The sequence below is a fragment of the Adiantum capillus-veneris genome, chromosome 4, assembly GCF_014529385.1.
Source record: "Adiantum capillus-veneris isolate H3 chromosome 4, ASM1452938v2, whole genome shotgun sequence".
In the NCBI taxonomy this organism is placed as follows: Eukaryota; Viridiplantae; Streptophyta; class Polypodiopsida; order Polypodiales; family Pteridaceae; genus Adiantum; species Adiantum capillus-veneris.
The window spans coordinates 39,230,697-39,302,785 of record NC_140934.1 but is presented as its reverse complement, the minus strand read 5'-3'; the positions used below and the strand labels follow the sequence as shown (position 1 = coordinate 39,302,785).

General features: G+C 40.6%; 2 pseudogenes; one reads left to right on the top strand and one right to left on the bottom strand.

Moving 5' to 3' along the window:
* Nucleotides 1–23,879: 23,879 nt before the first annotated feature.
* On the top strand, nucleotides 23,880–31,920 carry LOC147459007 (uncharacterized; annotated as a pseudogene).
* A 284-nt stretch (nucleotides 31,921–32,204) lies between these two features.
* On the bottom strand, nucleotides 32,205–46,072 carry LOC147459006 (uncharacterized; annotated as a pseudogene).
* Nucleotides 46,073–72,089: the final 26,017 nt, after the last annotated feature.

Genomic DNA, 72,089 nt, shown 5'->3' with positions numbered 1-72,089 from the left:
GCATACTTTTGCTATGCTGACTTTGGCAAGGAGAATAACTATGATATTATACTTGGAAGACCGTTCATGAGACATTTTAAAATGGTCCAGGATTGGGGTTACGACCACATATACTTGAGACATATGGAAACCGCTACTCGTGTGAACCTAAAAGACCATAGCTACAAGGATGTGAACCGAACACCGGTTGAAGATTTTGATTCTGCTACTTTGGCAGGATCAGAGTTCCTAGCTTGGTTATGCAAACCCAAAGAGTTGTGGATGTGTGGAGCTTCGAACTGTGGAAGTCTGAAGCGCAAAGAATGTGTTTTAGAAAGGGCAATTGAAGACGAAACTTATATAGGTGAACCCTTTCCAGAGGATGCACTTGAACCATTAGAATGGACACACATTCTAGCAACTCTAGATGTTTATGCGATCCAAGATGATCCCACAACAAAGTTCTGTGACAAAGATGGATATGTAGTTCATGATGAGAGATGTACTCAAAAAAGAAACTAAATAGAATGATACACCAGACAAGGAAGATGAAAGAGGAGATGTTTCACGACATTCTCGATCATCCAGAATGGGGAAATGAAGCTGACAATGAGTCCACAGACAACTCAAGCGAGAACAAGGAAACCATAAAGGATGTCAGATTCTACGACTTCCCAAATCAGACTGAAAAACGCTAGAAACGCTACAAAGAAAAGAGAAAAACGAAAGGGGTTAGAAACAATCTGATGCCTAGGATAAGAGGGAAAAACCAACTCCTAATGCTAGTAAAGGCGGAAGATTGTGTCAAGGACAAGATTTCTGGAAGAATGAGAGGAAATGCGGAAACGAGCTCACGAAAAGACAAACGAAGCTCAAGAAATCGAGTTCAACCCAGTGAAATAAAAATCGAAACAGATAAAGCGGAAAATAACATGAGAAACAAAGAAAACAAAGAGTCCAAATTAGAACGCCGAAACAAGTACAGAGAGTTAAAGAAAACACTGAAAGAAGTTTGGACGACTGAAATCGAGAGTGGTGAGGACGAAAACGCCAACATCAAAGGAAACATGGATGTTCCCTCTCACTACATGAAATTTATTATAGAGGATAGGAGGGTGATATTAACCCAACCTATCAGAGAAAGAAAGGAGAACGAATCCTATGATGGACCGGAGGACACTAAAAAAGTTGATTTAGCAGCTCCAGGAGAGGAACCGAGACCAATATACATAGCTACACATTTGTCTCTGGAAGAAGAAGAGAGACTTTTGAGTGTTCTCAGAAAATACAGGGATGTGTTTGCATGGTCGTACAAGGACTTGAAAGGAGTCGATCCATCAATATGCCAACACACAATTCCTTTGAAACAAGACGCTAAGCCTAGCAGACAGAGACCGTACACGTATAATGACAAGTTTGCTAAGCGAATCAAAGAAGAAATAGACAAGCTAATGGAAGCTGAATTCATATATGAGATTGAACACATGAACTGGGTATCTCCGATTGTGGTAGTGCCTAAGAAAACCGGGAAACTCCAAGTGTGTGTCAATTTGAAGAAAGTAAATGCTACTACAATCAGGGACAATTATCCCTTGCCGATAAGTGATCATGTTCTAGAACGTGTATCGGGGAAAAGAGCATATTCCTTTCTAGATGGATTTTCAGGATATAATCAGCTTGCCATTGCGCCAGAGGATCAACACAAAACAGCTTTTGCAACAGAGTGGGGAATTTATGCATATCGAGTTATGCTGTTTGGTTTAACTAATGCTTCTGCAACCTTCCAAAGGCTGATGACACATGCATTCAAAGAGTACTTGAGGTTGTTTCTAGAAATATACATGGATGATTTGTGTGTATACTCTCTTCTGAGAGATGAGCATCTAGAACACCTAAGAAAGGTATTCGAGAAATGTAGGACATATCGCATTTGTCTCAATCCTAAGAAGTGTGTGTTTATGGTTCGACAAGGCAGAATTATGGGACATATTGTCTCACATAACCGAATATCCACAGATATGGAAAAGATAAAAGTAATAGTGGATATGCCTAGACCAACCAACGCGAAACAACTGCAGAGCTTTATGGGACATTGTGGATATTATAGACGATTCATTTACATGTACGCTATAATAGCTCAACCACTTTACAGGCTAATAGTGAATTTCGAATGGACAGAGGAATGTGAGGAATCCTTCAAGAAACTGAAAGAGGCACTCATTACTGCTCCAGACTTGAAATCACCAGATTGGGAGAAGATATTCCATGTGCATATAGATACTTCAGCATATGCAATAGGATGCATCCTGGCTCAGCCAGAAGAAGGAAACATGGATTTTCCAATCTGCTATGCTAGTCGACAGCTCAACAATGCTAAAAGAAATTACACAACAACAGAGCGAGAGGGATTAGGAATGATTTATACTGTGCAGAAATTTCGGCATTATCTTCTAGCCAATAAGTTTGTGTTTTTCACAGATCATCAAGCCTTGCTCTACCTAGTGAACAAACCATGCAATACAGGACGGATAGTGAGATGGTTCATCATCTTATTAGAATTTGATTTCACGGTAGTAGTAAAGAAAGGAAAGATCGACACATCTTAGAGCGGATCACCTTTCAAGGTTGACGAATGGAGAAGACCCTATAGGTGTAGATGACGACATGCCAGATGCGTACTTACTCAACATAGAAATGATACCAAAGTGGTCTCAGGATGCTGTTAGTCTATTAACCTATGGAGGAAATTTTGATAGAAAAGAATACAACCAAAAACAAGTCACTATTCAACAATCCAAAAATCTTGAGTTGATTGCAGGAAGGTTGTATCACTTAGGAACGGATAACATTTTAAGTTTATGCATCAATCCTGAAGAATATAACATATATCTGCGAGAAGCACATGTTCAGGAATGTGCATTGTTCAAGAAGGAACACGTATAGGAATCTGTTACAACTGGGAGTCTACTGGCCAGGAATGAAAGAGAGTGTACATGAATATGTCACAGTATGTATTACATGTTCGTCAAAAACCGCCAGCTGAGTATTCAACATTGTATAAGATAATGATCGCTCCTGAATGGAGTCAATATATTTTTGAATATCTCACAAATAGAACTTTTCCAGAGGGAACCTCAAAAGCGCGTCAGAGAGCTGTACACACAGAAGCGCCAAATTATGCTTTAATAGAAAATCAACTCTATAAGAGAGGAAATGACAACTAGCTTAGGATATGCGCATCAGAGTAAGAGTATGTGATAATCCTAGAGCAAGCTCATGGAGGAGTAGGTGGAGGCCATTTCTCAGGTGATAAGACAACAAAAATTGTCTTAGCTGCAGGAATATGGTGGCCGACATTACACATGGATGCTGAGGAATACGTAAAACGATGTGATGACTGTCAGCGGACAAAAGTACCACTGAAAAGACATGATATGCCGCTTAGACCAATGATGGGAGCAAGATCCTTTGCAAAATGGGGGATTGATTATGTTGGACCTATCTCACCTCCTGCATACAGGACTCATGCACAATACATCATTGTGGCGATGGACTATCTAACAAAGTGGTTTGAGGCAAAAGAAACTCAAAAAGAAGATGCTAGGACTACGACATAATTTTTGTATGAATATGTCTTTGTACCATATGGATTACCAATAGAAATTGTGAGTGATCGAGGCACATACTTCATAAATGAAGTGATAGAGATCTTTCTAGACAAATTCATGGTAATACATCGCAAATCAGCTCCATATCATCCACAAGCCAATGGACAAGCTGAAGCGACGAACAAAACCATATGCACGGTCCTTACAAAGATTGTATCTGCGTCGACAACTGATTGGGACTAGAAATTGCATTAGACATTATGGGCGTATAGGGTAGCATATAAAACATCCACAGGAATGACCCCATACAACATGTTTTTTGGTTTGAATGCTATTTTACCAATAGAATTTTTAATTCCAACACTGAGAATAGCTAAGGAATTAGAGTGGACAGGACATGAGCTTTCAAATAGAATAGATGACCTTGAAAAGCTAGATGAGCTTCGCTTAAAAGCCGTGGCTTCAATCTACGCTCACAAAAGGCGACAAAAAGAGTTCTTTGATAAGCATGTGCGAACTAAAGAGTTTAAGATTGGGGACTTTGTCCTAGTATACACTCTAAAACAACATGCAAAAAAACTTAAAAAGCGAGGGATGGGACCTCTTGTGATTAAAGATCTATCACCAAGTGGAGCCCTCAAGCTTGCTACATTAAACGGAGAAGAAATACCAAACTGGATTAGTCGATGCAGATTGAAGAAGTATCATTTTCCACTAACCCAAGAGATGCTTCTCAAAATGCATCAAAATAGATTGCGACTTCAGAAAAAGAAAAAGATTGTTGAGGAAGCGCAAGCGGAAGCAAAATAAAGAATGGAGAAAAGAAGACTATTGCGTCAGAGATAGCGCAATGAAGGAGCCTTACGCATAAACGCAGTCAGTGTTTCTGAAATGGGTGAACACAAAGTAGAACCCATCATCGAGGTCAAAGTGGGGACAAACCAGATTAAAGCCAGAGCACTATTGGATTCAGGAGCACAAGCTAACCTGCTTTCAATCAGTTTGTACAAGCAATTGAAACATGACACTAAGGTGCAAACTACCAAACAGGAGTTGAAGAGTTATTCAGAACACTCAATTAAAGCAGTCAGATGCACAGTACTACACGAACAGATAAATCAATATGTGTATCCACATATGTTTTATGTGGTTGAAGACAAAGCTACGCAACATCCGTTGTTTTGCTAGGACAACCATGGCAAAAGAAGTACAATGCGATGATTAATTGGAGCTCTAATTCAATTAACATCAAATATGAGGAGGAAAGTCAATCAATTCCATTTTCCAAAGCAACCGAACAGGTGCAAGATGAATAATCCAATGATAGGGGTAAACGACCTCAAGAGGTAAAGAAGGAGCAATGGCAACCAAAAGCCACTTCTACACAACCGGAATGCTCCTCAAAGAAGAAATCTCAGACATGGGTAAAGAAGACAGAAAATACAAGCACAGCTCAACCATGGATAAAGACAGACTCAAAGTTGGTATCATTCTTGGAAATATTGCTATTTCATCGCTCTACAATCGAATTAACCAACCATGACCACAACAAATACAATGCTTCACCCTCAGACACTTCATAGTCGTCCGGGAGGACTTAGACTAGGAGGGGGGGAGGTATACAGGAGCTACAAGCAATAAGGGCAAAAGGAAAAAGAAAATGCTATTACAAGGGCAGTGTCTTACATGATTTCAAATTTTCATATTTGATTGCGGATATGATAATATTTATGGCCTTATATACTTTGTTTTGCAATAATAAGAGATCAAATGATGAATTTGAGTCTCGAAGTTTGTAAATACGACTAAATATGCGTGTTTTTGGAGCCAAAAAGTGGTAATCCAAGCCGAGAAACCACAAATAAGTGTATATATATGTACACAAGGTTACTAGCTAATTATTGTGTATTTTTGGAAGTTTTTGGCTTCAATTTGCTATTTTTCTTTATTTTTTAGGATTTTCTTAATAAAAGTAAAATAAAAATAAAAAAGTAGGTGAAACAAGATCAGAAAAAAGAAAAGAATAGATGGTGATGATCCTAATGACAAGGGAAACCCATGGTAAAAATTGGGTACAATTCGAGAAAAGTTGCGGAAAGCCCGAAATGGCAAAATTTTGGCAAAGTGGACAGATTTCTCAAAAACAGGTCAAACGCAGTCCAAATTGAGAAATTTCAAATTCTAAAGTGCATTTCATGATGAGATAGGAGCACATGTCAAATTTGGTAACAAGTGAGCGGGGAAGTCCAAAGTTAAGTATTTTTTACTTCACTTACAAGCTCATTTGCACTATTACCCACTTGGAGAGAGCAAGGAGCACACAGGAGCATCCCACCCTCTACAGCCTTCTACAACTGCTACGAGAGCTCATAAGACTCCAAATATGAGAGGTAGACTCGTTTCCATAAGCTTTTGATGCGCGAAAACTAACCAAAACAAAGAAACAAGAGCAAACGGGGAAATGGGTAGAATGCTAGGTAGAGGCACAACCGCCTATTCAAACCATGCAAGAACCAATAGGTGGCTTACCCTAGTGTAGAATATGAGTTCCTAACTCTCAAAGCTCGAGAAAGACCAACTGAAAAAACCCTAGGTCAAATAGAGCCTGCAAGCGGCAAACAAGAAGAAGTTGTTGAAATGACACAAAACTTCTCAGGAAGCTTAACAACATCGAGGACAATGAAACCATGGAGTATCTCCAGGTTTGGACCACCAAAAGTGGATCAAAACAACCAATTTGACGGCAGACACACAAAGAGTCGTTTTGGCATAACGACCAAAATTGACGACCAATGGCCATGAAACTTCACAAGAAGCTTCAAATAGCCATCAATGACACATGTATACAAGCAAAACCCAAGAGAAAGTCATTTCACTTACCAATGGTGAAAAAGACGCTTTCGGGCAACCAAATGGATAAAGATGGAAAAGAAGGAACCAAAGTCGAGTTCAACCAAATTGACGGCGTCCCAATATCTCAAATAAGCTCGGGATGCAACTCTTGAGGAGAAAGATCGAGGAAAATCAACTCCAACACCAAAAGACGAATTCGAAGACTGAAATGTCTACAAAGGGGACTTTTAACTAAACTGATGATTTTTTAAGGTTGAAAACTAGTTAGCAGGGCTTAGGGCACTAGCAAAAACCATGCTTTGCACAAAAAACACTTTTTATCAAGAAGAGACATCATACGCGTATGATGTCTCACTGCATGATTTTCACATCATCTTGAACACATGAATGCATAGCCTCTTTCTATATGCTAACAACATCAAATGTACAAAGTATCATGAGATTTGGAGTTGAAAAACCACGTGGAAACTAAAAAGACGCAAAGTAGGGCATAAAATCGACTTATGGCCCTAAATATGCCAAAATAGCTCCAAACTCAATGAAACTTTGTAGGATTGTTGTTCAACACATGCACAAGCTATCTGGAACCAAAAAGTACCATTTTGGCCAAAAATACATCATACACGTATGATGTCACTTTGCACATACAGAGCCAAAATTGATCATTTCTCATCATATATCCATTATATATATCAAATACATGCCACATATGAAGTTTGGTACCATTTGGTCAAGGGGATCACTCCATTAGTCCAATTAGCGGAAAATTATCTATTTAAAGCCTAATCTTGCCAAAATTCATCATACTCAACTTCAAGTCAAGATTTGAGTACACACAGTCCTTTACTATCATATGAGGAGCACACAGAACCAATCTCATGCAAAAATGACACAAAAGACATCATACGCGTATGATGTCTCCAGAGCCAATTTTGGTCCAAACTATACCCAAATTTCATAAAATCATTGTCTAAGCCTGTATAAAGCCAAATCCAAGCTTACATTGCAAAATGGTTCAATTTTACCCAAAAAGACATCATATGCGTATGATGTCTCCCTACTTGATTTTTGCATTTCAGAGTTGCAACTACCACACAGAAGTGATCTACATGCCATTTGAGAGCAAACCTCCAAGTTTCATCCAATTTGGATCACAAAATCCAATTCCCTCTCAATATCTTGCAAAGAGCTTGACCAGGACTAAAATGACCATAACTTGACCATATGGGACCCAAATTCAAATCCAGGCATATAGAATGGATGTATGCACTATCAGCTACAAGCACAACCAATATCAAGATAGTTTGACACAAAAGACATCATACGCGTATGATGTCTCCAACATGATTTTGCACCCAAATTGCACATTTTTCCACATGCATTGCATCCTTAGGCCCTCAATAGCTTATGTTTCAATTTTGAAGTCATTTGGATAGTTAAAAGCTTAATTTCGGCTTTTAGTACTGAAAAAGACACTAACTTCTGAAATTGGAGTTACAGGATCCATGGATTCGGGGAAGTCATCAGCAAAGAGAAAGAGATTGACACTCAAAGAAGCAATAGCAGAAGTCGAGCCATTTTCTATTCCCCCAGAGACTCTCAAGCCCACAAAGACTTGGGTAGAAGAAGCAGTGTTAGAAGAACAGGGGATAAAGATATACCAAGGTACTTTCGGAGACCCACGGGGACAAACAGTGGATATCCCAATGATTCCCGAAGAAGTGGTGGACTATAGCAGAACATAGGAGATAAGAAGATACCTGGAAAGGGCAGATCTCCACAATTTTTTCACTTCCATACCATCAGGAGTAGACACTCAAAGAGTGTATGAGTTGGCAACCACCATACAGAAAGACGGAAAGGATACACTCACAGCCTTGGACGGGGAAAAGGTTGAAGTGGTTATCACTCCTCAGCTCATTGCAGATGCTCTGAAGCTGCACAACAAAGGATGCTCAGTCAGAGAAAGACGGGAAGCCATAGAAGTGTATGGGCCAAAGAAGCAAAATGCCACCTATGAAGACATGGTAGATCCGAGAGCGGCAAAGCTTTGCCGGCTCTATAACCAGTTTTTACACATATGCAGCAAAAGGCCACAGAAGTATACCACACCACCACATGCTGTTGCCACAACAATCACTTGGGCAATAAAGAGAAACATCCCGAAGGAAGTCAATTATGCTCAGCACATTCATGAGCAAGTAATTGCTTTGCAGAACGAGACGTCAAAGTACATTGGAGGAGCCGAAGTGTTGACTACGATAGCTTATGAAGCTATCGGAGCAAGGGACCAGTGTCCAAAGGCTCCCTCGCAAAACCAATGGCTAAAAGAGATAGATGAAGATGAAGAACAGCCAGAGGTCACAAAGAGAGTGTCAACAAGGGCAAGGCGGAAACTAGAAATTGTTTCCAAGCTAGAAGAAGAATAAGACGAGCCCCTCAAGAAGAAGACCAAGAAGAAACCCAACAAAGAAAACTAAGAGCCCGAAAGCCACCAAAAGGGAGAGGCTGATTGAACAGTTTAGAGCCGAGCGATCTTTAAAAGGATATTTTGAGAAAAAGTGGATATCAGACCCAACAAAAGTCGAAGCCAGCTCAACAAGACCAAATATTGATTAGTACGATCTATATATCAAGGCTTATGAAGAATCAGAAGCTATCTTGGAGCAGCAACCAGTAGAGCCATACACTGAAGCAGAAGTTCAGCACCTTAAAGCTGAATTAAAAAGAGGTGACAAGGGCAAGGGCAAGGAAGAGGAGCCAAGTCCTGAAGGAAAGGAAAATATAGTAGAGGAGACGACTACTGAAGTTGAGGTGGATGTGCTAGAAAAGCCCAAAATACAGCAAGAGGAGAAGGCAACGAATCCAGTTCAAGAGAAGAAAGAGCAATATGATGCTCTAATAGACACAGGATATACTCAAGAAGAGGCCCTCAAGGTTGTGTATGGCATTGCCTTAGCACAGGAAGAACGGAGAGGAACGGAGAGGAGGACCAAGAATAGATTTGACAGAGAGCAGAGGTTAGTACCTGAGAAGGCAGAGGATGAGGATGAAAGAGATATCCAGAAAGTGCATCAACTATTGTAGAAGATCAAAGCCCGATCAAAGACAATGAGGGACAGCAAAGAAGAAGCAGAAAATGAAAGAGATGGACTAATCCTCCAACTTGCTGATGCTTCAAGAGAGGTGGCCAGTGCACAAGAAGCCAAAGAAAGAATTGAAGATGAATTGGAAGATACAAAGGACGAGCTCATTGAGCTACAAGAAAGGATGGATCTGCACGAGAGAAAAATCCTAAGGCTTAGATCCACACCAAGAGCTAGCAGAGCAGTAGTAGAGCCAAAGGGAGCAATAGTCCTTGGTCTGGAAGATCAAGTCCGAAGGTTGCAAAGAGAATTGCGGCTAGAGCAAGTGCAGATATTGCACATTGCGGAGAGCTCATTGGTTGCAAAAGAATGACTTACATCAGAGAACCAAGCACTGAGAACAGAGAATGAGGCTCTCCGAAAGCAGCTCCAAGATCTGCAAGACAATATGATAAAAGATACAGAGGTTCAGCAAGAAGAAATAGGCGGGGCAGTCGTGGAGCTACCAGAGACTTGGGAAGCCACAACTAGTGAAGATCCAGCCCCAGCACAAGAAGAGACCACAACATCAAGACCTACTGAGGAGGAGGAAAATAGATTGCACGAGCAGATAGAGCAGGCAACAGAGGAGAGTGCAAAGGCAGCCATAGAGTGGGAAAGAAGACTCCTGTTCTCCATCGGACTTCAAGGATTGGACACTAAGGTGCTACAAGAATAGTGGATGCAACCTACATTCCCCCTTCCTCTACTAAAGTTTGAAGTGCTGAAAACAAAGAAAAGGCTAGAAGAGGAGTAGTATGTCGTGCTATATGAAGGCGACATCACAAAAGAGGAGGAATCAAAGAAGATAGTGGACTCCCAACCGAGATGGAGGAGAGGGTGGTTGACAAAGTACCCAACCTACCTAATCTATTTGGTGGAGGCACCCAAGGAAGTTAGAGAAGATGCAACATTATGTCCAGTGCCACGAGTCAGGAGTTGGCAAGAACATGGCAGAATCACAGCAAAGAAGCCAAATTGTCTTAATTAACCCAGGATGCCAGGACCGACGGTGGGAAAGAGAATAAGTAAGGCCTACATGGTGAAAACCCTAATGTGCACCATTAAGCTCTTTACTCTCTCTCCTAACATTTCGTGTCAAATGCTCAAAAAGATTTGCAGAACATTGTTGGCTTGCATTGAAGTGTTCACGCTGGATAAAGCTACCAGCTCAACATTGTTGTCAACGTCCGACACAGTGACAGAAATGATGTAAGATCTAGCCTTGCAGCCATCTCCAAACGTATTACACCTCTTTTATCAGAGAATCGTGTTTATGCTGAGCTTCCACATGCAGGCCTTTGAGGAGGCATTCTACACTGGTTTCTTTACTCATGAAAGTAAGATATTCGGCCCTACACTCACCATTGGAAACTTGAGATACGAGTCACATCTTCAGATGCTGAAATCAACGAGACTCCACTAAAAACAAAGCAAGGATGTCATGTCAGGGATGACATGAACGTGGAGGGGGGGAGTGTTGAGCGGAGGACCACATCTATACATTTTTGCTCAAACTCACGTTTTTGCAAACACTTATTGTAATAAATGTCTTTCCGACATTTCATTTTTTTTATGGAGCCGATTCATTGTAATTAGCGGGACTCAATTGAGTTTCGAGCTTGTATTCCCCAAGTAGTTTCACCTTCTTATGTTATTAGATTAGACCTATTTTCACACCTCCAAGGCTGAGGTATAAGAGCCAATTTTTGTAAACCTAAGGACAAGTTTTGAATCATTGATCAAGGTGAGTTTTTGAGCGCCGTGACTGTGTCTGAGAGAGAGTGAGAGAGAGAGAGAGAGTCTATCCTCTTGCTACACGAGCTACGGAGCCACCATTGGAGAAGAGACACCGCCATTTTGTTCGCAACGACGAGAGCTACGCACCGATACCAAGCGTGTGCGCATTCGGCTTCTACGCGAGGTGAGCTCCCACGAGCTTCTATGTGAATTTTCTCCCTATCTCTGTGTTGGAATTGAGCATGCCATATATCTATAGAACCGCAGTGAGTAGAGCTACACATTAGTACCATCCGAGTCAAGATTCGGTCACCTGTATTTTTCGGTCTGTCTTCATACGCGTTTACCGCACGGAGTGGTTACAGGTTGAGATTGTATTGTAGACTCATAGAGTATTGTCCTTACCTAGTGTAGAGACCCCCCTTTGAGTTTGAGGCTGATTCGATGACTCTAGATCCTGTTTTGAATAGCATTTGTTTGTAGTACGGATTTCAGTCACTTGTGTATTTGAGAACTCATATTTGGTTTCCTTGGTAGTGATTGTCATTAGAAGGTCGAGTAGGTGATTTGACACCCACCTATTTGTTTCCATGCGCCTACGGTCAACTTACTTGCTTGAGTGTACGTATAGTAGAGCTTTTTCTCTTTAAAAAGATAAGCCTCCTTTTCATGTTAAGGTTATTGACTTCTATACCTAGGACTTTCTAAATGGCTAGTGGCCAAGTCACATGAGCCTCTACACATATCATGAAATAATTACGACTCAAGAAATTGACTTGCTACTCTAGAATCAGGATTTACACATAGTATAGCTACACTAGCTCAAAAAAATAATAGAGTACAAATGTGGTGTCTCACTAAGTGTCTAGCCAGGTGGGTACTTATTCGATCAATCCACCAACATTCCCCCCTTCCTAGATCGTGTCATCCCTTGACACGACCATGTGCAATCATGTTATTAGAGGTGTCTTCACCTTTGTCTTCAAGGTTAGTCTTTATCTTTAAAAGTGATTTGTCATTGATGACACTCCCCCCTTCCTTGAGTGATTCATAAATGCATGTGTTGTTGTCAATGCATGTTTTGGGCTTCTATTGTTGAAGCCATTTTGCATCTTGTTTTTCCTTTTCTTCTTTGTTGCCACTTTTGGTCTTGAAGATGGATTTTCATGTTGCATACCTTTGTGGTAATTGAGCGTCTTTGCGTCATTGACATGATGATGGATGAGCCCTCAAGTTTCCATTAGGAAAAGTTTGGACTCAAATTTGGGCCTTGTAAGAAATTCCATGTCAGCGTAGAGAGAGATAATAGAAAATTCATTTTAACCCTTTTTCATACATGCTTTCTAAAATCTGGATATTTTATTCGTGCAAGATACATTTATTAAAAAACCCAAAAAGTAATTCAATCATGATAACACTTCATTGTGTGCAGCAACTACTAAATTCAATGCCAAATATCTCCATCTTTTGCATTTTTGAAAGCTAAGATATGTTTCCTCGCCTCCTTCTTTCCCCCCATTCCTTCTTGCGTTCTCTCGCGTGCAATATTCAAATTCCCATTCTTCTATCACCTCCAAGTCCTTCTGCACACAGTTTTAATCAATCATGTCTCAGTCAACACTTGTAGCTTCTCCACAAAAAACTTATACAAGGAATAGGAGATATGTGTATCACATGCATATAGAGCTCTAATGAGAGTATGAACCCCTTTGTAAGAAAAAGAAACAGCAGATGATTTCTGAAGCTTCAAAGGAGAGCTTAAGATCACATGGAAAAAAAAATATGGACCTTTGGGTGGACGGCAGAATGTATCCAAAGCATCCCATCACAAACTCTACTACACATTTTAAGGATATTATGTCCTTAGTGAGCTATGTCGAAGATGGCCACCATGGCTTGTATGGCTACACTAAGCATTTGACTACAGAAAATGACCTTCTACAACAAGATAGAGATATTTTATACAGCAAGAATGTTCGCTTACATGAGAAAGTTGTGTAATGTGCTCAACATGTTGAAGGAAGCAAGAAGACCATCAAGGAGCTTACAAAGCAACTCAGAGAAAAAAAAACAATGCTAGCTCTTTGCCAAAGAGAAAGAAAACTAAGAGAGATGGACGACTTGAAAGTTGGCTCAGGAGGAATCAAGAAAAGAGTGCAAGCCATCAAGTGAGTCCATCTATCCTTCTTAGTTTTATATTCATAAACTCTCACATCTCTTACTGCTAACATGCTTGCATAGATCTTTACTTCACAGTGACAAGGAAGTGGAGTGCAGCAAAGTAGCTGGCCTCTTGGATGCTAAGCACTATGGTAAGATTGTTGTTAAATATCTTGACAGTGTTTTAGAGGAGAACCAACTCTCTGCACTGGACGTTCAATCAAATTTGGATGAAGCTAGTATATCCAATAAGGGATATGCTGCCATTTTCAAGTATGTAGCATCATTTGTAGTGTTGTTCCACTAGAGAAGGGTTTTGATTCCTAACTCCTCTTACTTAGGTGTGTGCAAAGACAAGTCAAAAAGTTCCACATCAAGCACGTGCTACTTCCAAACCCTTTCTTTATTCAAAAAACAAGATGAGAAGTCAACGAGAAGGTGCTTCAAAAACTAAGATATCCTTTCCACATTGAAATACAAATCACCAAAAGGAGAAAAAAGGTCTATGAAAATTATAACAATATTTTTTATGATATGATCGTGTTGCAATCATACATTGTACAATTATTTGATGTTACTCCTAAAGAGTGCAACGGCATCCTGAAGCTTGTCATCAAGCTATATGAGTGCGAGCTTGTAAAGGAGACAAAGGTTGAGCAAGTCATAATCACACTTATGAATAAAGCTCTAGATGCAAGCATTGGACCAGATGATCCTCAAAACTTTAATGTGCAATCTGAGCACAACATTTTCCTTTTTGCGGCGTTCAAGGTGCGTAGAAGTTATTTTTAAGATAATTTATTGTTATGTTCCAGTTCAATGCTTTCAAATGTGCATTATAAAAAGTTCAAAAATATCCTTTCATGTGCCCACTAAGAACTTCAATATATTGAATTAGGTTTTTCATCAAACAAACATACCAGAAACAATAAGCGAGTAGAGAAATGGAAAGAAATTGGATGTGGAGGGCATGGGATCCTACAATGTAGAGTGGCACATGGTTGGAGATGTAAAAACCTTAAAATGCATGTACAAAATCTCCAAAGGAGCAACAAGCAAAAGCCCTTGCTTGTATTGCATGGGAGGGATTCACATCCTTGACAAACCGTTTTGGAGAAGAGCTCCGGATAGGCATCTACGTGACCCTAACTTTCGACCCATTTTGGATATCCCAATATCTAGAGTATACATATGCACAATGCATGCACTTTGTAGAATAATTAAAAAACTAATTCTTCTCTACATCTTCTTTGCCTAGACCACTTGACCTCTCTCTACAAAGTAAATGGCAATCTTAGCCTTAGAGACGGCCTCCCGGGTAGGTCACCTAATAAAAATGTAACATATCACGTGAGTTTAGAAGAAGAGTTTTTAAATTTCTTGAAACTTACAGAAATATATATACAGAAGGCTATTGTTTTTTCAAATTTGAAAACTACTGACAGATTTTAAAAGAAAAGGATATATTATATTCTTAGCAAAATTCACAGATAAGGGGTTTTACAAACATGTCTTGAACGCATGTGATATGGTAGTTTTACACATAGTGAACCCCCCGAGGACGGCCTTCTTTGAAATGGGTTTGCACAGAGGACATTTTAAGATAGAGAAGGATGATAACAGATCAAAAAATGACTGGGATATTCCAAAGAAGATGTCCATTGGTGGTGTGAAAGCCCGACTCTTCCTTTTAGTGCCCACAACTGGATGACAACGCAAAAGCCAAAGTGCACATGAAAGATGAGCATTACAATACAACAGGTGGAAAAATTTGTAGAATGTTGTAGTTGACCATGCAAACAATGGTGCAGCAAGGACTCGCAAAGCGAAGGTATGGAAAACGTTGGGCGCAATATTCAAGATTTCCAAATGGATTGATGGAGACTATACAAAATACCAAGAAGCTGTGGAGACCTTCCACAAGACATTCATAAGTGTGTGAACAAGTCAACATATTACTCACTACATGGTACTGTAATTGGTTTGATGACATGATAATCTTTTGAATTGTAAATACTCATCATTATAATATTTGCATGCTTTGTGTGCAGCACATTACCTGTAATCACATGCCTTGGTTTGCAAGGCAATATGGTAGCTTGGGTTTTTGGTCTACACAAGGCATAGAAAACTTCCACTACCAAGCTCATATTGGTTATTTTAGTCACACTCAACATGGACGTGGTGTGGATAAAGCAAATAGCTTAGAGGAGCTACACCAACGGACGTATTAGAAACTAATTCTTAGGTCACATTACAAGGAGCAAGTCAAACAAAGTCACATTGGCCATGCGATGAGATTAGCCAAAAAACAGTGAAGAAAGGAGATATGGGAGTTATCATCTGCAGAGGCTACAAAAACAGCGCGTGGGAAGGGTTTGGACAACACCGTTGCAAGTTATGCCATAACTCTCAACCATAGCAAGATCCAAACACCAAACTTAATGTATCTAGAAGAATTGATGTAATTTTATCTTTTTATATTGTGAATGATTGTTGCAACAAAATTAAAAATTTGGCAAGACATTGATACTCTATCATTTCAACTTTCCATAATGTGAAGGATGGTTTCAACAAAAAAAGTACATTGCAAGGCACTGTTGGGTGAAAGCATGTATAGGTGGACCGCTTTGCCACTATATAGTATATGGTTTTTGGGGTTGAGAAAATGGGTGGTTTAGGCATTTGAAACAGTGGGATTAAATTCAAAATTTATGGAAAAAAAAGGGTTAAAATTTGACGTGTACTAAGTGAAAGCGCTTAGTGGTTAATGATCACCTCAAGGTACTTTCAAGAACTTAATGCAAATATTCTCTCGAGTGTCGTCCCTCCCACTCTGTCTCGCTCGTTCCTCCCCCCTCTCTCTGTCTCGCCCGTGCCATTCAAGTTTCTGATTCCCTCTTTCCTCCCTCCTTTGCGTTTCTCTGATAGCCAAAGCACCAAGCAGCAACATCACAACAACAGCAAGCAAATTCAGGAGTACTTTTTGCTGGGCTGGTCATCAACTTCAGAAAAATCCCCTACAACAGCAAAAGGTATGTGGCATCATGTAGCTTGAAGCATTCTATCTCGAATGTTGGTTGAATTTGAATGTGGTTGGTTTTCCTAGGTAGCATTTCCAGGTAGCATTCATCCATATTTTAACATGCTTCATGTAGATGTAGAAGCGTTGTATGCTTATTTCTGAATGTCTAGCAAGAGAACCAAAGGGGGCTTGTCCTAGTGGTTAAAGTGAATGGGTGGGTGCGTAAGGACCCAGGTTCAACCCCTGGTGATATGGTCTACCCTCTGTTGAGGAGGGTATTGCAAAAAAAAAAAAAAAAAGAATGTGTGGCAAGATAATCGTGGATTGTAACTATTAATGATGCATGTGTGAGTTTAGGATTTATTTCTGGAATGTATATGCATTGTGCACATCTAATTGATCACCCTTGTGAATGCTTTACAAAAATGCATCACCCAGTTTGAAGCATCATGCAGCTTGAAGCATGAATGCAGATTTTATCAACTATGTGTACGTGCTTATATGAATGCATCATGCAGGTTCAAGCATGAATGCATTTAACTATTGATGTTGTATCTATATGGCATTTGTGATTTTTTCAGGATGAAGAACCAGGCTACAAAAGGTCCTTCAGACTCTAACAAGGATACACCTAGGAAGGGAAAGAGCTCTACACAGGAGTCACCTATCAAAACAGGTTAGATGCATCATGCATGCATTTCTAAAATTGGTTTTATGTCTTGTAACATTTTTGAATATTTTTCACATGCATGCTACAAAAAAAACTTCCGAGTCCCCCAAGGGTACACCTAAGAAGCAAAATGTTCAGTAGGTTAGATGCAGGTATTTCCCCCATGGATTCAATTAAAGTGTTGCTTTATTAGGAAAAAGTAGTGTGCGCACCACTAGTAAATATCAAGTGGATGAACCCCACTTTTTATGGATACAGCACCACTGATAGGCTGTGTTGAAGTGGTGCACCTGCAGCACCCTTTAAAGTTGGGCTGAAACCATGGTTGCATCACTACATAGTTATGCTGATATGGTGCACCATCTCTTAAAAGTGATAATGGACCACTTTAAAGTGCTGGGAAGCACTAAAAAGAGGTAAGGCTCTAGTAAAAACTGGCGATACAATGGGTGCATCACTTTCCAGTGGAAAACCCTAACTATTTTGTGGTAAAGCATCACTTTTAAGCGAAGCATCATGATGGTGCACCACTTTTCAGTGGCTCTACACACTTTTAAGGTACCGAATAACGTTCTAGTTAAGAAGCACCACTTTATAGTTGTGTTCACCACTTTATAGTGGTCAACATCACTATAAAGTGGTGAACACAACTATAAAGTGGTGCTTCTTAACCTGAACGTTATTTGGTATAAAGTGGTAAACACCAATAAAGTGGTGGTCACCACTTTTTGTGGTTCAAATCACATTTAAGTGGTGGTGCGTGATGGTCAACCACTTTCAGTGCTATAGAACCACTTTTTAGTGATGCTTTACAAAAGTGCAATAATCTTTAGTTCTACATCTTTGCTAAAAGTGGTGGTTAAGTGCTTTTAAGTGATGAAGCTTTACAAGAAGATATCACATTCTATTGGTGTAGCACCACTTTTTAGGAGTGTAGCACCAGTTTTAAGTTGTGTACAACAATTCACATCGGTGTAGCACAACTGAACAGTGGTTCAACCCACTTTTATGTGTTGGGCACCACTTTAAAGTGGTGAAGAAACACCAAAAGGTGATGTATCACTAGCAAATAGTGGTGTAGCAGGACTTTTTAGTGTTACCTAACCAGTTTTAACTGGTTGAGAACCATTTAGTGGTACACCACCACTTAAAAATTTTGTAGTACCACTGAGAATGGTGTAGAAATCATTTCAACCACTTCTTATTGTTGATAAAACAAGTTTAATTATGGCTCATTACATACTAACATGCATTCGTATATGTTTTTACAGGGAGGTGGACAGTACCACGAGTGGCCTTACCCACTCAAACAAAATTTTGCTTCACCAAGGAAGATAGCTAGATTGGAGATGTTCAAGAACCAAATGAGAAGGTTGAAGACATAGCAGCTAAGCAGGATGTAGAGCAGGATGCAGATGTAACACCAGATAAAGAAGAGGAAGACAAGGAACCAGCATTTTGCCCCGAAATTGAGGAGATTTTGCCAAACTGCCCTGGATGGGGATATCTTGTTTCTAATTTTTGCAAGATCAAAAAGCTCATCATCCTTGATATCATCCTTGATCTCGATGGACTATTCGTTTGCTTACATCTCGATGGATGTAAGCAAACGTGATCCAAAGACTGGACAACTTAAACACTCTCCACGTCCAGCTTCTGACAGAGTTAAACTAAAAAGAGTGGACGAGAAGTTGTGGATCTACTACCGTAGAGATGTTGATCAATTTGTTTGGGATTTGAGGAAAATAGCAGATGCAATGATTTGGAGCACTTGTACTACTACTAACATTGAGCTAATCCTCAGTACATGTTGGCCAGACATATGGGAACATAGGACTTATTACTTTAGGGATCTCTTCTCAAACTGGCAATGTGAGAAGTGGTCGTATTTTGAAGAGATTGCTGGAGCTCCAAGAGACCTTGCAGGTGAGCCTGTGTCTTTCAAGCCCCTTTACCATGTCTGGAACAAGTTTCCATAATATGACTCCTCTCGGACATTGCTGGTAGATGACTCTAGATATAAAAATATGCGCAATGTGTGGGACAACTGTATATGTCCACCCACTGATAGCCGTTTTTCGGCTCTCCGTAATTGCCATAGTAAGCTACCTCACCCTACCAAATTCACCCAAACGCTATGGCTATCCCTACCATTTCACTGTACATAAGCGTGTGTGAGTTAGGGGGCTTTTCCCATATCTTCTTAAAAACCCTCAGCTAGCTAGTCACTAGGCTAGTTGAGCGAAAAAAAAAAAGAGTATATTATGGCCTCTTTGTGTGTAAATATTTCATTGTATATATGGCATAAATATAGGGATTTTTTATAATTATTTTGGTATTTTATTAATATATTTCTACTTAGGTGTGTGTTTTACTAAACCTATGTACACCTTCTTTCATCCTCTTACACCATAATTATATTTTTTGTCAATATGTACATACTCTAACCTCATATTTTTCCTTTATACAAATCACTCCCACATTTTCACCCTCACCCTCGTGAAAACAAAAAATTGATTTCTACTCATTGGTTACGTTTATTATATTATTTACTTGCATACCTTTTCCTCTTTCACCCAAAATAATTCAAGGAGGGATCATATCATATGATTCCAATATCTTTCCATATCCATAACTCCTCCATATTTTTATTATTATTTTTACTCATTATTCTAACACCATGTTCTCATTGAGCTAAAGTCCATGAATAGTCCATACACTAGTCCCACCATGTATATATTTCTTTATTCACCAATAATCCTCCTCCATGCATGGGTCAAGGGCAACTTGGATGCTTTGTATTATAATATGACAAAGGAGGGGCTCACTCTTGGATGCATTGTACAAATTCAACAAAGGAGGGGGCCACTAAAAGACTTTTGCAGGCATAAAAACAGGCTTTTTGGTGAGAATTTTGGCACCTATCGCCACTCCAAATTTGGATGGTGGTCAAAATAGAAAATGTAGCCCACGCTCTGAATTATCACCTCAAATTTTTTCATGATTTTTGGAGCTACCATCAGTGAGCTATGATTTTTTGAGTGGACCCCAATCTGCCCACTTTTCTCACAAGTAGCCCTTAGTCTGCTCTCACCCTTCCACACACCTACTCACTCTTACACATCCCTCCCTCTCCTTCCCTCACTCAAACCTGCAATTTCCATGGCTTCTCCCACCCTCTTCACCATTACCCTTCTCTCTCATCCCTATAGTTCTTTTATGAACCTCTACATACATACACCCTCTCCATGTCTCTCTCTATTGCTTCTATGTTACAATTTCATTTACCTCTCCTAAAAATATCTAAAATTCAGCATCTTAACCATGATAACTTCTGCAAATTGAGGATTTTTCATCAACAAATCCTCTTTTCATCGTGGTGGTCAACCGTGGCAACGGCGTAAAGAAGCGAAGAAGAAGAAGAAGACCAGCGGTCATTTTTTCCACAATCTACACAAGGGTGAGTTCAAGCTTCTTCAAAGCTTCACCATCTCAATGATTCTCTTTTAATTCACCCCTCTTCCTTCATCAAATCAACTCATCCTACCCATTGTAAATGTATCACTAACAATTCTAGTGATTATTACCACTAACAACTAACTTCTCTTGTAAAAATGCACCCACACTATCAACATATGGAGTAGGCAACCGCACAAGTAAACCAAATTCACTCACTCCCATGGAAGTTTCTCTCCTTTCACCACATCAATAATTCTCTTACTTGAGCCCACATCCATGTGACTCAAGAGAAAAGAGAGACCCCATTCTCATTTGAAATTCATAAAAATTCATAATCCTTTATCTTTCCTAATAAAATTGATTAGGCTTAATCCTAATCAAGGCTTTTAAAACCTATAAATAGAACCCATTCCTCCTTGTAAAAGACATCACTATACCATTTCACACTAGATTGAGCGTAGCACACGCCAGTTCTATCTTGGTTGTAAAGAGAGAGTAAGCTTTCTATAAAGTTGAAGCTAAGTTGTACACCATCTCTCTCTCTCTCTCTCTCTCTCTCTCTCTCTCTCTCTCTCTCTCTCTCTCTCGTGTTTTAGTGTGTGAGAGTGTTCCATTGGTGTTAGGGTTAGTGTAAATTCCTTGCTTGTTTGTGGGTTGCTCTAACGATTCTCCTCTTTTGCGTCCTAGTTCGCTCTTAAACTAGGTGGTGCCCCTTGTGTAGTTGGGATTTGGCTGTGGGTTTGTTGTTTTGGTTTGTGTTGTGTTGTGCCCCAGCCCCATTGAGCAGCACGGGAGCCTTGAAGGGTGTCTAGAGGTTGCTCTTCTTGTTGCCCGCCCCGGACCGCCTCACCACCTTTGATCCTCTTGATGAAGACCAAGACCCTGATTACCTCACGCGCACACTATTTCCATGGCTGTGCAGATGGGCACTAACCCCCAATTCCTTGGAGTATACAAAGGCAAACCCCATCAACAATCCCAAAGATGAACTTTCGAGTCTAGTCTTTGAGCACTTTGTTATAAATGGAGGTGAATGATATTGTACATCTGCAATTTAAGAAACGTTATATATTGTACATTCCTGGTGGATATGTAGACGTTTCTAGATAATTGTTGTAATATACATAAGTTCTTGCACTTTACATGTCTCTGCACTATACATGTCTCTACACTTCTGAATGTCTCAGAACCACTTTTTAGTGGTGCTAAACCCCTAAAACATGGTTAAATTTTTATTGTGTTATTGCAACAGGTTTTTTGGAACTGCAACACCATTTAATGGTGATGTTCAGGGGGAGTGGTGAAGCATTCTTAACCACTTTTTAGTGGTGCTAAACCACTTTAGCACCACTAAAAAGTGGTAAATTTTTATTGAGTTTTTCTGGAACTGCAACACTTTTTAGTGGTGATGTTTGGGGGGGGAGGGGGAATCCCAAAATCCGAGCAAATAAAATCGAACAAGGGGGAAACCGAGCAAAACTTATAATTTTTTTGAAACAAAATTGAGCAAACCATATACTTTGCAAAACTTACAATGTTTTTTTATATCCTTGTGCAATATATTAGTTGTATATATCTTGGACTTTTATTGGTTAGAGACACTCCCTACATATAAAAATAATTTTTAAATTGTTCTATCACTAACACATGCCAAAAACCTTCCATCAACATTGAAATTAAGCAAAAAGGTGTATCGCATCTACAAATCAAAATGGAGAGCGCAACAACTAAAATACTGCCGCACGAGAATATTTGAGACAAAAGTTAATACCGATAAGCACATATCACCCAGAAAACTACTTCTCAAGACCATTGCAAGGTCCACAAGCCTTTAAGGCTGCAACTTGTCAACTGCTCCCACATTTGTGCAGCAGATCATGAAGCTTATGTAACTGGGCTTCCTGAAAAAGATCAAAAGTTGATTTGCTGCTGTCCGTAAGAAATACTCGAAGGGTGTGGAGCCTTGGTATCCACTTACTCATCGATACTTGGGAAAGATCTTATACTATGTAAGTGTCTTTGGCCTGCTTTTTAAGAAAGATCTTGTGTTTGGTTTTTTTGAAAATTATGTGTTTTCAATTGTGTATTGAAGGATAAAAGATCCAAGTAATTGAGCCAAAGAGTATGTGCTTATTTTTTTGCAAATTATTTATTTTTAAGTATGTGTTAAGGGCTCAAATGTCCAAGGAATTGAGCCAAAGAATAGAGCAAGCTAGGCAGACAACGACAAATGAAGAACTTATAAAAGAGGAGGAGAAGATATTGAATGATTTAGCACTCAAATATGGAGAGCGTGTTGGAAAGGTGGTTGAAATATTTTTGTTTAGGTGTTTTGCACATAGTGTAATAGTTGTTCAAACTTGGTTTTTTATTCGTTGCTCAAATACTGCAGTTGTTGCTAAATATTGATGATCCGAATCTTGGACCAGATTGGATGGTTCGAGTTCTTGCACTCAAGTGGGGTCCTAAGAGTTGGGCTACGCTTGAGAAGCTGAACTTGATTGCTATGCATGATGCTCCTGTCTTGAGAAAACTGTTATGCATTTCCTTACTTGAGGCAGACAAGATTACTAGAGCATCTTATGGTTTAAAGAAAGGAGATCATGTGTATCGCATGTAAGTAAAGTTTTTTTGACATTCAAGAATCTTTGATGTACAATTGCTAGTTTTTTGTGATTGTTTTAGTTTTTTCTCATCTTCATTGTTATGTAGTTGGATTCGTAGAGAAGGCCTTCTACAAAGGATTTTTGATAGGGTCACAAAGTTTGTGGAGGAATTAACCAACATTGTTGGTGGTATTTTGTTGCCTCATGATTTCTCTCTTGACTCTTACTTTGAGGAGCTCAAGTTTGAAGCACGACCCTATATTTTTCCTTTGGAAACCTCTCTTGAAGCTAAGACAAAATATGTTGACAAGCAAGCTATGAAGAAAGTGGACACAGTACACATGGCATCTCAACGGCTAGCCTATAGGTCAAGCTCATCATACTTTTATTTCAAGATTTTCATAATTACAAAGTTTGTAGTGATGCTATTTTGTTTGATTGTTTTAGATTTCTATTATCCTTGGTTGGAAAAGGCTTTCTTCCAGGGATTCCATTCTTAGCTAAGCAGTGGGCACAACTATCTACTGGGGAAGAATGCATGTACTCCCCTTCCATACATAAGCTCACTACGATGGAGACATGCCCATGGTGGATAGACATGGCTTCTGGGCATGTATTGGCGAGAGAGAGAGAGAGAGAGAGCTTCATGATACTATGAGAGTTGGTGGCACATCCGTCGATGTGCCTCTACCTCCTAGAGTGAATGAGGTAATATCAGGTAAATGGTTACTCAAAATAGACTCAACCATGATTTGTTGAAGAGCTTTAAACTCTCTTCTTTCTTAACTTATTTGTTTTACATACTGGTGATATTGTGTTTTTTTTCTTTTTCTAAGCTACAAATACTTCTCACAAGGGAAAGGAGGTGATTGTTGAGACTAGGGTGGATGAAAACATGGAGCGAGAGCATGGTGAGCTATTACTTACGATGCAGATGTTTGTATGTTCATTTATTGGAGTTAATTCACTTTGTTTAGCCTCTTGTATCATAGTATCTCATGGGGAGATTGTTGCAAAGAAAACCATTTCTTTTGTCTACATCGTTGATATTTCCTTGTCTTCTCTATCCTCATTGTCTGACTCACGATGCATGGCCATTTCTAGGGACTACATAGCCATTGCTGCTGATTTTAGGGCCGGTGTTCGACATCCGGCATGGATTCGTGTTCATGAGCACATGGGATCTGCACGCTTTGATGGGACCTTGTGCATGCGTGGTGGGAGAACAGTTGCATGGGCTGCTGATTTTATTTTTTTGGATCTTCCCTTTGGTGGTTCCCACTAAGCCTCCCCTGTTGTGTGCCTTTGGGGTATTTGTAGTGAGGAGCATGTTCGTGCAGGCATGCAAATTGCATATTCGACTTTGTCAGACTCTAGCTGGTTGTTGATCATGGTATCTATGACAGGTTTGTGCTTCATGTTATAGAATTGACATTTCATTACTTATTGCAGTTGACAGGTGGAAAAGACTAGACCCAGCTTGGCCTATTCAAATGTATTTGTATATCATGTACATTTTATCATTCAAGTGCTCTTTTATGAGCTTTGGCCAATTATGACCGGCCGGCCAGTTTGTACTCACTTTGACCATTCAAGAATCTATAAATTAAATACGTGCAAGAGAGAAACTACAAGCGGAAGACGTAGCGTCCCTGCAAAATACCTCGAGATAGAATGATAGAAACAACAACACACCGCAAATATGCATAACTGACAAAGCCTGTGAGCATATAATCAAACCGTACTCGAACAGAGAGAGAGAGAGAGAGAGAGAGAGAGAGAGAGAGAGAGAGAGAGAGAGAGAGAGAGAGAGAGAGAGAGAGAGAGAGAGAGAGAGAGAGAGAGAGCGTGATAGAACGAGAGAGCATGTGCAGGCGCACCTCCTAGAGCGGAGTGCTACGCCGGCATGGCGAGAGAGAAGAGAGGAGAGGTGGGAAGAAGAACACAGGCACTGGGTGCAATCTCTCCCCGTGCAAGAGTGACCATTTCTCTCTTGCACGTATTTAATTTATAGATTCTTGAATGATCAAAGTGAGTACAAACTGGCCGGCCGGTCATAATTGGCCAAAGCTCATAAAAGAGCACTTGAATAATAAAATGTACATGATATACAAATACATTTGAATAGGCCAAGATGGGTCTAGTATTTTCCACCTGTCAGCAGCAATAAGTAATGAAATGTCAATTCTATAACATACGTCTCCATTGGAAAGCAATTGTCCTCAGTTGCGAAGATAAAAATCTGCAAACAATACTTGCCAAAAACAATGATTAGAAATCTGATTGAATTAGTAAAATAAAATCCATATAATTATACACATTGGTTATGCCTGCCGTCATCCACATACTACCTATTCTAGTGTCCCATACCACTAGAATAAGCAGTATATGTCATACCCTGATTAATCAGGATATCATTGGTCACACTCATCATCAATCTCATAATGTCAAGTCTCATCACATAAACACTGCCGTGATAAAAGAATCATGTGGTATCAAATCCCAATCCATTTCCAATTCCACAATATAAGACCAAATTAAATCACTTTCATGATGTACCCGGGTAACAAAATCATACCAGTTTGCCATGGTGGCCAGCCACTGCAGCATGATTTTGTGATTGGTGTTGCCTAAATCGGAGAATCTACACCAATAAGACATGATGCCTAAATCGTCGAATCTGCACTAATGCTGCCTAGATCGGGGGATCTACATTTTGTATAAGTTTAAAAATCATGAATCTGCAATTTATCAATGTGCTACCTAAATTAGCGAATCTACACTAGGATGAGCATTTACACACTGCCTAAACCAGAATCTGTGTTCTTGTGACCAATGGACTAGACAAGACATAAAGGAGAAAAAAAATAAGTATATTTACTACATTGTCGACATCACAGTGTAGTATATCACCAAAGGATTTACAAATGGTTGTGCAGTATCCCAGAGCACCTTAGGTCGCATGAGTAGCTGCATAGCTTACTGACAAAGCATCTCAACACAATTATCTCACAAAAATTGCTTTGAATTCAATTAGAGGGCATAATCTTCGCAATGTTTGAGTATTCACCTTAAATATAATGCAAAGAAAAAGAGGAGTGACGTAGTCGAGGTACATACCAGCAGGATCCAGAGTGGCTACTTGATTATTCGTATCGAGAAAATGGTCAGTAAAGATAACTAGGAGCTTGGCACAATCTTGTATAACAGAGTTAATATAATTAAGCAGGAGGTAGTAAGGTTTAGGTGAGGATAGATATTGGATCGATAACAGAGTAGGAGGTATCATAAAACTCGATAAAATATAGTGAGAAGATGAGTACGAAAGCCGTAAGAATGAATTTGAAAAATAAAGTTAAAAGATTACTTATCTGATGTCCTCACATAATGGTCTGCATCGGTTTTTGTGAATCCTTAAATGAGTTAGAGAAATATAACAAAAACAAGTGAAGATTATGAAAAAAATCATTTGATTGAAGTCAAGCAAGACAGATAATTTTAATTTCTTGTAAATTACGGTAAACCAAATAAAGGTGGGGGGGTTGAGCAGTGCTACTGTTCATTAAATGATGAGCCATTCGAAGAGGAGAGAAACCCATAAAATCTTCACAATTTGGTAAGTCCTACAAATTTTAAGTCCCGAATGAGGAATGCAAGACATTTGACAACCGCGGCTGACAGAGGGAATGGCAAAAAGAGCAAGCTGGCAGTACGAGTATGAGCATAGAACATTTTGTACCAGCTTGTGCTAATTAAAACATTAACCAACTGAAAATAGAATGCTAACAACATTGCTAGGTATCACAAGGATTTAAAATATTGTGCTACGTACCGAAAAAAGATCATGCAAATCATGCCATAAAAATCCACAGAAGATATTAGAGTTATATAAGCCTAAGTCTTATGATCACTTTATGAAGATTGATTGTGATCGTCTCCAGCATATTATTTTGTTGTCGTGTTCCAAATACTTTTTGCCTTAATTAGTGTTGTTACCCACCGCAAATTTGTACCATTCATCAATATCCCTCAGTATGCTTCTAGTCGAACTTGTGCATTCATTATCATCTAGTCACATTGTAATCATCGATGGGGCATAATATCGTCAATGTAATTTGAGGGGGGGGATATACGAGTAGAGGCTAGGGTATAGAGACAAAGATAAAGCTACATCACATATGTCATCGTCCAGTATACTATGAGGTATGAAGCCACTTGCATTGTCTATTTAGTGCGTGAGACCACTAATTAGAGTTATGAGAGTCCTCAGGTTGTTTATGCTAGAGTGGGGCAACACGAGGAGAGACATTCACAGAGGGAGATGTTTGACTGTGTGAGAGTAGAAATTAAACATTTAGAATGATGAGATCAAAACGGACTGAATCCGGGTGGATCTAATCCAATATATGGGTACAAAATTAAAATGAAGTAGAAACTAAGAGTTTAAAAACATCAGACTAAAAGGATCATCATCATGGTCAATGCGTGAGAATGCTCGACAATGGGCGTTGTCGCAGGAAGTAGTACATCAGTCACTAAAAGAGCGTCTTCAATGTCCATTAATTCTGCAGTAGTGGTACGGGGAGAGCAGGAAGAGAGAGAAAGGGAGAGCAAGGTGAGATGAAAGGGTACATTACATGTCGTCAAAAGGTAAAATTACTTGTGATGCGAGTTGATACGATCCTTGTGGATCTAAACCAGTGCTTGGGTACAGAAACAAAATGTCTAAAGTGAAAAAATTAAAACTAAAAGTTGAAAAGCGTCTGACTGAAATCGAATGAAATCATCTTCATCATCATTAATGCCCGTGGATGTATGGCATCCAAAGAAAGTATTGGAGTGGTCACCGGAGAACGTCCTCAATGTCCGCTGCTATAAGGAGTCGTAGGAGGAGAGAGAAGAGAGAGCGAAATGAAATGAAATAGTATATTAACCATATTCCAAAGGCCTATGGGACCTCACTCATGCAATCTGGGTACAAATTGAAATGAAGCAAAGTAAAAAAATTCATCAAGCCGTATAGTCAATGCTCTGACGTTGAGTCTTGCAGCGGCCGCTGCCGAGCTTCCTCAATGTCCGCCTCTGTAAGCAGTCCCTGCCACGTTTTCTTCTTATTGTGCTGCCCATCGTAATATGCAAGCACAACTTGTATTGCCAGTGCATTGCATGATCTTGTGATGCGGCATGCGTGATGCGACCAGAATTTGGTCCCAAAAAGAGAGATATGATTGCATGGGTACGTGGGGGATGCATCTGGTCTGATCCAATCAACTTCAGGTTGGCGAGACAGAGAGAGAATGAGTCAGACTGGAGTTGATTGGTAGGAGAGAGAGAGAGAGAAGAGCGGCTCCTGCGTTCAAGACTAGGCGCTAGTATGCATAATAAAGATAGCAAAAGAGTGGTGACCCTTTTTGCTGCATGCAACTCCTACTCCGTCGAAAGTGTGCATGGCGGCTGTAGAGAGTTAGGGATTTGGTTGAGGAGAGAGAGAGAGAGAGAGAGAGAGAGAGAGAGAGAGAGTGGGAGGATCCCGTGTATTGCATGTGTGGGTTGGCAGACGATCACAGCCGTAAGGGAGTGGTTGGAGACGCCATGTGTGTGTAAGATACAGGGATAGTTAAACTGTGGGCGGCATGGGAGAGAGAGAGTGGGACGGCAGCCTCAAAAACATGGGCGCCAGTGAAGAGAGAGATGGTTAGAACAGTATGTCGATTGTGTGTTCTACATTCATGAGAAGGGAGTTTGGGTGTGAGGTGGGCGGCGTGTGATCAGGAGCACCACTACTTTTTGTTGAGTGCATGCACCAACTGCAGGCCGCTTCAACTGCAACCCACAGTGTGTTTGGCACCAGCGGCGCATGCAACTTGCTACGAGGGGTGCCGCCATGCAAAATGAAACATACTACAGTTTGCTTCCCTTCCTACAGACTGCCCTCAGCCTTCGATCAGTACTAGTGGCTCATGCAGAGGTGGGTTGATGAGTGGGGGCAAAAGCGTGGACGGCAGTTGGCTAGCGGAAACCAAGCTAGTGTTTATGACAATTGGCTGAGCTTGAGGATGGTGACTATGGTCACTAGTTGATTGAGCACAGAGAGAGCGTACAACTGTTCACTCGCAGTGAGAGAGAGATGGAAAGCATTTTATTATTATTATTTATTTATTTTATCTTTGCATGCACTCTCGTGCCCACCCACTTGGACGGCTGGAGTATATGGACGCAAGGGATTGGCTACTGGTTGTGCGAGTTACAGAGCCAGTTTCGCATGCTTGAAAAAGTGTCGGGATTGGCAAGGGGCTGCAATGGAGATTCTCTCCATTTGTGAGGGTGTTGTAGACGTTGACGCCAGAGGTTGCTATTAAGTTGCATCTCTTGTTTTGTTTTGTTTTTTTTTGTTTTTTTGTCTCATCTTCCTACATCTATGCATTCTCCCCATTATGACAAATGAGGTTTCCTGTCTATAAGTCATGCTCGCACTCGCTGCTATTCGCCTAGGTGGTGTGTGTAGACTGACGAGAGTCAAGAGCCCTACAAGAGAGAGAGAGAGAGAGAGAGAGAGAGAGAGAGAGAGAGAGAGTAATATATATATATATATATATATATATAAATCTCACCTTCTTCTTTGAGTCGTCTCCTTCCTAACGGGCTTAATATCCAAATTGCTACCCTATCTTGCTCGTCTTGCCCTCATAAACCGTCATCTTACTACGCTTTCAGAAGAAAAATCATTATTACTCTATGTTAATCCCCTGAATAAAGTACTCCCTATTTCTTCCCTATATAGAAACATCTCCAATCTCTTCTTTTTATGAGTATTCTCATAAGAGTCAGTTTTAATATATTATTATGTTTAATTATCATAATTACATTGCAAATCACCATATTACGACAACAAAGAAGGGATTCTATTTCATTTTCAAGACCCCTACCTGTCTTGTTCAATCACACTAATTACTACAAATGAAAGCAAATAACAAACTCTACAAACATTAAAGAAAACCAAGGTACTTAGTTGTTGATTATCTTTAATCTTTGGAGCGTAGCCTACACTCTAATACCACTGCTACAAGCGGAAGACGTAGCGTCCCTGCAAAATACCTCGAGATAGAATGATAGAAACAACAACACACCGCAAATATGCATACCTGACAAAGCCTGTGAGAATATAATCAAACCGTACTCGAACACAGAGAGAGAGAGAGAGAGAGAGAGAGAGAGAGAGAGAGAGAGAGAGAGAGAGAGAGAGAGAGAGCGTGATAGAACGAGAGAGCATGTGCAGGCGCACCTCCTAGAGCGGAGTGCTACGCCGGCACGGTGAGAGAGAAGAGAGGAGAGGTGAGAAGAAGAACACAGGCACTGGGTGCAATCTCCCCCCGTGCAAGAGTGACCATTTCTCTCTTGCACGTATTTAATTTATATATTCTTGAATGGTCAAAGTGAGTACAAACTGGCCGGCCGGTCATAATTGGCCAAAGCTCATAAAAGAGCACTTGAATAATAAAATGTACATGATATACAAATACATTTGAATAGGCCAAGCTGGGTCTAGTCTTTTCCACGTGTCAGCTGCAATAAGTAATGAAATGTCAATTCTATAACACTTCAATATCAATTTTATACAATACTTGTCTATATTTTTGTTGTATGTTTTCTATTGTGACTTTAGAAACCTCTTGTAGGAGATACCATTGGCTGGGTTGAGAGATTTTGTCGTGCATCAGAGATGACTATTCATCGTCACATTGTAGTCCTTCATCATGGAGCTTATGGATATGGTAATAGCTTTGGTGGTCGGATTGAGGTAATGCTCTTCTACATAATTAAATTTTTTGTTTCTCATTTTGGTGTGTTATTGTTATTTTTATTGTTCTAATTGTCTATGTGGTGGTGTAGTGTCATTGTTCTCTCCTACTTATGGTGCATAGGGTTGGCATGCAACCACCTTGCTTTGTGGTTGAGAGCACTCCGCTATTCAATCGACTTGGCATGCAACCTTTGGATTCTTACATGATGTACCATCTTCTAGAGTCTTCTCTAGCGAGATCATCATCCGGGGAGCCATGGCGTGGTGGCTTGCAACGAATTCATTCTTTTATTGCATGTTTTGTGGAGCTTCTTTGTAGGCCTGGAGGTCTTTGTTTGGAGTTGGGATGTGGTACATCGCCCGTATTGGCAGCATGCTTAAGCATAGGGCGTGTGTGTGCAGCAGTCAACAATGACGACACTTTGATTTCAGATTATGTGCAACCATTACTTCGCCCTAAAAAGCGAAGCAGGGAGGGGGCCTCCACCTCTCTTGATGTTGATGATGTGGATGACATGCCTTCGCGTGTCAACACCTTTGATGACTAGTGAGAGTTCACCGTACACTTCATTTTCCCCCACTATTTTATGTTTCCATCATACTTTTATGCTACTTTGTCACTTTTTGGTATCATTGATTGTTCAGTATTTGAAAATTATGGATAATGATTCAAACAACAATTTGAGATTTCTTGTGTTTCAATGATGAAGGTTATGTATTACTTACATGTGGATTGTGAGACTTACCTTTTTCTTTTTGTATGGAAGTGTGTTGCTTGTTTATGCTGAGGGGATTGCAAAAACCATGGCTGCTGATATACGATACGATTTTGACACCCACAAGAAGTGGCAGAGGCGCAATGTCTTTATTGATGACGAGTGTGACTCTTCATAGTCATGAGATAGAACCGTAGCATTTCTTGTTGTTGTTAAAGTGTAGAGGCATGACATGTTCCTCTCTATATTCCACTAAATATTCCACTTGTTATATTACAATCCTAAAGAAATCTCTCTTTTTTGGTTATAAGATATGACAATTATCTCTTAATATAGTTTAGAAACTTTGTAGATGTATGAGCATTGTTGACTAAATTTAAAGTTAAAATTAAAATTATGGTGTTGAATATAGTTGTGGATCATTGCATGGTTTGTAATAACTTTGCTACCTGCTTGGGTTTCTCATTGCTCGACATCAAGCCTCAACTGCACAAAAGAATCTAAAGTCTAATTTTGAACAATGCTATTGCTACGATTACTTAGGGATTCTAGAAAAGATTCTCATTTTGAACAGTATTATTGCTATCACTTAGGGCTTTAAGTAGGATCTTCATTCATCTTTCTTAACAAAGCCCATTTGGTTTCTTTATTCATTTTCTTAGATTTTCCTTTGCTCGACAATTCTTGCTCGCCACATGGTAAGACTCATGGGGGAGTGGTGAAGCATTCTCAAAAACCAACATGTCAATTCCATCGTTCGTCTACACCAATTCCATCTTGTTCAATTTTTCACTAGATGATATAAAATCCGATTTGATTTACAATTAAAAGGGCATGCTATTGTATATTGCCTCATGGTTTTCATTGGAAAGTTCGAACACTTCTCCTATGCCATCGAGCACTATAGGCTCCATATAGGGAACTTTATTGCCCTTATCAAGTGGGAATACATGAAAACTACTAGCTTGTTATCCCACAGCTCATACAAGTTTGCTTGTAGGGATTTATACCAATGGCCCGTGACCATATAAGTATGCTTCTCTACATTGTTGCCCCATGCATCAATTTGCTCGTTAGTTGTTAGGCCCTTAGCTACTACACACTTCAAAATGTAGAAGTCAACAGCCTCCTCATTATTCTCTTCAAAAGTGACAGCAAAATTGTCTCCAGGTGTGAGAGCATCTCTTAAGGAGTCATAATGACCTACATAAGTGGCACCATGGAACTCCTTATTATCTGAGTCTCCGTATGACTGGGAATCATTAGAAAGTGGCTCCAAAGTGTGATATTTCCACATCTCCACATGTGATCTGTTCATACACTTTCTCTAATGGCCAAGCTTGCAAGGAAAACAAAAGCATGACAACCGTTTTGATCGCAATGCACAAGTGTTGTTCTCAGAATACCCATTCACACAGTGCATTTCTTGTGAGCCCTTCAATGGTTTGCAGTCCCGTTAATGGGATCGTTGAACATCGCCTAGCTTGACCTCCCAGAACACCCTACTGACCTCCCTCTTTTGCTTGTCATACATAGCAGTTGCTCCAGTACTAAGATGCATTCTCAAAAAAAGAGACAACTTCAACTGCACAGGTCAACCGCACGCTATTTTTCTTCAATTGCTCATGATTTAGAGCCCTTTTAATGACAACCCCACCCCCATCATGTTCCCCCTTTCCATGTCTTGAGAAAAAAAAATTCCAATTCATTTCCATGCCAGTAAGGCTCCAATATCTAGCAACAAAGTAAAACGGTCGCTTTGCTTTAAATTGTGAAGCTGCGCCATCTAACCAAACCCAATGTTTTTTAAAGCTTAGCCCTTGATCTCTCAACCATTGAGCATGTAAAAGAAAATCATGTTGCACAAATAAGGTGTCATGTTGTTTATCATGTGAGACAAAAAAGTGCATGGTCTTCTTTATTGCACCTGATGCGATGCGGAAATAAGTAATCAGGACAAAGATAGTGACCTGCTTAGTGTACCAATGCATTGACTGGATCTCATTTTGCTCCTTGAAGGAGTAGTTCTCTGCAAAGTCAACGACGGAGACAACCACATCATCTGGAAACAAAGAAATGCAGTCCTTGAACTGTTGTGCTTGCCACCTAAATATAAAATCGTGAGTGACATACGTCTTCAATTGGTCTTGGTACACTCGCAAAAGTTCTCTAGGCAGCATTTTCTTGTGGAAAATGTCTTTCCCAGTGCTCTTTCTAGCTTCATTGTTTAATCCAGTAGCACCCACTATATTTTCAAAAAACTTCATAGATACTTGCTTACTCTGCTCAACTTCTTCTCTTGGACAGATCTGAATATTACCTACAACGCATGCATTGCATGTTCCCATTAAGCATTGGTAGGTATGGAAACTATGTTCTGCAAGTATAGGGCAGAGTATAGACTCCAACAGTGAAGTGGTACTCATACTTGCATTTTTTTATGCAAGACATCCATGGTTGACAACTTCATCATGATGAAGGCATATAGGGTAGGTGCACATGCACCAAGAACCATGAAGATCAAAACTTCGAGTCCGCATGTGATTTACTACCTCTTTAAGGAAAATCATTTGTACATGCACCATACAACAGCAGGTGTAGTGATCCCTCAATTTTCGGACAAAGAACGGTTTCATAGACTCGAAGCAACGTTGCGAAATCTGAATATCTGCATACATTGTTCTGAATCTTAAATAAAGCTCCACCTGTAATATACATGTATACAAATGTTAAAAATAAACTTAGCATTCAAAACTGGTTAAATTGTTTCAAAACATTAAAAAGTGATTCTATATCACTAAAAAATGGTGTGCACCACTAAAAACTAGTAATGATACATTCAGTAGTATTGTTTTACCTGTGAAAATAATGCACCACAAATACAAATTAGTGTAGAAACTAGTAACCATACAAAAAGGTAGAATATTAAGAGGTTGTTCGAGGACAACTTAATAGTGGTGAGAAACCGCATTCAGCGTAACTAAAAAGTGGTTTGGCACGACTTAAAAGTGAATTCAAACCACTTGACGGTGATGAACCGCCAATAAAAAATGGTGTGCACTGCTTGAATATGGTGGGCAACAATTAAAAAGTGGTGAGTAAGGACATGAAAGTTCTGGGGAAGTTCACAACTAGCACTTAAAAAGTAGCTGGGAGGGACAAAATACTACGCGACATACCAGCATTAGCACTAGATAGTAGTCCAACACAACTTGAAAGTGGAGGAGCTCTTGTGAAAAGTGTTTGATGACCACTTTAGAGTGGTGAGCAACTAGTTCAAAGTGGCCAGTCACCAATTAAAATCTAGCACTTAAAAAGTAGCTGGGAGGGACAAAATACTAGGCGACAGACCAGCATCAGAACTAGATAGTGGTCCAACACAACTTGGAAGTGGAGGAGCTCTTGTGAAAAGTGCTTGATGACCACTTGAGAGTGATGAGCAACTAGCTCAAAGTGGGCAGTCACCACTTGAACACGGATTCTGGTCACTTGAATGCGGTTTCTGGCCACTTGAAAGCGAGAACTTGCCGCTTGATTGCAGTGACAAGGTTTTAGCTACCACTTGAAAGTGGTGTCTCGCCACTTGGGAGTTGTGCTTCATCACTTGCATGGAGTGATGACTGACATAGTGAATTAGCACATGAAAGTGGTGTCTCACCACTTGATGACCACTTGAAATTAGTGAGCAACTACTTCAAAGTGGGCAGTCACCACTTGAACGCTGATTCTGGTCACTTGAATGCGGTGTCTGGCCACTTGAAAGCGGGAGCTTGCCACTTGATTGCAGTGACAAGGTTTAAGCTACCACTTGAAAGTGGTATCTCACCACTTGATGACCACTTGAGAATGGTGAGCAACTAGTTCAAAGTGGGCAGTCACCACTTTGACGCAGATTCTGGTCATTGGAATGCAGTGTTTTGCCACTTGAAAGTGGTGTCTCACCACTTGCATGGAGTGATGACTAACGTAGTGACTTTGCACATGAAAGTGGTGTCTCACCACTTGATGACCACTTGAGAGTGGTGAGAAAATAGTTCAAAGTGGGCAGTCACCACTTTAACGCGTTTTCTGGCCACTTGAAAGCGGGAACTTTCCGCTTGATTGTAGTGACAAGGTTTTAGTTACTACTTGAAAGTGGTGTCACACCACTTGGGAGTGGTGCCTCACCACTTGCATGGAGTGATGGACTGACGTAGTGACTTAGCACATGAAAGTTTCTTCTCACCACTTGAATGCGATCAGACACCATGTGAAAAAGGTTTTTATACGTGTAAGTGTTGTGTGCACCACTTCATTGTGGTGTGACAGCACTTGTAAGTGTTTACTAACAAAATGTGTTCAAACTCCACTAATATGGTTTTGGTTACAATCATAAGGTGGTGGGCACCATTCGTGCAGCAGTAGTAAAAAGTCTATGGCACTACTATAATTGTTGCACCATGACTAAAAGCTGCTACGTCACTTGGAAAATGTCATAACAATCAATATCTAATTCTCCTAAATAATTTTCTCATATTAAACTGATCATTTAATGTGGGGAAGTGCCAAGGGAGAAAAAGCTAGAATATTGGTTAAGTTAGCAGACCGGCCACAGTAGGGATCCAAAGGAGGGAAAATAGGGATCCAAAGGGGGGGCCATCTGCAAAAGAGCCATGTGAAATAACGGGCTAAAAAGACCCTAAGGTTCAGCCCATTAAGACTTCCAAAATGCTAAGGTTCCAAAATTCAAAGGTTGTGTCCAAAGGTCAACCTTAGGGAAAATTGGATGCTTAGTGTGTGCCCAAAAAGTCTTTCTACATCCCTACATGGGAGGGGGCGAGCCCCAAAGCTAGGGGATGAGAGAGAAAGCCACACACACACACACAGGCTCCCTTTACACAAAGGGAATGAGGGACACATGTCAGCTCCCTAGGCCAGATGCCCACAAGGTATGCCCAATTCCTATTGGAAGACCCTTGAAGTGGACCAATGAGAATTAGGCTAGAGTAAATCTAGTTTAATTAATTTAAAAACATTTAATAAAAGAAACCAATAAGAATTAAGTGTCCTAGAAGACTATTGGGCAGTCTCCCAAGGGGTCCAATGAGCATTCAGGAGCCCCATGGCTTGCCTGATTCCTATTGGCTAGGAGGCAAAGGGGTCCAATGAGAGTTTAGTTTAATTATTTAATTATCTAAAGCTCTCACAAAAGGGGAAAGGGGGACACATGTCAGAAGGCTATCACTTATGCTGCTTAATCCCTATTGGCTTGACCTGGGGGGGTCCAATGAGGCAAAAGCCAGACTAACTTAGCAGCTAGGGCTCGCCCAAGAGAGAGAGGGGGGCTGATTTTTGCTTGGCATTGACACTCACACTCACACACTTGACCATGTGTGAAGGGAAAATACTCTATCTCCTCCCAAGCTTTAATGGAGAGCTCATCACCTACTCCAAGCTTGTGAGATAGAAGCCTACATCAACACTCTCTTGGCATGTGGATGCAAATCCAACCAAGAGCCAAGCTTCAATGCATGCCCATCCTCTCTACCAAGCTAATTACTAAGCTAATCTATGCTAATATGAGTGATTATGTGAGGAGATGTACTTCTTTCTCGTAAGATACTTCTTTTTCCTCTCAATCTACTCTCATACCTTGCTAGCTCTCACCATCTTCGAAGGTGTGTGAGGTCTTGGGTCTGAGAACGGGGATAATTCAAGTTGTGTTTGATTAAGTGTTTTGCTTGGTGTATGAAGCTTCCATCTTCATTGCACTAGCTAGTCTTGAAGGAACACAAAGAATTGTATTGTACAATGTCTCTCTTGATGGGAGAAACCATAATACAAAGCCTTTTGGAGGGGGGACCGGCTCCATGCAAATCCGGTCCTCAACTGTTGTCAATAGCTTAATTGCTCTCTCTTTTGAAAGTATTGTCGATGCTATCTAACTAGGTGTTATGTTTTTTGTTGCTCTCTCCACCCAAGCACTCTTGTAATTCTCATTAGGAATCTATTCTAATGAAATGCCCACTATGTTCATGCTAAATTCCGCTACAAATAAGATTTTAGGCCATTAAATGTTACATTGGTATCAGAGCCCAAGGTTTCTCTTTTCTTGCTCAAGAAGGGAGGTCCTCAAGCTAGCTACAAATGGTTGGTATTATTAATTGCCTGTGAGTAAGTAGAATAGGGATTTTTCAGCCTTTCAGTGCGCCTGCCTTTGTGCAGTTAACGGGGCATCACCGTCGAGAGCTATGGTCTTAATAATGGAGTCCTACGGGGCTATTGAGCTATTACAAGCTTGACAGGAGCCGGTGCTGTTTTGGTGTCGAAAGACCCTCTCTTCTATTCCTTGCAATTAATGGTATTCGAGCCGCGGGTACAGTAGCTTGAGTGCTTCTTCTAAAGGGGTAAAGAGGAGTAGCAACTAGGGCTTGAAGTGCCAAAGTACACCTAAAAAGTTTACACCTAAAAGTTGTTAGAATGGCTGACAATATTAAAGAGAGTGAAATTAATGTTGATAACTTTGATTTTGCTCATGAGCAAGCTACTAATGATGCTTCAATGCTTGTTAATTATCTTGTTTCTAGGCTTCAACAAGCCATGGGCAATCCATCTCTCCAAAGTGAAGTGCAACGGCAGCTCCGTGCTCACGGGATTCTCCAAGCTCATCACCATGATGAGAGAACACCTAGGAAGCCTCCTTGTGAGACTACCAAAAGAGGTCTCTCTCCGATTCGGGAAGAAGAAGAGAATCCATATGAAGGGCTCAAGAACTTACTTCTTGATGATGCATCTCCTTCCCAAAGGAGAACTCAAGAGCCTCCACCGAAGGAACGAGAAAGAAGCGAGTCTCCCGCCACCTCGGCGGAGATGGCTCCACGAAGACGGCGGGCTAAACACTCTCCATCACCACCAAAGCGGAGAAGACCCTCACACTCTTCTCCACGCCATAATTCAAAGAGGGATGATAAAAAGCAAGAGAAGAAAAAGGCGAGAAAGAGGACACCCTCTTCTCCATCTTCTTCATCCTCTTCCTCTTATGAAAGCTATGGTGAAGACGACAAAGATCAAGACAAGAAAAAGGCGAGAAAGAGGTCACCCTCTTCTCCACCTTCTTCAAATTCTTCATCTTCTGAAGAAAGTGATGGTGCAACTTTTGAACCATCAAAAAGAAGAGGCCATAGGAAATCCTATGCCGCATGGAAGAGGTCGCCCAAGCTGAAGAAATTCAAAGAGGGAGGGAAGAGCATCTCTTTCCTTACCTATGATGGCACCTTCGGTGCTACAGACAAAGTTTTGGCCTTTATCCAGCAATTCGATGCGGCGTTTGGAGATGAGGGCTTCACGGAGTCCTCTAAGCTACGCCATGTAGCTATGCACTTTCAAAAGTCCGCCAGACAATGGTGGTCTAGCCTACGAGCCAACGGTGAAGCTCCACGAACATGGAAGGCTTTAAGAGCTTCCATTATGAAGCAGTTTTTGGCCACCGATGCCAAAGACAAAGTACTCACCGAATGGCGAAGCTTAAAGCTCTCTCCCAATGAATCCATCCACAAATATGTAGACAAGTTTTGGGACCTACAACTCAAAGCCACTGTCTTCAAAAAGTTGGATTTTGGAGAGCAAAAGCAACAATTTTGTGCGGGCTTAACCGAAGAAATGGCGGAGTATGTCAACTCCCAAAGGCCACGTACCATATCGGCGGTAATACACCATACTATGGTGGCCTCGCGAATCAATTTCCAAACGGGGGGTAAAAGAAATAATAAGCCCCCGGAAAACAAAGGTTCCAATGAGCCTAAGGGGAAGGACAATGTCCAAAAGTCTCCTAAGGGCAATTCCAACAAAGCTAAAGAGAAGGGAGTTTACAAAGGAAAGAATAAACTCTCTCCTGAAGAGCTTGAGCGTTATCGTAAAGATAACCGGTGTTTCAAGTGCGGCGAACAAGGGCATGCGTACCGCGCTTGTCCCCAAAAGAACAACCGCCAAGATCCTCCTAGAGCTTCTTTGGTTGAAATCCAAGAGGAGGAGATTCACCAAACTCACCACAAAGGATCTCCTCTATGCCATGCTTGGGGAAAGGTAAGAGAACATGATGCTTTTATTCTCTTTGACCCTGGTTCTACTCACAATTTCATATCTATGGAGTTAGCCACCAAGCTAGGCATACAATCCTACGAGATGGGAGATATCCTACCCGCAGACAGTGCCTTCAAGGGGCAAGAAGCTTCAGTCACTCCCTTAATCGGGAAATTGAGGCTTCATGTCCAAGGCTATGTGGACAAAGAGGATTTCTTTATCTCTCCTCTCAAGCATGAGGATGTAATCCTAGGGGCACCATGGTTTGACCGTCTGGCTGCCCATGTTAAATTTCCTGAAAGGAGAATCTCCTTTAAGTTCAGGGAAAAGGACATGTATATAGATGCTAGGGAGATGGGTAACACCATCCCCATTGTACATACACCAGCTTTCAACAAGTCAATAAAGAGCTCTATTTCCGTGTACATGATTTTTGTTAAAGATTCTCAAAATGAACCTAATGCTTTAGCAAAAGAAAATAAAAGTAACCAAAAGGAATTAGAGTTATCCAATTTTCTCAAGGGGTTTCAAGATGTCTTTATTGACGACATCCCTTCTGAGCTACCTCCTAAACGAGGTAATGACGACCATGCAATTGAACTTCTTCCAGGAAGTTCACCGCCTAACAAACCTCCTTATAGAGTTTCTCAAGCTCAACAAGAGGAGATTATGCGGCAAGTGCATGAGTTAATTGAGAAGGGCATGGTTAGGCCTAGCTCATCTCCATTTTGCTCACCTGTGCTATTAGTGCAAAAGAAAGACGGCACATATCGTATGTGTGTCACTATAGAGCACTAAATAGGATCACTATCAAGAATAGGTTTCCCGTTCCACGGGTAGAAGACCTATTTGATAAGCTACAAGGATCGACCTACTTCAGTAGGATTGACCTAAAAAGTGGCTATCATCAAATAAGGATAGTTGATCAAGACATTGTAAAGACCGCATTTCGTACTACATTTGGTCTTTACGAATACATTGTCATGCCTTTTGGCTTGACTAATGCACCAGCCTCATTTAACCGCTTGATGGAGAAGCTGTTCAGACCTCATCGAACCTTCACTGGAGTGTTCTTTGATGATATTATCATCTACTCTAATTCATTAGAGGAACACAAGCAACACCTCCAGGTAATATTTCAAGTTTTAAAAGAGAATAAACTTTATGTTAATCGAAAGAAAAGTGAATTTTTCTTGCAAGAGATTCAATATTTAGGTCACATTATCTCTCAAGATGGAATCCAAATGGATCCATCCAAGTTAGAGGTAATAAAAGGATGGCCTAAACCAAGGAATCTTCATGAACTAAGAAGCTTTATAGGTATGTGTGCATACTATAGACGCTTCATAGAAAAGTTCTCACAAATTGCGGGACCATTACATGACCTAACAAAGAAAAATGTTAGGTATACGTGGTCTGCTAAGGAGAACAGTGCTTTCAAAAAGCTTAAAGAAAAGCTTATCTCTCAACCTGTGCTTACACTACCGGATCTCTCAAAATCATTTGAGGTCCAATGTGATGCTTGTGGTGGTTGCCTTGGGGCTGTTTTACTCCAAGAAGGGCACGCCATAGGCTATGAGAGTCGAAGGCTCGACCCTGTTGAGCAAGCTCTAGGCATATACGAAAAAGAACTCCTTGCAGTTCTACATGCCTTAGACTCATGGAAGCACTATTTATTGGGGACTCCTTTCATTCTGCGAACAGATCACCAAAGTCTTAAGTACTTCATGACGCAGACCAAGCTCTCCGACAAACAAATGAGGTGGGCAAATTTCCTTTCGCAATTTCATTTTCATATTGCTCACATTGCTGGCAAGCATAATCAAGTAGCCGATGCACTCTCAAGACGACCGAGAGTGAATGCGGTTTCCATAGCAACTCACAATGATCTATCTTCAATGATAGATGAGTATGCTATTGATCCCGATTTTAGAGATGTGATTTCAGCCCTTGCATTAGGGAAGAAAGAAGAACCATTTACTTTACAAGATGGTTATCTTCTCTATGGCAATAGACTATGCGTTACTAACTCACTACGTGAGAAAGTAATGTATGAATCTCATGCTCCCCCATATGCGGGGCATAGAGGGATTCAGTCTACCCTAAAGGGAATTGAAACATATTTCTATTGGCCTACCATGAAAGTGAACATACATGAGTATGTTTCCAAATGTGTGGTATGTCAAAAGACAAAATTTGATAGAGGGAAGCAACTTGGATTGCTTCAACCCTTGCCAATCCCTAATTCACCGTGGGAGAGCATATCCATGGATTTTATCTTTGGATTGCCTAAGTCTATCCATGGGAATACGGGAATATGGACGATAGTAGACAGGTTCAGTAAACAAGCTCATTTTATACCTGTCAAAAAGACTATCAAAGCCCATCAAATGGCAACCCTCTTCATTTCACAAATTTTCAAGTACCATGGCTTGCCAATGTCCATAGTGTCGGATAGAGATCCTAGAATGACCAGTAATTTCTGGAAGGGTCTCTTTGAGAATTTAGGAACAAGGCTAAACTTCTCTTCGGCCTATCATCCACAAACTGATGGCCAAAGTGAAATAGCTAACCTAACTATTCTCGATCTACTAAAAGCCTATGTAACGGAAGTAGATCAAAGATCCCAATGGGAGAAGTACTTACCCTTAGTAGAGTATGCTTACAATAACACTGTACATACTTCTACAGGAAAAGCACCTTTCGAGGTAATTGAGGGAAGATCAAAAAGTCCCTTGCTACTTAAGGTACATGGGAAGATCTTCGCTGCAGATGAGTATAGCCGAGACCTACAAGAATCTTTCCAAAAGATTAAGGATGCTATCTCTATCTCACAGCAAAGGCAAAAGGCTGCTGCTGACAAGCACAGAAGAGCCCAAGCCTTTAAAGAAAACGATTGGGTCTTGTTAAAGTTTCCCAAGGCTCGATTAAGGCACACGACGGGCAAGAATCCTACGGGCCACCAAAAGTACTATGCTAAACTAGCAAAAAGGTACTATGGTCCCTTCCAGATTCTTAGGCCAATCAATGAGATGGCCTATCAACTTAAGTTGCCCAATCATTGGCTCATACACAATGCTTTTCATGTGAGCCTCTTGAAGCCTTACAAAGGAGAGCCACCTCAAGAACCAACTATTGAAGACCCACCGGAGATCGAGGACCACGAGGAGGTGCTGCAGCGCGAGTCCATTCTCCGACATGAAGACAAGGTATTAAGAGGCGGTAAGACTATCCGACGGTATCTTATTAAGTTTAAGAATTATCCTTTTGAAGATGCTAGATGGATGCAAGGCATACAATTAAAGGATAACCTAAACCTTGTCAATGCTTACAATGCTTCCCAAGAGTAAGCAAATGTACAAAATGTTAAAAATGAACAAAAATTTTTGTCTTATAAGACTCTCTTTTTCTTTATTTGTGCACAAAAATGAAGTAGTATGCATGCTTAGATCAAGTTTGCGGAGACGACGTCTCCCGAACACCAAGTAGAGCTTGTCACTCTACTATGGAAGACTGATAGGACTAATGTGCAGACATGCTTGCGGCAGCCTCAGGCTCTCAAGCGCCAAATGGACTAGTCATCCATTATGGAATGATGTCGTAGGGTAACATAGGGATCCTCTACCCGCTAAGAAAAGGACTCATGCATATGCTTTATCTTCTCTACACCATAGTCGAGGACGACTATGATTTCAAGAGAGAGGTAATGTCATAATAATCAATATCTAATTCTCCTAAATAATTTTCTCATATTAAACTGATCATTTAATGTGGGGAAGTGCCAAGGGAGAAAAAGCTAGAATATTGGTTAAGTTAGCAGACCGGCCACAGTAGGGATCCAAAGGAGGGAAAATAGGGATCCAAAGGGGGGGCCATCTGCAAAAGAGCCATGTGAAATAACGGGCTAAAAAGACCCTAAGGTTCAGCCCATTAAGACTTCCAAAATGCTAAGGTTCCAAAATTCAAAGGTTGTGTCCAAAGGTCAACCTTAGGGAAAATTGGATGCTTAGTGTGTGCCCAAAAAGTCTTTCTACATCCCTACATGGGAGGGGGCGAGCCCCAAAGCTAGGGGATGAGAGAGAAAGCCACACACACACACACAGGCTCCCTTTACACAAAGGGAATGAGGGACACATGTCAGCTCCCTAGGCCAGATGCCCACAAGGTATGCCCAATTCCTATTGGAAGACCCTTGAAGTGGACCAATGAGAATTAGGCTAGAGTAAATCTAGTTTAATTAATTTAAAAACATTTAATAAAAGAAACCAATAAGAATTAAGTGTCCTAGAAGACTATTGGGCAGTCTCCCAAGGGGTCCAATGAGCATTCAGGAGCCCCATGGCTTGCCTGATTCCTATTGGCCAGGATGCAAAGGGGTCCAATGAGAGTTTAGTTTAATTATTTAATTATCTAAAGCTCTCACAAAAGGGGAAAGGGGGACACATGTCAGAAGGCTATCACTTATGCTGCTTAATCCCTATTGGCTTGACCTGGGGGGGTCCAATGAGGCAAAAGCCAGACTAACTTAGCAGCTAGGGCTCGCCCAAGAGAGAGAGGGGGGCTGATTTTTGCTTGGCATTGACACTCACACTCACACACTTGACCATGTGTGAAGGGAAAATACTCTATCTCCTCCCAAGCTTTAATGGAGAGCTCATCACCTACTCCAAGCTTGTGAGATAGAAGCCTACATCAACACTCTCTTGGCATGTGGATGCAAATCCAACCAAGAGCCAAGCTTCAATGCATGCTCATCCTCTCTACCAAGCTAATTACTAAGCTAATCTATGCTAATATGAGTGATTATGTGAGGAGATGTACTTCTTTCTCGTAAGATACTTCTTTTTCCTCTCAATCTACTCTCATACCCTGCTAGCTCTCACCATCTTCGAAGGTGTGTGAGGTCTTGGGTCTGAGAACGGGGATAATTCAAGTTGTGTTTGATTAAGTGTTTTGCTTGGTGTATGAAGCTTCCATCTTCATTGCACTAGCTAGTGTTGAAGGAACACAAAGAATTGTATTGTACAATGTCTCTCTTGATGGGAGAAACCATAATACAAAGCCTTTTGGAGGGGGGACCGGCTCCATGCAAATCCGTTCCTCAACTGTTGTCAATAGCTTAATTGCTCTCTCTTTTGAAAGTATTGTCGATGCTATCTAACTAGGTGTTATGCTTTTTGTTGCTCTCTCCACCCAAGCACTCTTGTAATTCTCATTAGGAATCTATTCTAATGAAATGCCCACTATGTTCATGCTAAATTCCGCTACAAATAAGATTTTAGGCCATTAAATGTTACAGAAAAAGTGAGCCGCACCACCAAAAACGTTTGCACCTGTAACACCCCTACGAGTCTGTAAAACACGTCTGTTAGCATTGGGTAAACAAGACTTTTTAGTGGGTGAACACCACTTTGTAGGGTTTACGGTGAAGTGTTGGTGCATTTCTAGTAAAAACTGTTTCTTAAACATTAAAACTTGCTGCAAAACATTAAAAACTGGTTCAAACACACTAAAAAGTGGTGTGGAAACACAAGTAAAAGTGCTTCAAAAACATTTAGAACTATTGATCAAATTTTAGAAGTGGTTCAGATACAATTAGAGACTGGTATAGTAATGTTTCACCACTTTTTAATGTTGCAGCACCACTAGAAAGTGGTGCAAAACACCAAAACAAGCTGTAGCACTAATAAAAAGAAGTATAGAAACATAATGTTGTGGCAGCAATGAGTTGTAGCACCAATAAAAAGTGGTATAGAAACATAATTTTGTAGCAGCAATATGAGTTGTAGAACCAATAAAAAGTGCTAAAAAAATATATCAATTACCTGAGGCTCCTCAAGAAGGTGGATTGGATGCTTTACATATGAACATCTAGCTAGTCTCTTACTACAAACATCTTTCTTCTTGGGGGACACCCTCGTCTCATCCGTCCAAAATTGAAAGACTATGTCTTTAATAGTTTGAGTGATGTGAGTTCTCCGTGCATCATCTCTATGACACGCAGATGCAGGGAACGAACCATCAGATTCACTTGACACTATTAAGTGATGTTTGGCTGAATATAAGTTTCTTTTGTGGATCCCCATAAGCTTCGCACCTTGCGGTATGCTCATGTCAGTGTTTTGCTCCTTGCTTCCAGCATTCACCAGCATCAACATTGCTAATTTCTTCACAAAAACCTCGTATGAAGATCTTGGGACCTTCACATGATTCAAAGTGTTGCGGATGTGTCTCAACATAATTGCTTCCAGCTCTTTGGATTTACTCTGCATAGTAAGGAAGCAAGGATGTTGAAGAAGTTCATCAAAGATTTCCTTCCTACCACTTGCATCCATTCCCACGGTTAATGTATCAAAGTGTTGTACCATAGATTGACATATCCTTCGTTTCTTTCTTTCATCCATCTCCCCCGTATTTCTTTCCGTCACAAAGTTGACGGTTGCCTTACGTTGCTTTCGTTTCTGAGCAGCCCAATATTCCCTCATTAATTTTCTGCGCTGAAGTTGAGCTTCTCTACTCAATGACAATGAGCTGATAGACAGTCCTTCACTGTGCTCCATTGTTGCAGTACTTTCAAAGGATCGCTCCACAAGAAATACAATACAAATCATAACTACACGCTATACTTTTAATTGATACATGGCACTTCTTGCACTAATTAGCAAGATACTAACAAAGTATAATAAGTGTTTACATACCTCAAGAATCATCAAGTAGAAGAGGAACCTATAGAGATAGAGTTCGTGAGAGAGAGAGAAAGAGTGTTGAGAGAGAGAGAGAGATGAGTGCGAGCTCAGACACAAGAGGAGCCATGCTTAGAGAGAGAGAGAGAGAGGGGGGGGGGATTGAGTGATACAGAAAGCTCAGCAATAGCTCTGCGAGAGAGAGACAAAGAGGAGCTAGATAGAGATCCAAGAGAGATCTCAGAGACAAAGAAAACTCAAAGCAGAGAGAAAGCTCAGACAGGTTGTAGTGGGAAAGAAGGGGTGGACAATAATCCAGCGTTCAGCAATAAATTACATTTAGTCTCATTAATTGTGGTACATTAGGAGACTTAATTGACGTACCTTAGGAGAGTGATATCCTTTTTGAGATTTGAAGCACTTTTAAAACACCCACTTTAAGCGCAAAAAAGCAATGTCCTTGACATTACTTTCCAGGCCACCTATACATGCATTCACCCTGTTACATAATCAATCTAACTTCGATTCATAAAACAAATACATTCTATTTATTTCTAGTCATCTGGAAATGACTAGAAATGATACAAAATATTTATTTATTTCTAGTCATCTGGAAATGATACAAAATATTTTGGCCTCTTGCCCTTATCTGAAGGATCCTCTTTCTTGTGCCTTGGTCTCTTTGAATGACGTGTTTCATCATCAGCATCCATTGCAAGCACGTTGAGGTCAAGAAATTGGATATCCTCAGATGCCTCAACCTACGGGGCATCTTCTATAAGTTGAATGAGTGACTGATTTTGTTTTAGCAAATCATCTTTTCCATATTGTGGTGGTAGCTTGCACGGGTATGTGATTCCACAAGCTAGACCATACATAGCATGTGACAAAAAGTAGCGACTATGCAGGCCATACATGCCAAGCCCTACACCAAAAATTAAGACCACTGCTTGCTTGTCTAGCAGCATCATCTTGTCTGTGTTCCATCTGATGGTTGTAAAGAAAGAGGATGCAAGAGAGCTACACAAGACAAGCACAAAGCACACAGAGATGGAAAGCTTCTTCTTCTTCACACAGAAAAGAGAGTACAAAATGACTAAGTGCTAAAACTGAAAAGTAGCACATATGTACATGCGATCACTAAGTGTGAACTCGCTAGAAGCGTACTAGGCTGGCACTATAAGTGTAGTCCAGCTATAGAATCATTGGCAGAGATCCTCCGTGTCGGTCACCTAACGCGCGAGTGAGTAAATGTCGTAAGCGATCAAGACCCGTAGTGGATGCCAGCTTAAGATGTAGAGCTCGATATCTCAACACCCCCCCTCGAGCTCTGCATGTCGTAGAGTCCAAGCATATTCCGAAAACGTCGAAGCTTCTCAACTCCGAGGGCCCTGGTAAAGATATCCGCTATCTGCTCCTCTGTGCTGACGTAGACCAAGTCGATGTCGCCCACCAACACTCGCTCTCGAACGTAGTGGTAATGGACCTCTATGTGCTTAGTCCTGGCATGGAACACTGGGTTTCTAGCCAACTGCATGCTGTTGAGGTTGTCATAATGGATGACAATCTGCTGGTCCACCTGCACTCCCAAGTCCTCAAGTAATGTGCATAGCCAAGCTACCTCGCACGCCGCAAATGTTGCACCTCTGTACTCGGCCTCTGTGCTCAATAAAGCAACCGTAGGCTGCTTTTTGCTGCTCCAACTAACAGCAGCACTCCCAAAAGAGAACATGAAGCCACTCGTAGATCTCCTATCAACAATGCTACCTACCCAATCTGCATCTGTATACCCATACAATGCTAATGGCACATCTGCTGCATAGAACAATGCGTAGTCAAGAGTCCCTTGCACATACCAAAGTGTGCGTCGTACTCCATCCAAATGTGGCTTCCTCAGAAGCTACATGAACTGACTCTCCAAGCCTACTGTGTAGCTCAAGTCTGGCCTCGTGATAGTCAAGTAGATTAGACTACCCACAATCTTCGTGTACATCTTGACATCCTCAACAACATCACCCTTCTTTGCACTCAGCTTGCATTCACATCCAAGGGAATAGAAATTGGCTTACAATCAGCCATACCATACTTTGACAACATGTCCAAAGCATATTTTCTCTGTGACAGCCATACACCCTCTGGAGTCCTGATCACCTCAATGCCAAGAAAGTAGTGCAACTCGCCCAAATCTTTCATTTCAAACTCCTGTTTGAGAAGACCCTTCACATGGTCAATCTCCATAGCATTGTCACCCACAATAATAAGGTCATCTACATATATGGTAATGACCGCAATCCCCACATCACTCTCACGTACATAGAGTGAATGATCAGCATGAGCTCTCCTAAACCCAATACCAACAAGATACTTGGCAATCCTGTCATACCATGCTCTAGAGCCCTGCTTCAAACCATACAAAGCTTTGAGAAGTCTGTATACATAATCTGGGTAACCTGGATCGACATAACCAGGTGGCTGATCCATATACACTTCCTCTTGCAACTCACAATTCAAGAAGGCATTCTTTACATTCATTTGATGCATAATCCATCCTCTAGATGCAGCCACTGCTATGACAGCTCTCACAGTCGTCATCTTTGCCACTGGAGCAAAGGTCTCCTCATAGTCTATGACATACGTCTGTGCATAACCCTTTGCAACCAACCTTGCCTTGTGACGCTCAATGTTACCATCAGCCTTATGCTTGGTTTTATACACCCATTTACAGCCAATAGCTTTCTTGCCACTTGGCAATGACACCAACTCCCATGTGTCATTTGCTTCCAATGCAGCCATCTCTTCATTCATTGCATCATCCCAATGCACATTTCCAACTGCATCCTCAAAACATGTGGGCTCCACATCCTGTATCACCTTAGCCATGTAGGCTTGGTGATGAGCTATATACCCATCATAAGTCAATTTCTGAACTGGATTTTTGACTCTGTTAGATCTGCGCGGTCCTGGGTCACTCCTTTGCCCTCTAGCATCTTCTTGGACTTTCCTTACACCAGGTGTCCTGACAGCTGGAATTCCAAATTCCTCATCAAGACTTTGTTCAGAACCATCTGAATCCATGTCTACATGTGAAAACCCTGATGATGCATCAGCCATAAAGGGAGGTTCATCTACCTTTTCCTTTCCTTTTCGTGATACATTCCCTATACCCGCTGGTGGAGTAACCTGCGTACGTAGTCTACCATTCCATGGCTTCTCAATAGAGCCACGAGAAGAGGACTCTTGTGGTCCACTCAAAACCTGTGACTGTGGCCTCACATTTTGTACAACCACATCATCTTTTACATCAGTCCCAATAGTGCCATGTGCATTACTGTACCAGCTGCTCATCTCATCAAAGACTACATCTCTGCTCACTCGTAATTTTCATGTAGTAGGATTGTAGCACCTATACCCCTTTTGTTCAAGGGAATATCCCACAAGGATACATTTCTCTGCTTTAGGATCCAATTTCCTACGCAACTCATCTGGTACATGCACGTAAGCTATGCAGCCAAACACTTTCAAGTGTGCCAAATCAGGCTTTGTACCTGTAAACTGTTCCTCAGGCGTTACATCATGCACCGCAGCTGTAGGTGTCCTGTTCATAATGTACACTACTGTATTTATAGCTTCAGCCCAAAAATGATGAGGCATGTTCTTCTCATTCATCAATGCACGTGCAACCTCTACAATGTGCCTATTTTTCCTTTCTGCGACCCCATTCTGCTGTGGAGTATATATGCATGTAAACTGACTGCGTATACCATGCATTCGTAGAAAATCTGAAAAATCATTGGAGAAATACTCGCCCCCTTCATCTGACCTCAATGTCTTGATTTGCATATCTGTCTCCTTCTCAATCATGACTTTGAAGTCTTGAAAGTGACCAAACACTTCACTTTTGTTACGCATGAAGTAGACCCATACTTTCCTTGTATGGTCATCAATGAAAGAGACATAATACCTGCAACCATGTATACTTGTAGTATTGGTTGGACCCCAAACATCTGTGTGCACCACCTCAAGTGGCCTTTTACATACATTGCGCTCATGTGGAAACGAGCCCTTTGACTCTTTTCCAAACTGGCATGCAGCACACACTTTATGCATACCATCGACCTTGAATTTGGTCAAACCTTTTACAATCTGTTTTGATTGCATGCTGCGCAATCTCTGCTCATTGACATGGCCAATGCGTTTGTGTCAAATGTCAACATTAGCCACAACACCTGTGCCTTGTGCAAATAATGCAGCTTTTACCTCAGGCATGTCTACATCCAGCGTAAACATTCTGCCCACACATTTTCCCTCTGTGATCAGCTTACAGCCATTCTAGAAATCTTCTACATAACAGCCATTTGGATTGAAGCGAACCTGCAAACCCTGCTCAACCATTTGTCCAACAGAAACAAGGTTCTTTGTAATGTTTGGGACATGAAGTACATCTGCTAAGTACTTTGATTTCCCACTCTTCATATTTAGAGGTATGTCCCCTACATGAGCAATGGGGTGAGCTGTGTCATCTCCTGTCTGCACATAGCCTGACACATCTGGTTTGCGCATATCTCTAAACCACTCTCCACGAGACGTCATGTGATTAGAGGCACCTGAATCCACATACCAAACATCTTCTTGGGTGGAATTCTCTGCAATCATTGTATTCATTACATGCTGCATAACAAACATGCGCTCGTTTTTGCTGTCATCTGCATCTCTATTAGTAGATGCATAGTTGCCCTGTTCTCTCTTTCCACTTGCTTTTCCCTTTGGACAGTCACGTGACATGTGACCTCTTTCACCACAAGTCCAACATTCTCTGTGTAAGAAAATAAGACGTAGCTAAATAGATTTTTGAGTAGATTACTTAATGGAGAGAGATAGATTTCACACAAAAGAGATTATAGAGTAGAGAGAGAGAGAGAGAGAGAGAGAGAGAGAGAGAGAGAGAGAGAGAGAGTACACACGATATACGTGGTTCACCCAATGTGGGCTACGTCCACAGGAAAGTAGCCACTCAATGGCTTTAGCACTTCAAAAGAAGAAGTAGTTTACAAAGGGATTAAACCCTTGATAGAGCTCCCGCCTTGCTTCACTCTCACCACCTCACACTCACCTTGTTGCATCAACTTCACACTATGAAATGTGTGTAGAAATGGCCTCCTTTTATAGGCCAAAAGGGCTGCCCTCTCTAATGAGAGACAACCATGTGTAGCCGCCCTTGTGCGAATAAGTCCAAATCGGACCCTCCAATCCGCCCATGTGTGGCCGCCCTTGAGAAGAAAAGTCCGCTTTTGAATTCGTCCACCGGCCACCGGCCATTGACTTCCGACCACCAGCCATCGGCCATTGACTACCGGCCACCGGCCAACCAACCGGTTGTTTTCCGACCACTTTCCGACCGTCGTCCGGCCATAATATTCCGGCGAAAAAAAGTCTCGGGGGCCTCCGCCCTCGAGGCCTCTAAAGTTGCCCCTGATTCTTGTCCGTGAAAATTTTGGTTTCCGGTGAGTGATTTTCCTTCACGCACGATGGCTTCTCCTCATAATGGGGGCCTTACAAATGTGCGCTTTTACCTCAAAAAATTACAAGGGTAAATCAGGCTCCGTACTTAACAATCTCCCACTTAGAGACTGATCTCCAAACCAAACCTGTGACATCTTTCCATTCTGGCTTCTTATCCTTGAATGCCGATTGAAGATGAGCAAAAGCTCAACTTCTCCTTGTTGACCACCTTTGTAAACATGTCTGCAGGATTTTCACTTGTATGCACCTTTCCTAGCTTGAGTTGTCCCTCTTCCAAAAGAGTGCGTATGAAGTGATATCTCACCTCAATGTGCTTTGTCCTTGAATGAAAGGCTGAGTTCTTCGCAAGATGGATAGCGCTTTGGCTATCACTGTACAAGACACAATTGTCTTGTTTGAATCCAAGCTCTTCTAAGAATCTGTGAAGCCACAGAATTTCTTTGCTTGCCTCCGTCATTGCTACATACTCTGCTTCCGTGGTAGAAAGTGAAACCACTTTCTGCAGCTTTGAAGCCCAGCTTATTGCTGTGCCTCCAACCGTGAACACATAGCCAGTAGTGCTCCTTCGAGTATCTTTGTCACCTGCCATATCTGCATCAGTATACCCTTCTAGAAAAGTATCAGTTCCTCCAAAATACAAAGCATTTGTTGTTGTCCCTTTTAGATACCTAAGTATCCACTTCATAGCTTGCCAATGCTCTTTACCTGGGTTTTCCATGAACCTACTCACAACTCCCACTGCATGTGCAATGTCTGGCCTTGTCCAGACCATAGCATACATTAGAGAACCTACTGCTGCAGCATATGGAACTTTAGACATATAGGCTATCTCCTCTTGTGTCTTGGGACACATATCCTTCGTTAGTTTAAAATGACCAGCCAAAGGTGTAGAAACTGGTTTTTCATTTTGCATTGCAAACCTTTCTAGTACCTTCTTGATGTAATCTTCTTGAGATAGCTTTATTGTCTTCTTCGTCTTGTCCCTTGATATTTTCATACCAAGTATCCTCTTTGCAGCACCTAAATCTTTCATTGAAAAAGATTTGGACAGCTCCTCTTTTAGGTCTTTGATGTCCTGCATGTTAGCACTTGCAATCAACATGTCATCAACATACAACATTAGGATGATGAATTTCCCATCTCCCAAATTCTTCGTGTAGACACAGTGATCCGAGTTGCATCTTGTGAATCCATGATCCAACATCCATCGATCAAACTTCAAGTACCATTGTCTTGATGCTTGCTTTAAACCATACAAGATCTTCTTTAATCTGCAAACCATTTTCTCCTTACCTTTTACTTCATACCCCTTTGGTTGAAGCATGTAGATTTCCTCCTCTAAGTCACCATGAGGAAATGCCGTATTTACATCCATTTGCTCGAGATTTAGATCATGAGCAGCCACAAGGCTTAAGACAAGCCTAATTGAGTTCATTTTTACAATAGGAGAAAATATTTCATTGAAGTCAATACCTTTCTTTTGAGAAAAATCTTTTACCACAAGCCTAGACTTGTACCTTTTCTTCCCACCTTCTTCTTCCTTCAGCTTGTACACCCATTTGTTTTGAAGTGCCCGCTTACCTTTAGGCAACTCAACCAACTCCCATGTTTGGTTGCGATGTAGTGATTCCATCTCCACTTGCATGCTCTTCGTCCATTGTTCTTTGGATTCATGTTGCATAGCTTCTTTGTATGATTCCTGCTCTCCAGAATCTGAGATCAAGAGATGGTTGAAGGAAGGAACAAACCTTTCTGGAGGTCTACTTGCTCTTGTAGATCTTCGGGGAATAGGTTGATGCTCCTCATTTGGTTGACGTTGTTGCACATTGTCACCGTTTGTAGTCCTTGAGTCTTCACCGTCCTCAAGCTCCATGTACTCATCACCTGTTTCTTTTGTTTGTTTTCTTTCCAAGTAATCTTTGTACATATTTTGTTCATTAAAAATTACATCCCTACTCCTTAAGATTTTACCATCTTCAGGATTCCATAGGCGATACCCAAAGTCTCCTTCTCCATAGCCAATGAAGAAACACTTTTTGGACTTTGCATCTAGCTTTGATCTTAGGCTTCTATCTATGTGCATGAAAGCCTCACACCCAAACACTTTGAGAAATGCATAATTCACCGGTTGAGGGTGACCTGTCCATGCCTCTTCTGGAACTCCACAGACGTACTTACAGCTTCCGGCCAAAGCTCAAGTGGTAGGCCTGCATGTAGCCGCATGCTTCGTGCTCGTTCCATGATTGTCTTGTTCATCCTTTCTGAAATCCCATTTTGTTGAGGTGTCCTTGGGGTTGTCCTTTGCCTCCGAATTCCATTGCTAGCACAAAAGCTTTCAAAAGCTTGGCTGCAATATTCGCCTCCATTGTCGGATCTGAGGCATTTAACCTTGGTACCTGTTTCATTTTACACAAAGGCTTTCCACCTTTGAAATATGGAAAATACATCGGATTTATTCTTCATGACATAAACCCATGTTTTTCTACTCGCATCGTCTATGAATGTTACATAGTACAATGAGCCACCAAGTGATGGTGTACTTGCAGGACCCCAAACATCAGAATGAACCAACTCAAGTTTTTTATTTTTCTTTCATTTCCTGATTTTTGAAATTTTACCCTCTTTTGTTTACCATAAACCTGGTAGAAGCTTCTTTGTTTGAAGGATTTGCATTCCTTTGGCACTCATATGCCCAAGTCGGTAGTGCCACACCGCACTGTCCACTTTTGTAGTTGCTGCACAAGCTGAAGGTTGCGTGCTAACAGTACACAAGTAAAGTGTACTGACTTTTTCTCCCTTGGCAACCACCAAAGATCCCTTTGAGATCTTCCACCGTTTGTTTCCGAATGCAATGTTGTGACCTTCATCGTCCAATTGTCCTGTAGAGATCAAATTTTTCCGAAGAGAAGGAACATGCCTAACATCTTTAAGCTTCCATTCATTTCCGTTAGAGCAGTTTTGACAGAAACTGTACCTTTGCCGACAATCTCACAAGCTTCATCATCTCCCAAGTATACATACCCAAAATTACCTTTGGTGTAGTCTTGGAAATGTTGCTTGTGTGGTGTCGCATGGAATGAAGCCCTAGAATCTACTATCCAGGAATTAGACACATTGTCTAATGAGAGAATTAGAGCATCTTGCTCTACTTTACCTGCCACATTGGCCTCAGATGTTGGCTTGTTGTCTTGAGACTCTGTCTCCTTCTTCTTCTTGGACCAGCAATCCTTCTTGATGTGGCCCTTCTTGCCGCAGTTCCAACATTCAAGAACTGACTTTGTGCGTGACTTGCTCCGCCTTGAGCGATCACGACCCTTTTGGTTTTTGAACCTCTCCTTAGGCCTTCCTCTTGTTTCCACTGATATTGCAGCACTTGATGATTATCCTGTGCTTCTCCTTCTCATTACCTCGCTTAGGAGAACACCCACAACATCATCAAACTTAAGAGTATTTGTGCCAGAGATAGAATTACTTACAACCATCACAAGGCTGTCCCAACTATCTGGTAGAGATGATAGTATAAGGAGAGCTTGCACTTCATCATCGAAATTGATTTTCACTGATCGAAGTTGACTTATGTTTGTGTTAAAGTCATTTAGGTGTTCTACAACTGAAACATTCTCTGCCGTCTTTAGATTGAACAAGCGCTTCATAAGAAATACCTTATTGGATGCCGATGGTTTCTCGTAGAAGTCTTCAAGTGACTTCATCATGTCCTCCGTGGTCTTCATCTCCGAAACATTGAAGGCCACCGTTGACGCCAAGCTTAACCAGATTGTTCCCAGTGCCTTTCGATCAAGGACAATCCATGATTCATCTGCCATTGTTGCGGGCTTCTTCGCAAGACCGCCTAGTGGAAAATAGAGGTCCTTCTGGTAGAGATAGTCTTCAATCTGCATCTTCCAATGTTGGTTGTTTTTTCCGTTGAACTTCTCAATCTTGAGCTTCCCTTTCCTTGAGATAATTTAGCTACGAGAAAACCTTGCTCTGATACCAGTTGTAAGAAAATAAGACATAGCTAAATAGATTTTTGAGTAGATTACTTAATGGAGAGAGATAGATTTCACACAAAAGAGATTATAGAGTAGAGAGAGAGAGAGAGAGAGTACACACGATATACGTGGTTCACCCATTGTGGGCTACGTCCACGGGAAAGCAGCCACTCAATGGCTTTAGCACTTCAAAAGAAGAAGTAGTTTACAAAGGGATTAAACCCTTGATAGAGCTCCCGCCTTGCTTCACTCTCACCACCTCACACTCACCTTGTTGCATCAACTTCACACTATGAAATGTGTGTAGAAATGGCCTCCTTTTATAGGCCAAATGGGCTACCCTCTCTAATGAGAGACAGCCATGTGTAGCCGCCCTTGTGCGAATAAGTCCAAATCGGACCCTCCAATCCGGCCATGTGTGGCCGCCCTTGAGAAGACAAGTCCGCTTTTGAATTCGGCCACCGGCCAACGGCCATTGACTTCCGACCATAGGCCACCGGCCATTGACTTCCGACCACCAGCCATCGGCCATTGACTACCGGCCACCGGCCAATCGAACGGTTGTTTTCGGACCACTTTCCGACCGCCGTCCGGCCATAAGATTCCGGCGAAAAGGAATATTCCGGCGAAAAAAATTCTCGGGGCCTCCGCCCCCGAGGCCTCTAAAGTTTCCCCTGACTCTTGTTCATGAAAATTTTGGTTTCCGGTGAGTGATTTTCCTTCACGCACGATGGCTTCTCCTCATAATGGGGGCCTTACAAATGTGCGCTTTTACCACAGAAAATTACAAGGGTAAATCAGGCTCCATACTTAACACTCTGCTATGTGCAGTATATTGCTGTCTGCTTGATCTTGCACCACGACCTCTTTGACTCCCCCTGCCTTGAGACTAGTTTCCCCTGCCACCTGTATTGTTTTGATTTGATTGACCTTCTTGAAATTGGCCCCTGCAACCCCTTGGGCCTCGACCACGACCTCTACCTCTACCTCTGTTGGAGTTAGAATAGAAGGCCTGTTCAGAATTATTTCTGCCATGAGAAGAAGATGTGTCAAGGTTATTCTCCTCAAGAATAAGCATAGAAATCAAATCTTGGAACACGGGGATATCGTCTCTTGTATTCATGGAAGACCTGAAATGTACATACTCATCTCCTAGACCATCCAAGCATGCACGGACAATGTCATCGTCTTCCACTGAGACTTTAATAGATCCAAGAGCCTCAATGATACTCTTGATCTTCAAAGCATAATCATTGATGGAGAGGTTGTTCCTCTTAACCTGATTTAGCTCCGACTTTAGTTGAAGCTTCCTGGCCTTGGTGTTCACCTCGAACACTCTGCCTAAGTTTTTCCATGCAATGGCGGGGGTTTCAGCATCCTGTAGATAGCCCATCATGCCATCTGTGATGCTCATAGAAAGCCAATACATCACTTTGCTCTGGCCTTGTTGCCAGTCCCTCAAAGCTTTCCTTTGTTCTGCTGTAGCATTTGCCTCGGGAATCTCTGGTTCCTTTTCATTGTCTCCTTCTACATAGTCCCAATAACCTTTTCCTTTTAGGAAATCTATTATTCTGAACTTCCATGCAGGGTAGTTATTTTTCTCAAGCTTCTCAGTGACAATCTGACTGAAACCGTCAGACATCTTGAAGCACTAAGACAAAATAGCTACAATCTACAAAAACCTGCAAATCTGTTGAACCTGCTATCGTGGTTCCTGTAATGCTTTCTACACTCAACGAGTGTCCACAATCAAGCGTACATACAACCACTGTACTTGTATAGTAAATCTCTGTGTACTGCACTTTGGAGACCTGTTCAAAAACTTGTACGAAAAACCCCCAAACGAAGGGATTGTGATGCTCTTGCTCTCTTGCTCTGGTCGTGGATTGCGAACGAAGGGATTGTGATGCTCTTGCTCTCTTGCCTGCACCAGGCTTTGATACCATGTAAAGAAAGAGGATGCAAGAGAGCTACACAAGACAAACACAAAGCACACAGAGATGGAAAGCTTCTTCTTCTTCACACAGAAAAGAGAGTACAAAATGACTAAGTGCTAAAACTGAAAAGTAGCACATATGTACATGCGGTCACTAAGTGTGAACTCGCTAGAAGTGACTAGGCTGGCACTATAAGTGTAGTCCAGCTGTAGAATCACTGGCAGAGATCCTCCGTGTCGGTCACCTAACACGCCAGTGAGTAAATGTCGTAAGCGGTCAAGACCCGTAGTGGATGCCAGCTCAAGATGTAGAGCTCGACATCTCAACAATGGCCACGTCTCCTAGATATCTGGGAATGTCTTCAATACAAAAAGAGGTAATCCAGCCTTGTCCTCGGAGAAGCTAGAATGGAAGCAAAGGAAGTTTGGAGCGTTCAAGTTCTCCCAGTATTGACCAAGGGAGGAATTCTCCTTTACCCGGTCCACGGGGACGAGGAATGAACTTATCATCATAGACTACGAGTTATAAGAAATAAAAGCCAAGTGTTGGTTATTACAGCCACCCTTATGATTGCATTAGTAACGGTGCAATGAATGCAGCACAAACATGTGTCCTAGTTGGGTGAGTATTGTAGCTATATAAAACACCTTAATTGCACACTCTAGAACTCGCTCACATTTACACAAAGAACGTATGGAGGACAAGAAGAGAGGAAAGGTGAAGCTTTTTCAAAATATGATGGCGGAAATGAAGGAGGGCAAGAAAGCGCTAGCTGATGTAAAAGCTCTTCGAAAGGAGATGAAGAAGAAAAACAAAGAAAACCAGAAGGCAAAGGCTAGGGAAACACAAGGAGGGGGTTTGGTTGATCAAGACCCATCCCATATCGCGTTGTGCCATGACAGCCACATAGTTCACATGCAGTATGCCACGTGTCCTTCATGTGGTGATGCACTTTTCCCAATGATGATGAGCGACTCAATCAATTATGGCCCCCGCCACATGCATATCCCACGTTCAATAATGATGATGATGTCCTTGGCGCGCTTATATAATGTTTCTTTTTTCGTATACCCCACTGTTGTTTGACCTCTATCCTCACCTCTTAAGAGTCAACTTTTACGACCTAACCTTCTCATTGCTCAATCTTCTTCTTATTATTTTTCACAATGCTTTCAAGGTAAAACACTTGTTTCCATGGCTCACATGAAACAGACCGCAAGGAAGGTTTACCCGCAAGACAATCAACCTTCATCCTCAAGAGTTGCAGGCGAAACCCTGCCTAATCTTTGGGCAGCAATGTGTAGTTGGAGGTACGAGTAGAACAAAAGCGTTTTGCTTAAGCTGCACAAACTCCAGAGACATAACTCTTTGGCTATTCCTAAGTTACCCTTCCAAAGAGTAGTTTGCTAGATTTGTGAGAGCACGAATTTGGATTTTTGGTGGGCCAAAAGTGCAATGGGTTTCCTCAACGAGGCAGTCGAGGACTTTTTGATCAAGCTGTTCCAAGACAGCTATGTCCTCATAGCTCATGCTCACAAAGTGACAGTGATGTCCCGGGATATCAATTCGCTTAGGTTGATATGTTTCAGGTACGACAAGAAACTTGCACCAATCCATCTTTCTAATAAGAGAATGGACAACATTTTGACAATCCCTCTAGTCACCAAAGTGAAGGTGTACGATGTGAGCACCAAATAGCACACGTGCACCACACGTTTGAATGTGGAGTGGACCCAAGATCTACTTCTGTGAAAGAGCCTTCAGCCAATTCAAATGAATGGGAGATGTTAGCAGCAATTGACGAAGCTAACATTGAGACCCTAGGTTTTCTCGGCCCAACTTTTGACGTAGCACTTTTGGTATCGGGCCAAAATTTGTATTTTTGTTTCGACCCTCATGAGATAGCTATTTTTTAAAATAGTGAGAGGGAGCTTATGGACCAAATTATAGATTTCGATCGCTCATATGTTATATTGTTTTTATAGAGGTATTTATTTGATTCTAGCTTGGAGATCCTCATCAATTCACAGCATGCTGGTTTCCAACCTTGCAAGGAATCTACAATTTGAGGTAGCCGTTTTGGACTCACAACTATCATTCATGCTTACCTCGGAAGTCCACTTTCCTGATAGAGCTTGTTGATTGGTTTCAACGAGTCAACATGGACTCGGCAAAAGTTTGACTTTTAGCTTACAACAACAAAAATTAAGTGTCTTTTATCTCGCTATTCTACAATATTTTGTATACTATGAATAGCAAACTAATTCCTTGTTTTGTGACATCAATTCACATTGGAGCCTTGTTGGACTAAACATTGAGAACAAGTGTTGCAACCTTGCAAATTCTACGCATGGTTTTCATGGGAATGTCCGAAGGTATGTAGTTACTTGTTTCTTGATTCTGTAATTTCGATGAAACTTGGGGTCACCATATGCTATGGCTTGCAGGTTTGTTCAGAAACTTGTTTCTGCATGGGAAGCATTGACCCAAGATAATTTTTGGGAAGATATACTGATTTTGAGTTGCATGGTCCCAAAACAAGATGACGGGCATTCTTGTGGATGGATAATTCTTGCAAATGTGGAGCTTCTTCTGGAATGCATTTATGCTGAGAAGCATAGAAGTGTAAGTGAAATGTTTTGCTTCTGTAATCCTTGCACACATGATTTCTTTGAGTTACATATAAAAGCTAGGGAATTCATTTGCAAGCAAGGAACATGGAAGATTATTTGAACGTCCATGTGGAGGCATTCCAGACGATGATGCATTTTTGTGCCACTGCCACGACCACAACCTTGGCCTCCACCTCGGAGGTATGAAGCAACACCTTAACCAATGATAGACCAAGTCCTTGGACCTACCTCCCCTCGTGTTTCTGGCCACTCAACCTCTAGTCTTTTTGTCATACCCAAATTTACCAAGGAAGACGAGGCCACTGCACACTCTTTTCCTCAATCCCAAACCCCTCACCCAACCCCCAGACTATCTCCTAAGCCTTTACATTCCAATCATGATAATCAAGTCCGAGAGAGCTCCTATCAATTGTAAATGAGAGCTACTAATCAATGGATTTAATTGGACGTTATAGTGTACATTATTAAACCCAAACTTGAGTCAATTTTAAAAAGATAATTGTTCTCAAACTTTATTTAAAATAAATTCCTTAACAATTCATTTTTGCATGAATATAGATTGCAAGCTTGTTTTCAACAGCTTTCTTTGATATTCACAATGACATATTTTGTGTGAGCCACCTTCTTCAATCAAGAGTTGCATTGCACTAGAAATAGTCGGTCATCCTTTATCTTTGCGCATATTGTCTTCTTCTCCTTTCTCTGAGGCACCTGTACGATAGTTAATCCTATAGTTGGATTAGACAAATATTTGTTGATGATAACCAATAGGGAAATAACTAACACAACATTAATGTTTACATACAAAACATACTACCTTTCGCATGTTGCACTAGAAAAGAAATTTTGGAGGTAGGTTGGGGTCAACCTCGTCCTCCAAATCCTTGCACACTTGTCATAGTGTCACATTGCCTCGAATGCTAAGAACAGTTAGCAGATCGGGTCCACACCATACCTCAAGCATTCTCAAAGGATTGTTCAGGTAATCAGTTAAATCTTGGTCCAAAGCTACCAGATGACCATTCACTCGATGCCACCTTATTTAGTGGAAGGAAGCTATGAAATTCTGAGAAGCTATCATGCATACACAATAGACTTCTTATTTACCTTGCATAAGATGCCATCAAAATCATGGAGATCCCAAGATTCATCCAAAAAATTGAGGCATTTCTCTATTGTGTAGAGTAGATAGTTCCAGTCTTCCTAATCTCTTCATCATAGAAAAAGTTGATGAACACATGCATGGGCATGAAGATTGAAACACGTACCAACCGACTAGCAATATTCGATCTTAAGCACTTTTGTATTTCCTGATGGAGCTTTAGTTTGAAACACTTAGAGGTTTCAGATGAAGGAACTGGCCACTCTGAACTGTCCTTTGAAGGAACCGAGAGATATTCGAGAGTGCCGAAGCCAAGCACAGAACACAGAGCATTATAAAAGTGGTTGAAGAAGAAAACCCGCCTTTCAACCAATGCTCTTCTAGCGCTACTGTTATAGAGTAGCTCTCCCACAGTTGCATGGAATGCATCAAAAATTCCATTAATGTAATCCACTGGCTGCCAGTCTTCTTTGTTGGAAGCATAAATATCTGCACAGCTGGAAGGTTAAACACAAAATACATGAGTGAAGAGTAAAATCCATTGTGCATGTAAGAAAACTTACAATTTGGTCGGTTTGTTGGAAATCCTGTCGGTGTTGTTCGTAGACAAAACTCTGAGTGCATATATGTGTGTTCAATGAGAAAATCTTTGACTATTTTGCCCGTTTGTGACAAACGAGAGTTTTTCACCCTACCTTTATAATTGTTCACAAACCCGTTGCCTGTGCATTTTCTCTTCCTAGTCTGTAGGAGAACCCAGCTTCCAGTTGTAATGGTGGTGGAAAGCCATCGACCGTTGTCCAAATCGGAGCTGTTGAAAATTTTGACAGACTTAATACTTGTGGATGGTCGTTGAGGTCTTCTATTCTCCATTAGTGATTCTTCTATGGCAAGATGCACAACACAAATGTGGGAGGGAGAGTGTTTCTGAGCGCAAAGACAATACAGTCGAATGCAAGCAAAATAGTTAGTTGAGAGCAAATGAATGAGAATGAGCGGAAATACTATGAAGTCTCTGCTATCGAAAAAGTGTGCGCAACTGCATTGAGTGTGAGTTCTGGTACATTCGTCCTATACTTGGTCCTGACAAAAAAGATTCGAGAAATTCAAAACGTATATTAGTGTTAAGGTTTTTTATGCAACTAAAAATTGTTTTTTGAAAATGTTGAAATTTGAGATAATAACAAGGAAAATCCGAGCTACCATTACGATAGCCTGCCGCGTCGATTGGTCATGTTGCATTCTCTCTCTAACACTAAAATGACCAAAATTGAGTCCAAACTTTCCCTAATGACTGCAGTGTTAGCCATTTTGCCAATTTTTAAGCATTGTGTGATCTCCTTCCAATTGTTGGGGATATCTCTTGTAAGGTCCCCGTCTTGTCACCAAATTCACTTGGAAACTGGAGGGTACCTGGCAAGTCACTCGGCCCCACCGCATTAAAAAGAAACATAATCAAGATAGTATCAATTCCAATGGATAGGATTTCATCACAATGTAACTCAAGTATGAGCCATTATATAGGTTTCCTAGTCCTATCTCATAGGGGAAGCATGATCTCTCATGAATATTTAAATGTTCCTAGATCTCATCTTCTAAAAGAGAGAAACGCAAATGCATTTTTCCCCATAGCTTTTAGATGCATGAATATTTGAGACTTCGACTCTTGGCACAATGAGGTTCTAATTTTGCTTTTTCTAAACAAATAGGGAACGGAGAGTTTCTTGACTAAACGAGACCACCCATCCATTGACATGGCAACATGAGCAGTCCCTCACTTTCCACCCCCACACTCACACTTTTAATCTCGTTTTCTAATTACTACCACTTTGTTTTTCATAACATAAAGTTCCTTCTTAAGTTCCCTTCACAGATTCCTTAAGACAGCCCTTCAAAAAATATCAATCAGCACCAAAACAATCTTTCCTAAAAGAAAAACAACATACAACTCTTCTTCATTAAAATATCCAAACCCCAAGAGTTCACTCCTGTTGGCAAGAGTTTATTGCTCCTAGTGTCTTTAGTTTTCCATACAACTAAAATTTCCGCACTCTAGGCACAAACCCCCACAAACTTATCTTGCATTTAGGGCACAAACTACCGCACAAACTTATCTTGTATTTAGGACACAAACCCGCAGAAACTTATCTTGCATTAAGGACACAAATCCACAAGATAGGTGCACCCATATGCACTAACTTAGCATTGAGTAGAGAAATTGGAGAGATCTTTTTGAGGGAGATTTTTAGGACGCTTTTTTCTTGGTTTTTACTTGCAATAGCAAAAATGAAAAGAAGCTCCTTAAAAGCTCCCTTAGAAAGGTTTGAGGAGAGAGAGCTTTTGGATGGAGCTTTTTCCCTTCTCTCTCTCTCTCTCTCTCTCTCTCTCTCTCTCTCTCTCTCTCTCTCTCTCCCATATACATATATCTATATGTATGCATATATGTATGTATGTATGTATATATATATATATATTTTTATTTATTTATTTAATATAATATAAATATATTTATATTCACACACACGCACATACACACACACACGCACATATATATCTATACACACACACATCTTCATTTATATTTATATATATATTTGAGAGAGGGGGATATATATATATATATATACATATATATATTATTATATATGTATATATATATATATATATATATATAGAGAGAGAGAGAGAGAGAGAGAGAGAGAGAGAGAAGAGAGAAATCTCCCTCCTAAAGCTCTCTCTGTGAGGGAGAGTTTTTGGATTTTTGCTACCACAAGTAAAATTCTAAAAAAAGCTCCCTCAAATAGCTTTCTTGATTCCCATCCCCCTTAGCATTCACTCCGCTAAGACCTCGTCCCTGGATATCAAATAGAGTTTTGACTATATCAATATAAGACTTTGAATGAAGAAGGTTTCATAGTTTTTCTACTAGGCAAACATTTCTTTCTTACGATCAGACAGTTTGCCATAGTTTTTGCTCCATTTGAGCTTTTTTTTCCTTTTCCTACTTCATCGTTTATGCAATGCAATTTTCTACTTAATTATTTTAACCTTTTCTAGTGTAGGACCAATGCATGGCGAGTTCAATGGCACATCCTCCATTGCAATGCTTTTTCCCTTATCAGCTTCCTCACCGGTGTCAACCTCATCAAAGTGAGTCTCAATAACACGGGTCCTTTTTGGGGCCATCTCACCACTAATAGCTAACTTGAAAATATGTAAGAACTAATTGTACAAAAACAAATCGATAATGAGGTCTAGAGGATAGTAATTTCATCAATTCTACACCCCATTTTCCACAAAGATTTTGCTTATGTAAAGCTTAAAAGTCATATGCGTTCATACTATCCATTTGTTCACTAATCACATGATTAGTTACATATATTTACTTGCAAGCTCAATCCATCCTTAACACATATTTAGGAAAATAGTAAAACATTCACAAATTTGGGATGATTCTTTGTCTCTCATGGCCTTGAGGTAAGGTTGTACTATGCTAAGTTGTTACATAAGAAAACCATGATACAATGTTTAGTGTATGCTTATGAGTCTAAAAGATCCAATATGGTGCATTTTCAACAACCATACTATACACTAGAGTGTTTTTGCACATGATAGTTATACACACATAAGCATGCGTGCACCCAAAAGAAATTTTTCTTCCGACACGTGCTTCATTGATAAAACAATTAAAATATAAGTTGCAAGACAAACTTGGGTGACTAAATTTTAAAAAACACCATTCATATTGAGCCAGATTTCTTGAAGATTACAAAGGTGGGATGCCAATATCAATGTTGATAATGACTCTAGCTATAGGTCCACTAATTTGAACCATTTCTAAAAGATTACAAAGTTGAAAAGCCAACGCAAAGGAATCATTTATCCTCATTTGCATTGACATTTGATGATGCCTCATGTTCATCAAAGTTGTAACTGACTCTCTTTGGCCTTGAGGATTATTGCCTTTGGAATCTTAATTTTTTGAGAAATTCATCCACCCTTTGTCTTGCATGCCCAGCTAATGAAACTAGTGTCTTCCCAGTGTTGAGGATCATTGATGTTCTCTCTCTAACACTTGTTCCAAAAATCCTTGTAAGCCACCACATCACTTGCATTCTTCTTTGAAATAGGTGCCCAGTATTGTATCTTGACTTGAAGGTAGGTTGTTGACTCATTGTTTTGATAAACATCTATTGTTGTCAGTCCTAACCAAGCTGGAAATTTTCATCACAAGGTTTCACATGTACAAAGTATCCCTTTGCCACATGAAGAGTTGGGTTGAGCTCCTCAGTAGGTTTGTTGTACATTGGACAATAGTGGCCTTCAATTACATCAAGTACTTCATCTAGACTATCTTCCAATGGAACTTCAAGAGGATGATCTTGTTCACATATATTCCTTGGCCAGAAGTCATCAAATAAAGTGTTTTCACTTGCTCCAGGGTTTTGCATAGCTTGCATGAGATTATCCTAGTACATGATAATTGGGTAGATCCATCTAGCATACTCCTTTTTGTCTCCATTCTCTTGCAAGTTCTCTTTCCACCAACTAACACACTTCTTTAATCCTTCCATAAATTTCTCCCTTTTGGAACACCTTCAATAATCTTGGCTCCTCCTTGGTCATTTCTCTTCTATAACTCTATACCAATTTTGGGTAACCAATGCACAGTTTTAGGGTGTACTTTGTACTTCATCAAAGGTATTCCATCACTCATATAGAACCTAAATTGCAATGGATTTGAATGATCCACTAAGATATCATCTCTATCATGTAAGAACCCCTTTACAAATCCTTTAAAGTATGCCAGCTTTTGTAGGAGAAATGGTGATGGATGCATGCTAACACGCTCATTGAAGATCTTCATCAAATGTGGAACCATAAAAATGGCTTGTTTTCTAAGCTTCTCAAAAAAGCAATTGAACAATGCATCAATTTCTTCATGAGTGTGACCAACCATAAGAAATCCAAGGTGCATTGTGTCAAATACTCCTCGTGAAACCAACAATGATAGGTATGCAAACACATATCGATTCTTATTTTTTGAACCACAATTGTTAAGTTGTGACAACAATGTTCTCAGAAATCTCTTGAACCCACATACTTTGCCATCCTTCTGTACATGTGTATTAATAGCAAAGATTGATTGCATCCTTGGACAATCATTTCCCTGACTAGAAGCAAAATTCTCAATGTCCACATTTGTGATTAGATAAGTCCCTACCTCTTCATTCTGAGCACTCTTTTCCTTGCAGTGCTACTTTTTTTTCCTTAAGCACTTTCATATGGTGATAGAGAGAAGTGGTAGACAAAACACAATCAAAAAGATTTGTTCGTGGTTCTACACTTGATTTTTCTAAGCTCAAGTCACCAAACATGTGTTAATCTCTTCTTTTTAAGTTTCCTAGACATTTTGAGAGAGATGCAGTTGTGAAGTTGGGATCACTTGGCCATAATCCCAATGCAAAGTGACCATAACCTATGTGTCCATGTCCATGAGTGAGCATTCATGTCAAGGATACTGGAAGCCTCTCAAATCCATTGAGAGATTTTGGAAGTGGTTTAATTTATGGTATAGCAGTCTTACTCTGGTCCATCTTGTCATGTATAATAGACAAGAACTTGGTTGGATTCATTTCTAAAGAGCTCCTCCAAGCATAGTAGATATTTCTACAACTCATTCATAGCAACATGTGTGCTCTCCTTTGTGCCATGTGTCTAGCACACTCCACCTGATTTTTGGTAGACTCTAGCTTAGACCTTTATTGATGTGCAAATGACATTTAGAGAATGTGCTTGATTTCAATAAAGTGACTGTCTCGAAGACTGTATTCCACAACCTTGAAAATGTTGGCATGTTGTGAGATTCCAAAATCATGCAATGTTGGAATCTCACAACATCGCATCTCATAGCAATCAATTGTTGCAACTTTGTGAATGTTTGCAGCATCACATTGTTTGTTGAATGCATGATAATTACCTACTTTTTTTCTAGGCCTAACTCTATGTACATAAGTCCTTTTCTTACATGTCCCATCTCTGATAGCATAGTTACCGGTCTTGGCCTCCTACTCTCTATCATTCTAAGTATGAAGAAGAAGACCTAGTCTTGTACTGGTGACACCTCCTTCAAAACTAGTTTCAGTGTTTTTATCTATGCCATCATCTTTATACTCATCACTGGAAGCATATAAGTTGTCAAGGGAATCTCCCATTTCTTCCATGAGGGGATCTTGAATACCCTCAATGGTAGAAGAAGATCCAGTGTCTTTTATTAAGGGCTCAGTAATCTCAAATGTGAGTTTCATAATAGGCCTGGTTACCAAATATAAACTTGAAATATTACTTTGATGTGGATGCATCGACCCTTCCACAATGACACCCAAGATACTCTCACCTAGCTCGGTATGGTCTATAGCCTCATATGGGTGGACAAGAAATACCACTCCATTACCAAGTTTAGTAGATCTATTGTCAGCCCAAAGGATGTCTCTTTTCTCTTTCCAACTCACTCTATCTATCAATTCATCTTCTTGACCAACAAGATTATCATTATCTATTGTGTTAGATTTTCCTCTATCCATAAAAATATTATGCAATGGCCATTTGATGATGCTTCCAATTGCTTGAGACATGGTTCTTGCATCCATTGTGACAAATGGAATCAAGAATCAGGATGAAGCCAAAGTTACAAAGGCAACCATGGAATTTGGTAGGAGGCTCGGACTCAAGTTTGAGCCTAGATGTACATCCAAGTGTTATAAATCTATACTCGTCACACGGGTTGCAAGATGGAGCCCAAGTTACATGGAGGCACCCATGGAGTTTGGTAGAAGGATCAAACTCAAGTTTGAGCATAGATGTACAGCAAGAGGTGTGAGAAAAAACCCAAGCTATGTTGAAGTAGACTTGAATTTGGAAGGAGACTCAATTGAAGTTTGAGTTGCCTTATGCATTTAAAGAGTTTTAATGTGGAGCCAAAGTCATGATAAGCTTTACATCATACCTAAGTTTCCTTGAATGACCTATCTAAAGAGTCAGAGCTTACAAGAAGGTGAGGCTTCAAAGAAGTTGCATGAGTGGATCAAACTTAAGTTCGATCCTAGTTAGTCATATAGTTTTCTTTGAGGATAGAAAATTATTTTGAGTATACATGCCCATGGAGAGTATGCTATGACAATTGATCCTTGATGGACATTCAAAGTAAAATGAGGTTTTGTCTTAGTTGTTTATGTGTAAACTAAATCTTGGTGACCCTTAACTTTGTCAAAAATTTTGACCCCTTAAACATCGTTTTTTTGAAATTTGAACATGGTTTATTTACAAAAGAGTAGAGCCACTCTCAAGGTACAGGCTCATAAAAAAAGTTTTGCAGTCAGACTCCATATGTGAAAGTTATGTTGATTTTCGTGAAAAGTTTTTTTTCCACTTTTTTTAACCATTATGAAAACCCATTAGTTTTGGTCCACACATGTGTGTTTTCTAACCTAACTTTGATAGGGTTGGTGGGAAAATATATTAAAGAATTTTCAATGCTTTTGAAACCTTCTATATTATAATAGGTTTGGGTTTTTCTACAAACGATGACAAATTCAACGATGGTGCAACAGGTGAGGTTCTTTACTCTTGCGTCTCCCTCCTCTATGTGCATCTGCTCGTGGCCCCACAAGTCTCTTTCTCACATATCTACATTAATTCTCTCTCTCTCTCTTCTACATTAAAATAGGGTTTGGATTTTCCTACAGACTGTGACAAAACCGACAACGACGTGACAACAGGTAAGGTTATTTGCTCCCTCATCTCCCTCTCCTCTATGTATATATTGGCAGTTACAAAAATCTCTTTCTCACACTTATACATTATTTCTCTCTCTCTCTCTCTCTCTCTCTCTCTCGTGTGAGAGATACCTTCTTCTAATATTTTTGTGTAATTAACCGCAGTTCCTCTTAATCACTTCCTAATCTCTTCGAATCTCTCAATGTCAGCTCCCTTGCCTCTTCTTAATCACTCCCTCCCCTCCTACTAATCTCTCCTAAACCTGCACTAATCAATATTTCATTCTACTAACCATTGTAACTTGTCTTCCGAGGTTACATTCCCAGGTCCTAAATGTCTACTCTCCTCTATAATAATCTTTGAGATATTGTTCTCAGATAGTAACCTTTTTCTCTCCTCTAATCTATTGTCAATTTTCAATTTTGAATGCCTCTCAAAATTCACTCTTCAATCTCATTCTATTAGTTTCTAATCCTATTCATTAATGAATACATACACTCATAATTATTTCCTACAGTCTCCTTGATACACATTTTAAATTATTTCACTATATTAATCAAACTACAGCTACATCTAAAATCATGCTCTGTAAATTTTGAAATTAAGTGACTATTCTCTACTTAGAGTACTTAATCAATAATTACTCTAATTGAATCTTTTTATAGCTGCAATCAATAACCACTTAAAGAAAAAGATAGATAACAACACTTATGTGGTTGGGTATTTAGTGTGCCATTGCCACTTGACGTAAATTCTTTGCTTTTGATATTTAGCTTGTTTTTGGTGCCTTGTGTCCTTGTTGAGAAACTAGAACAATGAACTAATGTAGCTTGAACCTCACCTTCTAATGCTATTGAGGCACTAGCATATGCCACTCTAGTCTGGCCTTGTGAGCTTACTGTGGATATTTTAGCATGATAGCATTGCCTCATGCAAGTTCTTGAGAATTAACCAAGGCTGGAGAATAATAGCTCTAGGATCAAACTTAAGTTTGATCCTCAACTACATGTGCCAGTGTAGCATGAGGGTTCAAAGCTAGTCTCATCAAATCCTTGGCTACCAATGGCAAGAGGCTCAAACTTAAGTTTCAGTCGTTCTTAAAGTTTGATCCATTCATGTCTATGCTAGTGTGGTGCTATTGAGCAATGATACCCACATGACATCATTGAGGCTACTACCAAGGGCATAGAGTAACACATTTAGGCTCGAACGTAAGTTCGAGCCTTAACTTTATATGCTAGTATATCAAAGCACTACAATACAAGCATATCCTTGTGACATCCTTGTAGCTACCAATGGCACGAGCCTTGCCTGCATATGCTAGTGTAGCCCTACTATGCAAGGACACAACCTCATGACATCCCTGTGGCTATCAAGGACATGGAGAAATACCTTCAGGCTCAAACTGAAGTTTGAATATATGGTAATGTAGCACTAGGGTGCAAGGTTAGCCTCATGACATCCTTGTAGCTACCAAGGGCATAGAATAGTATCCTTGTAGCAAACAATGGGAAGAGTCTTGAACTTAAGTACATACCTTTCCTACTTATGTGAGTATAGCACTATCATGCAAGTCTAGCTTCATGACATCCTTGTGGATACCAAAGGAAAACAAAACCACTTTAAGGCTCGAACATAAGTTTGAGCCTCAGTTGTATAATCTATTGTGGCACTAGGGAGTAAGGCTATCCTCATCCTTTAGAGATACTAATTCCAAGAGGCTCAAACTTCCTCAGCTGTTTAATCTATTGTGGCACTAGGGAGTAAGGCTAGCCTCATCCTTTAGAGATACTAATTCCAAGAGGCTCAAACTTAAGTTCGATCGTCACTTTCATAGGCTAGTGTAGCACTAGAATGCAAGGCTAGCCTGATGGCATCCTTGTGGCTACCATGTGTATAGAACAACACCTTAGGCTTTATCCTAATTTCAAGCTTCATTTGCATATGCTAGTGTAGAAGTAGGATGCAAGGCTTGCCTCATGACATCCTTGTGTCTACTAAGGGCAAGAGGCTTAAACTTAAGTTTGAGCCTTGCCTACATATGCTAGTATATCACTAGCATGAAAGTCTAGCTTCATGACATCCTTGTGGATACCAAGGCAATAGAACCTAGCACAACAACGTGCACCTACATTGTTGAGTGTTGAAAGAAGCAATAATATCATTCCTCTTTGAGTTGACAAGGGAAAATTTATCTTGGGAGAAATTTTGTAAGAAGTACAAGCTAGGAGATCATGAGTACAATCCAATGAGGAGCTATATCCAGTATTATGCTAAGGGATCCCTCAACAGAGCAAGAAGACTCCACCGTCACTTCCAAATAGTGTAGTAACTCTCTCAATCATCTTTATAGAGCTAATATGGGCATAACATCTATTCCTTGGAGAATCAAGGGGGTGGGCTTTGATATGGGGATGATCAAAGAATTTTGCAATACGGAGCATGTACCATTTCAATTGTTCATCTTGGATCTTCATGGTACTAAAGAACACCTCTCTATAAATGTTTTGCAAATGTGGCACTCGACCAGAAAGCATTAAATTCACAATATGAATATTTTCTTGTGTGTTTCATTGATTTCATCAATATTGAAATGCTTGTTGAAGGGGTTTCTAGCCAGTTAACTAAGGTCCATAGTGAATATGG